Source organism: Heloderma suspectum, chromosome 7 (genome assembly GCF_057233095.1).
Source record: "Heloderma suspectum isolate Gila_16-S chromosome 7, 16-S_ref, whole genome shotgun sequence".
Taxonomy (NCBI): Eukaryota; Metazoa; Chordata; class Lepidosauria; order Squamata; family Helodermatidae; genus Heloderma; species Heloderma suspectum.
The window spans coordinates 75465722-75532500 of record NC_139464.1 but is presented as its reverse complement, the minus strand read 5'-3'; the positions used below and the strand labels follow the sequence as shown (position 1 = coordinate 75532500).

The window sequence follows — 66779 nt, the reverse complement described above, 5'->3', positions numbered from 1 at the left end:
GAAACTCACTGTGGTAACTTCAGCTCACACAGGGAGTAGTGCTTTGTTAACAGTTACAGCTCAGGGTGGCAGCTGGCATAACAATGCTGGTTTCAGCAGCACGTACCTGGTGATAGTAGCCCACGAGCCAGTGCTGTTTCTTCGTGGTCTCTGTATCGCTCTTGGGGTCTGCACCTGCACAGAGACTTGTTCAGAACACTGTAGAGCCGAGGAGTTTTAGGTGGGAAGCCCCACTCCCACTGTGCATGCCCAGATTGGGGCTCCCACCTTTCCACTCAGTGTCTCTTTGACCGGCACAGCAGTAGCATCAGGAGTGCACAGGACCTCCGGATGCTGTCTATCCCTGAGGAAACACTCCTTTGGTGTTGCAGAACCCAGAGTCAGAGAGACCACGGAGTGAAGGAAAAAGAGATTATTTAATGCGCGGGCTTAAGGCTGGAATCATTTCCAAAGAGCCAGAAGCCCCGAAATACATCAGCACATTGTTTTTATAGACATTGTGACACATATGAAATGGCTCCTCCTCCCCCTCCGGCGTGGGGTTGTAGTCCTCAACATTTCTTCTCCTAGCACCATTGTTTATAATACAAGAACTGGGTTATAGGGTAGCCATGATAAGGAGAGAACAGAAGAGAACAGCAGAGAACAAGATATACAATTGTATGACCTTCGACAAGATAAGGAATTCCTGTGTCTCGTCAGCTTACAACAATATATTCAAGGGAGAAAGAGCTCAGCAAGAACATGAAGCATGAGACTGCATGAGGCTACTTAGTCTGACCCCCGATATGGCTGCTACATTCCCCCCTTAAATGCATAATTTCATTACAATTATAGCATTTCTGATAACCATATAAAGCTTTTTGTGACATACATATTACTTAGCCTCTTGTTGGGCTATTAGAGCGTAGAGGGCAGCAGTTTCACTAGCTTAGACATAAAACAGATTGGTTAAACAGCGCATAAGACCAGGAACGCAGAGACATAACAACTTTTATGAACAACACTGGTAGAATTAGGATGAACAATGCTTCAAGCCAGCTAAGATCTGGAAGCCAAGGGGTTAACTAATTGAGCTAATTGTTTTGTCTTATTGTTTTGTTAGCTACTATATTGTGCAGCTTGTTGATCTGTTTATCTACAGCATTGCCATTATCAGTTAAAACAACAGAGCTTTTGGTGTGTGTCACAACTTAAATGATGAAGAAGGAAGAGGTAATCTATACCAGCTCTATTTTCTAGAACTGCACCTCTTAGATCACGCAACTCTTTATTTAACAATGACAATGCTCGTGAGGTGGCATTTATGCTTTTGGCTAAGCTGCAAGCTAACCGGTTGATCTCCAGACCATCAGCCAAGGCTAAACCTGGAACCCCATCTAGTGACATTGCTAAGGCCGATTTTTCTGAGTCAGAATATAACTGCACATGACTATTACAATTTTTAGTTAGTTGGAGTGCTCGAGGCTGCCATCCACGGATTTTCTCGGGCCACAGGGAAAGAATTGGCACCAGTTCAATTGGCGGCTGAGGCAACATGGGTGGTTATTAGACAAGTTGGCAGGAATGAATGACCAAGTGCGGGAACTACATGTCTAAAACCATCCATGAGGCAAAAGCATGTGGGCATCATTAAAAGATATGTTTTGAATTTTATTACAGTGGAAGGGGGCCAGGGATAGCTTTATATTTTCTGGAAAATTTTTGACAATTAAGCATTCGTGCACACGTAGCATTTGTTTCAGCAACGATGGGGGTGCGTAGAGTGAACTCTGTAGGGGGTAGGAACTTTGCAACCACGTCCCAATCAGCATTTTGGGAATAAGTTAAACTTACACCATAAACTCTTAACATGGTATCTTTTTGAATTTTCCCAGGATGTCTACAGACAGGTATTAGGCAAGAGCTAATAAGCCTGTTTGCAGGTATATCTCTTGGCAAACAAAAATGTTTTACTCTCATGATGTTAGCCAGGTGAAGCCAGTAATTATCAGCAAATCACTGGGACAAACTTCTCTTTCCAGGGGCAAACCCCCCTTTTTGCACCTTATTAAGGAAACACAATGCAACACTACTAACACTACAACACGCATGTTTGATCTTCTTTGGGATCTGACCGTACGCAGGGGGACAGTCTCCCGGTGTGTCCACAGTAAGGTCTAGCCTGAGTCTTCTTAATGCTTTTTCAGAATGATTTTTAAAGGATTTTCAGGATTTCTGTTTACAGTCTACTCTCCCCCTCTCGCTCTCTTGACTCGTGTCCAATGTATCCAGGGTTTAACTCTAGCTGCTTTCATAGCTGCGGGGGTGGAAAGTATGACAATTCTCAGTCCTCTCCATCTGGGAGTCAAAGGGTTATTTTTCCCTCTTTAACTCATACTTTAACTCTTGGTTGGAAAGGATGAACTTCTGTGATGGGAATGGCTTATTTTTTAAGACAAAGCGATACTGGGCTTGAAGAACTTTGCTCAGTGTTTGGACTTCTTGTTTAAGGCTAACATTTGCTTGCTCTTGATGCCGCTCCAGTGTCAATTATGAAGTCAATGTCACGGCCCCTCACAGTCAATGTCACGGCCCCTCTCAAGCTGTCTCCCTCTTCGCCCATTCTGGCCCCTTTGGTTTTCTCTTTTGTATTTGATTTATTTTATTTGGGCATTCATGCCACTAATGTCCATCTTGTCCACACTGGGCACACTGGTTCTTTTTTAAGAATCTTCTGCCTCTGCCGGGTCTTCTTCTTTTCTTCTTTCGTCCACATCTTCTTGGGCCTCTGGGTCGAGGGGAGTGTACAGGCGATAGGCATCTGAAAGATGCTCCAAGTACGCTCTGGGGCCTCGGTGGCACCTTGCAGCACTTTAGACACTTTGGTCATATTAACTGACTTCTTCATACCTGCTTTCATGGCTTTTAACAGCAGGGTTTGATACTGGGTGAGGGCTGTAGCCCCACTTGTATTTTGGGATTCCAGTGGGGGGGTTTACTTACAAGGAGACTTTATTGGGTAACTTACAGCACACAGGCGTACTTAATGGTTGGATCAGACAGCTTCTCTGAACCACGAGCTATTGGGCTAAATGGGTTTTATACCATACATGTTACCCATGAGGCAGCACAATACTAGCAAGCATTTTCAGCATAGGCTAGAAGTGTTTGGTTCTCAGGCACAGCTTCCTGTAAACAACTTCGCTTCCCAAAGTGCTTGATAACACTTTTATTCATTAGTATGGGAAGACAAATTTTTTCTCTTTCTTTTGCTTTCTTTTTCTTTGCTGATCTGCCTGTATTGCAGGTCATGTTTTAAACTTTTTATATAAAACTTTCTGCTCCATGCACCAGCCTTGTCTCTTTGTCTTTTTCAAGTTAAACTTACTTAAACCTTTCTGCCTTACACTAGTCCCAATGACACACATTTGGGATAGGCTCTTCTTCTCTTTTTAGTTACATTTTCTTCATTTTAAAGAACTATTACATTATTATGGCTACTTTACCCCAGGTAATAAGCTCCAGGCACAATCAGCTGCTTTTAATTTACCCTGGGGGCAACTATGGCCACGCTTCTTTTCTACAAATGTTTTTTTTTTTTTTTGCCTCTTGCCTTTTCTTTCTTCTTTTTTCTCTCTTCTCTATCTGTCTGCTACTTTCTCTATTCCCTCTTTTCTACTTGCCTTTGTCTTTTCTCCTTGTCATCCATTGGGAACCACACTTAGTATTATTTGGAGTTGCAACTAACACTAATCTGCAAATATCACATATATTTCATGATATTTAAGAAATCATACAATATACACAACAAACTTTTTCTGCAATTTAACACAATGAATGGAAAGCACTTTTAGCACGGTAAGGCATGATGGAGCAGATCCAGCAATCATACTGCTCTTCTGGCTGAAAGCTCAGGGCCCATTAAAATCAAGGGACGGGCATACCCACACACGCAAAGAGTTCTAGGTCACCATTTTTGCATCGGCAACTCTATGCTGCATGAGTTCTGGCAGAAGGAAATCTAAAAGTCATAGATCAAACTCAGCCTGCTGTACACTGAGCTGACTACAAACACAGACACACGGTCTACAGCAATGAGAGTTCAAGTTTATCAAAAGCTTCATAGCACTGTCCATGGCAAGTCTTTGACAATTTAAAATTTTAGTCCATGTGCAGAGTGTCTCTAAAAAGCCCAGACAATGATGGAGGCAAACAGAGAAGGCTCTGGGCAATGAAGATTAGATGTTTCCAGCAAAGGCTCTCCACTTTTGCATCAGTTTAAAAAGGGGAAGTGTGGCCCTACACCCCTTCTGACAGACAAGGGCCTTTAACTTTTTAGCAAGGCCTCTGTCTAAACAGAGCGGCACAGCTCAGCTCTCTAGCCGTGACGCTTTAACCTGGGCAACTCCTCTGTAAATTTTATTCTACTTCTGTCAGGTTCTCACAGACATTTTAAAAACTTACTCTTTTTTTTTCTCTTCTAACCTGGTACACGAAAGCACTGAAACACTGAGTGCCGAAACTCAGGACGCTGGGGGGTGATGGGCATCGCCTTATACTTGCATTTTTCAGGCAGCCATTAATCTTCGGGGAGGCGGTGGGGTGATTTGCAGGACTTCAAAGGCAAGCTTCTCAGTTTGTTTGTATTTGTAAATCCCAAGCTTAAAACAGGACACGATGAGGTACAGGGCAGCCAAATTCTTGCTTTGGCACGGGCAACAAATAACTCGGGTCAGCTTTCTTCGCTGGGGTCTCAAACAGGAAAACAGTCTTAATTTAAAGTTGTAACATCACTGACAGCGTTAGCCAGCCAGCTACACAGATCTCATTGTTTTTTAAGACAGTTGCTCCAATATCTTCTTTTCTTCTCAATCAGGTTTGGTCTCCCAGCTGACACAGTTTATTGCAGCTTTCAGGAGCATGGTAGTAGCGTGATTTTGGCTTGGCCAGGAACATGCTGTCTGGTTTCTCAGTCTCTTCAGCACACACACTTAGGCAGTGTAACACTGGACACTTAAATCAGTGAGATTTCTTCATTGCAGGGAATCCCACGGCAAAAGCTTAATGGTTACGCTCTTCAGAAATCATATAGCCGATGGTCAGTAGCTACAGGTTCTATGCAATTCTAACACAGTTCAAAGCTAAACACGGTTACCTTGACAGAGATCTTCAACGTGGTCTCTCCGCTTCATTTTGCTTTGGGACAGTCTTATGGCACACTTTTCACTCGAAGAGGGGTCTAGCCTGTGCTCTGGGGGCTGATTCCTCACCTTTATTTTCTATTTTGCCTTCATCTTCTGGGTCTTCATTTTCAGTTTCCATTTCTTAGGGATTTCATCTCAATTAGGCGAGGGGATGATGTTGCACAACTCAGAACGTTGTGGGCAATTTTCCTGCCCCCCCTCTCTCGGCGCACTAGGCTAACAGCTACTTCTTCGGCCTTACACTCTCACGCTCCCACGCTTTGTTAAAAGCCAGACTGTCCTGCAACATTTTTCTAATTAACAGCCTCAGATCTTGTTCTTTTTTTCCTCTCAGCTCGACCTTGAGCTTTTTGCTGTTTTCTCTCTCTATTCTGAATCTTTTTGTCTTTTTTTTTAAACCCTTTTCCTTCTTTGTTTGACATACATCTCAAGGAGGTGCAAGTCTTGAGCAGTAGACGATGACTGATGAGCAGTAGATGAGCTCGCCTCCTCTTTTTCTGTGAGAACACATCTTTTTAAGGGTCACTGCCGATTTTATTAAATCTTCTGCCCAACACTTCAATTCTTCAGTTTCTTTTATTAATGCTGATTGAGGTGTAAGAGGGGAACCTCCCGATCCCGTAGAGATGAAAGTCTCGGCAGACAATATCTGGGAGTTGAGGACCGTAGCTGAAATCGGCGAATTACTGCCGGTGGGGCTTGAAACTGATGGCGACAGTTCTAAGTCAAAGCGAGGGGCAATGCCTCTGTAGGGGGGATGGCAGGGGCTCAGGAGCCACAGGATCTGGATCTCGATGGGGCGGTCTTACAGTAACATGGGCCCGTGGTGGAAGCAGGGCATAAGCAGGTGGAAATGCCGTTAGTTCTGCCAGATCTTCACACGGGGCTTCTAACACTGGCTGTAATTTCTTTTTGGCCAATTTTTCTTTTCTGAGCACCAAAACTTTTGCCTGGGATTCTAGGCATTTCTTTAGCCATGGAGGAGAAGCGCGGACAATGGAATCCCACGAGTTTATGTAGGGAAATTGGTTGGGGTGCCCAGGTCTCCCAACCACAATGGCATATACACGGCTGGGCTCCAAAGAGCCTTTAGTAGGCCATCCTACACCAAAAGACGGCCACTCTATTTCACACAAAGTCTGCAACCGTTGAGGATTCATGGGGGGGGGGTCCCCATAATCTCCACTAAAACCTTTCTTAAAATTTGCTAGCATACATCCCAAGGGGGTGCAAGGTTTGCTTCCCCCACCACCCATAGCCTCCCTCCTAAATTGAAGACAGACACAATAAGGGAATGGGAATTGGTCAGTGAGTAAGGGGTCTCACTGGCCGACACAAGAGGATTTTACACACCACGCACTTTGCTACTGGCCTGGGCACCCGGACGGTCAATGGTATGCGTCAGAAACCGCAGTAGCCACTCACACAATCATCAATCTCTCCACTACATCCATATGTCCCTGCCACCCACTTTTCCCACTTTTTACCAGAGCGGAAAGCGGCTTCCCCAGCTTCCTCAGCTTCCTACTGAGTACTGGCGTGCTGGGTACTGGCACCCACTCGGGGGTTTGATCAGGCCCCCCTTCTACCCGCAAGGAGTAGGTTCTTTTTGTATATGTATACCACCAACACTGACCTTCTTCATAAGGCGGGTCCCTCTTTTTTTCTGCCCAGTGGCCTTTCTCCCTAAAGGCGGGGCCCTCTTTTTCCCATATACTTGCCTTTCTCCTGAAGGCTTCCAATGTGGGTTTCAACTCAATTGCAGCTGCGATACAGGCAGGGCTCAAGTTCCTTCCTCCGCTTCCCAAGGTTCTCTTGCTGCTCGCTGCCGTTTGGGCGATCCCGGTGCAGGCTTTCTCCCATTCACTCGACAAAAAGGTCGGTGGCGCCAAGAAAGGGAGGCATGCGCCGAGCTCGTCTTCCCGGTGCGGCGATCAAGAGCAGGCAACTGCCACCTGTCTGGCTCAGAGCCTGCCACATCCGAGTCATGGCACCATTTATGTTGCAGAACCCAGAGTCAGAGAGACCATGGAGTGAAGGAAAAAGAGATTCTTTATTTAACGCGCGGGCTTAAGGCTGGAATCATTTCCAAAGAGCCAGAAGCCCCGAAATACATCAGCACATTGTTTTTATAGACATTGTAACACATATGAAACGGCTCCTCCTCCCCCTCCCGTGTGGGGTTGCAGTCCTCAACATTTCTTCTCCTAGCACCATTGTTTATAATACAAGAACTGGGTTATAGGGTAGCCATGATAAGGAGAGAACAGAAGAGAACAGCAGAGAACAAGATATACAATTGTATGACCTTTGACAAGATAAGGAATTCCTGTGTCTCGTCAGCTTACAACAATATATTCAAGGGAGAAAGAGCTCAGCAAGAACATGAAGCATGAGACTGCATGAGGCTACTTAGTCTGACCCCCGATATGGCTGCTACATTGGGAAGGCTAAGAAAGTGAGGGCCAAACACCTTGCACCCCAAGTAGGGGAACTGAAAAAGAATCGCCCGTAGGAGACGCCTGTCTCTTCACCATCAACCTACTCAGCACCTGCACATCCTTTGGGTACCGGTTAGCATTCCACCTCAGTCTTCAGATGTACCTTCTCAGCCCATGTTGTTCCCAATTCCCTCCCCTCCACCTTTCTTGGACAAGACGCAAAGGACGTTGGACCTCCCTCCACTGAAATACAGCCATTGGATCAACCTCAGAAGGAGAGATCTGGGGAAAGCTATGCATCCCACCACCTCATAGAGTCTCACTGTCACCTCAGGACCAGTCCCGTAGGAGCTATTCCCCCGAATCTTGATGCAGCTCTCCAGACTCTTATTCTCATTTCTCTACACATATCACAATTGGAGGCCCAAGGAGGTGGTGTGTGAGTGTGTGGGTGTGTGTGTGAGTGAATGTTCCCATCATCGTTCCCATCATCGTTTGTCAAGATCCTTGTATATTTGGAACTGCAACTCTACCCATCCATGGGATAGGGATAACCTCTGTGTCCTGAAGAGACAAGAGACGTTAGGACCTCCATCAGCCTTCTCCAATATGCTCCCCTCCAGATATTTTGGACTATAACTCTCATAATCCTTGCCCATTAGGCAAGCTGGTTGGAGCTGATGGGAGTTGTAGTCTAAAACATCTGGAGGGCATCAAGTTGGGAAGGCTGACCTTTGATTGTGAGTGCATGAGATCAAGCTCCATGGGACCCTTGCTGCAGTAGGCCCCCACCTCCTTAATACTGTGATAGATCATGTCAGCACCAGGCCACCAGATATACCTGTATCTGTGACCACTAGGTTTACCATATTGCTTCCTACAGGACCTACCTCAGCATACTGCCTACCTTGTCTGTCTCCAAGCAGCTACTTGCATCACTGTTGCATGTGCTGATACAGACTATGATGGATTCAGTAACCACTGTGGCCTTGACCACCAAACCTACATCACTCCTATTAAGGACCCAGTCCTCCAATCGGTACACTCTGATTCATCTGTTCTTATTGTCACCCCTATGTGCAATGAATCTTGGTTGAAACCCTCCTCAATGCCTCTAGTTTCTAAATGCCTAGACCTAGAGAACATATATTGCTTCTAGAACGAAGGATGTGAATTTTGTTTCCACCATGCAGTCCTGGACTGTATTATTGTTGAGGCAGCACCAAGCAGGTACACTCAGCCCTGATGAATTATGAGGGCTGCACGTTGGACATGACAGGGTGGACATTCTGCTCGACTGCAGCTCTGATGATGCAGGTAGCCAACTACCAGGCCAGCATGTCAAGGAATAACATATTCCTCTGTCAATGTTCCTCTGTCAATGGACAATCTCCCCTCTATATGCCTTTCCATCCTTTCACCTCTTTATGAAGGTGGTCATCAAGATTCACAGGGACAGCACAGATACAGACACCTTTGTGGTCCTATCTGCCGTGGTTTACAGCACTGCTGCTAATGACTCAACAAACTTATTGAAGGTTTATCAGCCCTTCCCAACCTCCTCTTCCAGGCCCAGGGGCCATTTGACATCTGGACATTCCCACCCTGAATCTCAGTGTGGAGGACCCATCCAGTGTAGACCTTCCACCTGAAGTAGTGCAGGTACTGAAAATCATGAGGTAGCCCTCAACTTGACAGTCTTTTACTGCTAAATGGTCTTGCTTGCTTTCCTTCATCATGGATGTCACTTTCCCCAGTTCACTGCCCATTGCAGCATGTTCTACAATTTTTGTTGTCACTGAAGTTTGCAGAACAATCAGTATCCTCTTTAAAAAGTGTACTTAGTGGACATTTCAGCCTTGCATGCTCCTATAGGAAGATCTTCCATTTTTCCCACCTGACTATGAAGAAGTTCATGAAGGACCTTCTCAACCTATATCACTCTATGGGGTCTCAACCACCTGCCTGCAGCCTCTCTCTCATACTTGCTAGTCTCTTGGGTCTATGGCTACATATGACTTGAGGGTTAATCATGCTGAAAGTGGCCTTCCTGGTGGTCATTCCACCTTCTGGGTGGAAGAGCTTTGCACCCTGTCTATCCTCTGTACCTGAGATCACGGATGTACGGATTTGCTTACATCCGTTCTGTCTGTGTTTTGCAGAATTGTCAAGCATCTTTCACTCTGTCATCCACTCATTGATGGAATCTGATTGGTTTTTTAGGGATGCATAGGAATTTTGTTCCACTTGCTCTAATGTGCATTTGCGCAAGTGCGCTTCTGCGCAAATTCCTACCAAAAGTTAAAAACGGTCCGTGGAATCTGCACAACTCAACAAAAGCCAGCCCACTGCAGAATGTGCAGGTCAGATTCATAGAAATCTCAAACCATTTGAGATTTGCAGATTCCTCCAACATCCCTACCCAAGATTCCACAGGATACAGTTGCATTTTGAGCAGGTCTATCCTTTCTCCCAAAGGTGGTATCCTCCTTCCATGTCCAACAGGACATTGTTTTAGCAACCTTCTTCCCTTTCCCAGTGTCATTGGCAGAGGCCACCCTCCATTCACTGGAGTAATACAGGTATACGCACCCTGCCCTGCCCCGCCCCACAAACAGCATGTTTCTGTAATCTGAAGAGACTCTTTGTATGATGGACCCTGTGATGTAACCCTCCCTCAGGCCCATCTGCCTCCACTTTGGGGCAGCTGTCCTGTCACACAAGCTTCAGCCCCTAAATTCACCAGATAAAAGAGACACCCAATATGCCGAATTGGTTCCCTTTACCCAACCAGGAGAAGTACCAGGAAATATTATCATTACTGGTAGCACATAAGATGAACAAGACATGGGATTTTATAAACTAAAAACAAATTAGAATTTATTTTAATACAAGAGAAGTTATATCTTATAATTAATCACTCAGTACTTGGTCTTACCCTGCCTACTCTGACTTCTATTCCCACAACTCCACTATCTAGATGAACTCCACTATCTAGATCACCAAACCCTCAGGCCCTGTCTCACCAACTCACTGTCTGCTCCTGCCTTTTATAAACTCAGTCTTCTCACACAGGCACACAAGCTTCTTCCACCTTTCCTTCACTCACCACCAAACAGTTAACCCTAACTCAGCTGGGTTCTATTCAACACAGCAAAAATATAAACATTACTATCAAATCTATTATTATTATCCCGCTTTTTTCTCAGTACTGGGACTCAAGGTGGCTTTACATTAAAAACTTGTACAGTTAAAAACATTATTTTTCTTCTGATATTATCTATACTGCACTGTTCACACCGCTTTTGAATCACCTGTTAGCGTATGCATACGTGCAAGAATGTATGTATAGATGTTGCATTCAGGAGCTGAGCAGTGGATAGTTAATGTTTTATTAGAAAAGCGTAACAAGATTTGCTTACTTTTGCTTTTTTGTCTTTCAGCCCCTTTGAAACCAAGTAATAGGGCTGCTGGGCCTTGATGATATGAGGTGATGATTGCTGGGTAAAATCCACATTAGTTATGTTATAATCTAGAAATGGAGCCCGATGATATGTGCTAACATTCTCAGTTCCATTCTGGTGGCCTTCATACAAAATCAAGCACAAAATATTCTGGGTCCACTCAGTTCCAGATTTTGGGTAAGATGGCAAGCATTGTGATTTTGTCACAGACCCCATAAAGGCTTACCTGCCTCATCCTATGCAGTTAGCCAAACGGGTGATGCAAGGCATTTTGCTACACAGTCACGTGACAAATGGGCCAGTCCTAAAGTTTCTCAGAGCTCATTCTACATGGGCTATGGCTGTTTCCCGCGGGGTGTAACCATCCAGCTTTGTACAGAACTTGGCTTAGTTTCAACCCAAAATACATTTTTTTTGGGAGGGGTTTTATTTACTTTATTCAATGTATATTCTAGTGAGTCACCAAAATTTAAAATGCAAGTTACAAAGAAACTCAAGACCTCCTAACAGATAACTTGAATCTAAGGTAGGTAGTTGAGAAAAATATTGTTAATCCTACAAAAACACAAAAATGCTTAAAGCCAAAAGAAAGGTACTTCTGACAATTTCCAGTTAGGATGTTGCCAGTGAAATCAAATTCTGAAATGGTTGTGAAGGACATGTGATTCAAAAATTCTGCTACCCCCATTCCCCAAACTGCATAAAATCTGGTTCCAGCATACAGGAAGGCACATCAATAGGGCAATTGTGTTTGGGACCTCCACTTATATCACAATTATGCTCTGGAGTAGATCTAAATCTTGTCCTCAGGCAGAAGCAAAGATTTGTAATAAGAGACAGCAGGCATCAAAGGCCAAGAGCTTGATAAAATGGAAGCAGAGCCTCTTAAAAGATACTGAAGGCTGCTGCTAATTCACCAAACGGTAAAGAGGGATCAGTCCTTACCTGCTACAAGCAGTTACGGTTTTAAGACTTATTAAACACTACAATGGGCACCCTCCAAACCTCAATGGACCAGGTAGCAGCAGTGACTGCTACTGTAATACTATACTATTGTAACATTTCTGTTGTCATCAAAGCAAGAATGTCTGCTTTTGTGGAAGAAAATAAAAGACCATAAAGCCAAACTGACTGATTTAGAAAGCAGTAGTGCTGAGATAATTTACACGTAGCTAGTTCCCAAGGAAATAGGAAAGGGTAGCTTTGTTGCTCCGGAACCTACCAAGAGTGACTTGCTCAGACTCTGTGGAACATTGCAAAATCTTTCAGCTTGAAATTAGGCGTGTCAACATTGTTTGAAAAGTTTAGGGGGCGGAGGCTTACCATCGACGGCATGGCATTTTGTCCTGAGTGTATTCTAGTGGCACCCCTTGTAGCAGTTCTTCTCTTAGCAGTCACCATCTGCCATTTCGCCCCAGAATGCTTTGGGAACAACAGTGTCTGTAGCGTTCTGGGAGAAAAATGGCAACCGCTAAGAGGCATTTCCACTGCCATAAGTGGCAGCACTGAAATACAGCTAAGAAAAAAGGACTGTGCCAAGGGTAGTCCCGCGTGAACTTTTCCCACCCACCTTAGGAAAATCACTGAAACCCCCCCCCCCCATTCACTACCTGTGAATGGGGCAGCATTCCTAGACCAGTCCAGAATTTTGCCTCCAGGGGCCAGTGATGGAGGGCAACCAGTGTAGGGTTGCAAAACAGGTGAAAGACAAAACGTTGTTTTGCTTTTCTGACCCAGTACACGTTAAAAAGGAAGAGACAGACTCCTTCCAGCTTAGTCAAAAGAATTTATTAGAAAATATTCTGAACTACATAAAACTCTTTAGAATATTGTTTCAGTAGACTTTATTCCAGCCTTATGCTACAGACACCATAGCCTGGAGTTAGATTAGCCACTGTGCTCTTGATTTTTTTGTATTTTTAAAATTATGACATATTTAAGCCACATGCACACTGAAAGACTGGAAGGAGTGCTTAGTGCACCAACACCCTCCCTCCAATACAATTTAAAGAAGCTCCAATTCATCAATTTTCTCACAGCACCTTAGATCAGTTGGGTTTGCTCCTGCATTACTGAAACTGTTGGAAAAGGACAACACCAAGAAATTAACAAATTTCAGTCAATAGCCACAGGAATGCAGAACTGATTCTCACAAGCTGGTCCTATGTAAGTTTACTTGAGAAGTCCTACTGAAGTAAATTAATGGGACTTACTCCCATGTAAGTATGTATAGGATTGCAGCCTTGTGAAATAAATGCCCACATATTTAAGAGCACATGCTTCCTCATGTATTCATGTTAAAGCAAGCCTTAATTTTTCCAAAAAGACAGAATAGACTGGCCCAATCCAATTATGCACGCACGTCACAACAGTGGTTAGGTGGTGAGCAAGGAAGATCGGCATTTCAGTATTGACACAATGATAGGGAGGGCTGGGAGCAATCAGTCTGTCCCCAACAAGTGACTGGCCCCATCAATACTTGCAGCATTAACTTTCTGATTAGAACTACACTTTTTCTTCCTAATACAGCAACAGATGCACCCTGAAACAGACAGCGCCCATCCTTGCACATAGTGCCTACTCCAACAGGAGATAAGTGCACCCTGTTCTGATCAGCATGCCTACATGCTAAGGCAATGGATTTTTGAACAAATCATTTAAAGGGCATGAAGTTTGAAAACATTTATGTGAACAGAGGCTGACTGCATACTAGTCAATATTCTTCATTAGGCCTGGAAAAAGTGAAGGTTCAGTATAAAACTCTGCCATGGGTATGCTACAGGAGTATGGTAACAAAAATATTAAGCAAATTTCCTAAGCATGTAGGAGCATCTTAATCCTTCACATCATAGTTACTTAGAAGATTTCCTGATAGGAGCATTACGATGAAGGGTCACCTGTGGCTTGGTGCGGATAATATTTTCTGATCTCTTTACCACTGTGGTGAGATTGGTAATGCCTCAGGCACTCTTCTCCTGTTTAAATTCCTCTCCTCTTCCCTTTTCAGCACTAACTCTGGTTATTGTTACATCAGCACCAAGTTGAACATAAACGATAGTTAGACATCGAGGCAGATGTAAGTCTCAGCTCAGGTTTAAAGCATATCATGATTCATATTCAACCAGCTGAAGACGTAATAGCGATAATTAGTAGCAAAACGGGAAAAGTGAAGAATGTTCAAGTCTGAGGGCAAGATGAAGAGAAGCATATTCTGAGCTCTACGAAGATCAAGAAATGTTACATCTGCACTGAGCATGTATATAGTAAAGGTACCCATACCCCAAACTTCAACTTCAATAGCTGGAAGAATGTAGTAAGTATAAATACATATGGTGTGATTAAACAGAATTGGCATTGTAATTTGCTACAGTATTTTTTTCAAGAAGTGCCAGCCAGTTTTGGCTAAAAATAGGTTGAAATATCATTAAAATATCTACTAGTCTAACACAAACGTTTTTCAGAAGTCTAAAACATAGTGTTTGACTGTAAAAAAAAAAAAGTATCCACACTAAAAGACTCCATAAGATAAATATTATCTTTAGTTACACACAAAAGACAGCCAAACGGTTCACTGTCTGCAAAGTAATAAAGTGAATTAGTTATTTCGACATTGTTGTGTTCCATATTCCTTGATTTATTGTCAGCCTTGGGCCTTCTGTGGAGCTGCTGCCAGTGGGAGCGCTCTCAGAACACGGAGCTAAATGGCTGGTTTCATCTGCTTAAACGTGCAACTAACTGTATACCGAGCATGGTACACATCACAGCTACTGCAACGTAACACTGGGAAGATTAATAGCGCTTTGTTTCAAAGGAATATTAAACCAAGGCCCCTTTATTTCCTTAGTTCTTCATTACCTCTAAAAGGAGCGAGTGGTAACTTCTCGATGGCCTGGAAACATCAGTACAAGTCCGACCAAGGCATTGAAAGTGAACTGCAATATGCATAATGACTCCCTATGTAGCAACCACACTAGCTTCACTGCATTCCATTGTATAATACTTGCGGTTAACTCAAATACAAGATTCTGTATAAGACTCTGCCTCATGCATTATCATAGTGTGAACTCATAATGGAATGAGCTGGGCAATCTATTATGCAGCCTTCATCATGATAGAATCCTTGTTACAGAGTCTTTTGCTTTTACCTCACATGCCTAATACATAACAACTGCTTACACTGGACCAGAACTGGTAACGCTATGCCACAGGTAATATGATTAAGGCTATTGCTCACACAATCCACCTGCTACACTGAGCAAAATGTTTCTCTCAAGGTGTTGGAAGATAAAAATAAAGTGTACTGTACCGAACAATACCAGACAAAATTTAAGTTAGGCAATTAATACCCCAATACAAAAGTCAAGCACAGAATACCTTTCAAACTCACAGGAGTATTCCAAAGGTCATTTCCCCAAACTAGGTAGAGCATTAAGCGCTAGTTTTGGTATCTGCACCATGCCTTTTAGAACTAAACTTTGTTTTAATCTAACAACTCAAAGCAAGAACTGAAACACTACAAAACAAGCAGCAGATAGCCTTTATTTGGTGTTCCAGTAGGAATACTACACCCATGATTTTAGGCAACAAAATTGACTTTTGTAGAGTTATTGTTTTGTTGTTGTTTGAAGAGTTGTTCTGCTCAGACAGTGTGCTTTTAAAACACATATTTTAAGCCTGTAAATTGAGGCAAAACACTTAATTTTACTATAATTGAAGGGGGAGGGCAGGACCAAAGAGAAAACTGCCCTGAATCTTTTCCCTGACTGATTTACATATATTGTACATACCTGTCCAAATCACTGTATTTTGACAAACATTTGTGTCTATACACTACTGTTTGAACAAAAATGCTGTACATGTGGCATTCAACACAATTGTATATTACTAGTAAGAGGGGCACTCTCCTTTATTCCTTTTAATTTCTCTTTACATATCCTTTTGCAAAAGGATAAAGAAGTTGCAGCATTAATCTATATTTATTTATAACAAAACATTATACACTATATTGAAAAATAATTTTATCAAAATCAGATTTCAACCACTATTTTTAGTTAATAGTCCATGTCAAAATTGCACTTTGCAGACATCTTGGTGGCATTTTTCAGTCTACTCTTATTTCCTTTCCACAGAAACAACCTCTTCTGGATTTTTCTTCCGTGAATGTTTGTATTTGTCCACATAAGCTTTTACCAAATTTGCCACTTTTGCAGAATTCACTTCCCCACTCTTGCTATGACAAACCTAAACAAAAAATTTAAAAGGACAACCAGTAAAGTATTATTTAATCAAGACCAACTATATCACGTATCACATCTAAAAACAGAGAATTACTTGTGCCCAACCAAAATATGCAATCTCAAGAAATGACCCTCAGAAGATGTATATGCTAGGGAATACACTTTACCACGCTTATCTAATTCCCAGGGAAATGGGCAAATACCCTGTCACTATTACCCCACTAATCAGATAACATCCTTTGGTGCAGTAGAAGCAGGCTGGCTATAAAGGTTTCAGCATGGGGGTGGAGAGAACAGCTACTGCTACAACACAGGAAATACACCTCAAGATGGAAACAGCCCAAATGTGCCCAAACTCGCCAGCCTATTACCATGATGTTAGCTAAGAATTCTTTAAGTAGCTTAAATAGCTACAGCTGCTTCTTTCATGTCCCATAAGAAACTTCTGTGTGAAGTATTCTACAGAACTCCAAAACCTGTTACCTCACCTCACCACCTCCCATTTTCAACAGGCTGCAGTGTTAATAGAATTCAGGCCACTGAATATTTTCTGAAATGAACAGAATATTACTTACTTTATCTACTGCTTTCCTTACAATCTCTTTATATTCTTCTTTAGTAATGTCTTTATTTTGATAGAAAGGTTTAATAGCCAGTTTCACTTCTTGTGCAGCTTTTTCCTGAATTAGCAGTTTCTGGAAAATTAAAAGGTGCATGTTATTTAGGAAAGGGACACAGATATCAACATTTTTTAAAATAGCTAAAATGAGCATAAACAAACATGTCAATTTAGGGTTAAGCTTTAATATTTAAATCTGCATGGACAATGCAGCTGTTAGTCTTATTCAACTAAAGATTGGGCTTGTTCATACATTATGACATCCCACCGTGGTTTAATTTACCCATGGGGGCTGTCACATCATGCCAGGCACCTGCAGGCACAATTTTTGTATGTTGTTTGTGCAAACTTAGTTGTGCAAACTTAGGTGGCAAGGCTTGTTTGAGGGTGAGAAAACCCACAAATAACCCTAAAACAAGCTTCAAACAACCCCTGCCGCTTGGGTTCACACAACACGACAAGCTACAGCAAGCCAGGAGCCCATGTGTGCCAAGCAAAAATGGCACCTGCAGGTGACTGGCACAACGTGACAGGCCCTGCAGGTAAATTAAGCCACGGTGGGCTGTGTGAACCAGGTCATTATCTTATAACCGATGGCAGTAAAACTGCAGTACTAGCTGCTTCCAAGTAACCAGACAAGGAATCTTTACAGGTCTTGGGTCTTTTGTTCCTCTTTTAGGCAACTAACGAATAGCACAATTGTGTATGGGTAGGTGGGCTAGTAGCTCATCAACGTATTTGTAAGAAAGCTCTAAAATTACATCAGTTTTTCTTATCACATTAAAAACTGTTCAATGTCAGCACAATAGTTTCCCAGGGTCCTAGGATTTCTTAGGAAGCTTAAATGGTGATATACAGGGAAGATGGTCAGTAACAGTCTCTCCATTTTTAGGGCAAATAATTTTCTCCCCTTCAGCACTGTAGAATTAAGCACATTGCTCTTGGCTTTGAACTTGCCTGGTCTTTCTTCGAGCTATCTGCGCTGGCTTCCACCGTTACACTTACTTTGCTTTCAGCCAATTTTACAGCGGCATTAGAGGATTTGATGTTACTTGACGATGTTGCATTACCAGAACTTGGTCCCTGAAACGTTTCTACGCTTCCCAGAGTTGCTGTTGGAGCAGGCAAGAGTGTCGCACTCATGTTGTTGGCAACATGGGAAGTACTAGGAATAGCCTGTTTTAAAAAGTTATCAGAAGTTAGCACGCTGGTAGTTTCATACAAGACTGCTGCCTAGAACTTTTAGCAACTATCCAAATGCATTAAGCATCTGGGTGTCTCTAAAGTGAGAGTGCTGGGACCTACAGTTAATGGGTGGAAAGAACTCAGTTGCTCCAACACAGGATAAAGCTATCCTGTAAGACTGGAGAGGAGAGCAGCCCAAGAGCAAACAGGTGAGCAGGGGTTTGTTGAAGGGCTGTTCTCAGCAAGGCCTACATAGCGCAGAATCCATCCAGTATGTCAGGCATTGACCCATTTCGCTCTTTCTCCACTCCAACCATCTTAGCACCATACCAGTGTGTGAGTGAACATGCAGGCTCAGGTTTGTTTTTTTTAAAAAAAATTCAAGGATAGGGAGGAAAAAAGCAGTTTCCAGAAGTGATGACAGAGAGACCTGAGCTCACTTGCACTATGAATAGAGAAAAATCACCCATGCACCAGCTAAGACAGGAGCCAGAGCTCACCAGCCAGGAAAGGTGTGAAGAAAGGGACACCAATGGCAAGGCAGCCTCTCAGTTATCTAGTGGCAGCTGATTGGAGGGCCCATAAAAACACCACAACCATGAAGAGGAGAGTAATAGCCCAGATTCTTGCCAGCTAACACAGGTACAGGGGGAGCAGAGACTTGTAACAGATAGAGATCCTCCAACCTGGTTTTACACCTGTGTCAGGCAGTTGTGGTAAAACACATTAGAGCTGGCCTGTATTTGGAGCACACGTACAAGACAGAGAAGCCACTTGAGCCAACTTCCCTCAGTAGCAGTGACTTGTAAACCCACTCTGGTTCACTCCTGACATCATTATTGGGGAAGGAGATGAAAGAACAGGCAGGAAACACACTCCAGAGTGCCTAATATGTCAGCAAATATTTCCTAAAAAGAACAAATGCCCTCTCAACGCCTTTGAGAAGCACAGGAGAACAGGTATGTTTGCTTCAACAGAGGCCTTTTTCAATTAAATTTTCCTCTTCCTCCAAAATGCATCGAGACTGAGCAGGATCTTGTGGCAAGTTCTTCTTCTAAGAATGTGCAAATTGTTTTATAGTATCCCATGACAGGTGGTTCCCCTACCATGTGTAAAAAGAAAAAAATACTGGACTGAGCATGAGGGTTCTTTTGAGTCAGTTGAGGGGAGTCTAGCTCACGTGTGGGCAGATGGTAGATCCATATCTACTGTTACATCTCTGGGTGATTTGCAGTAGATAGACAAGGACTTCTGACTCCCGGTTGTTTAACAACAGTAGCAACGAAATGACTTCCCCCTGCCCTAAATTATACTGCTGAAATAAAGAAAGCTTGGGGTAATGAAGAGTGGATTTCTGTGTGGAAGGGCTGCAAGATCTTCTTGGTTCTTTTATTCAACATGTTCCTGGCCTCAGAATTCTTTATTCTCAGTGTATGTCTTTTCCACCAGGCTCTGGTTGGTGGATCTCAGTAAAAAATAATGTAGATCTCACAAGCCTGAAGTCTGCCCATACCTGGTAATTGTTTAAGAAAACAGAATTGCTAATATTCAGTTGAATGCATATTTGACATAAAACAAGCTGATCTCAAGCCTGCTTCTAAACTACACTGCATTTTTTACAGTTAAAAAATATACCTGCAATTGCTTTCCATCCAGTGGGGAAGCAACATAGTTAATCTGCTGGGATGGTGGCGGGGGTGGCGGCGGTGGAGGTGGTCCCTGAGACACATTGGTTGAAGCGGCTACCTGGACGAGAGGCACTCCTGTATGAAGATGCATGGGCACCGGTGGAGGAAGGTTAAACGGATTGTGCTGAATGTTCATAATTGGAGTAGGAACACCCATTGGATATGGAAAGATATTCATTGGCTGATGCTGTGTATTTACTGGTGTCATTACATTCATTTGCGGCTGCAGCACATTTATTGGTAGTTGAGAACTATCACCTTGCTGGCTGGCTTGGTCTTTGAAGTTTGGATCTATCAGATGAGAAAAGACATTTAAGAAATATGTAAGTCTATAAAGCATTACCAAAAAAGCCCAGAGGCTATGTTATTCATACACGGTATCTAACATTTTTATGCAGGCCTCAGGCCATCTTTCTCCCCACAATTGTATTGAAGTTACCAGATAATTATAAAGACATCAGGTACATTACAAGTTAATTAGTTTATTGTAGCACTGGCAGGTTTTGTCAGATGGGTTGATAAAAGATGACAGCAGGAACAAAGCATCAGTTGGCTGATAGACATTTTGCTTACTAATACTTTCAATATGTAAAGCAAGGCTAACTTTATACTCTATTAACCAGACAACAGAGCAACAGTCCAAATGTAAACACACAACTGAATTCTCACTTTCATCCATGGCTTTTGTCTCAAATTGATTGCGGACATCTGCAAAACAACATCACCCCTTATTCACATATGGCACAATGGTTTTCATAGAATCATAGAATAGTAGGGCTGAAGTGTCCTATAAGACCATTAAGTCCAACCCCCTGCTCAATGCAGGAATCCAAGTCAGAGCATCCCTGACAGATGGCTGTCCAGCTTGTCTTGAATGCCTCCAGTGTGGGAGAGCCCACCACCTCCCTTATATATGCCCGTGTCTTCCTATCTCTTAAATATAGGGCAAAAATATGGGACTATGGAGTTTATTTATTCTTTATCGTAAATCTTAAAAGTTCATGAATAGAAGGGCCTTTGAGAAATAAATGCCCACTTATTTAAGAGCACATGCGTCCTCATGTATTCATATTGCCTGGACCCAGAATGGTGGTTATCAGCAAAAACCTGCCTCCATTCCATTATCAAGTGCTAGGAGTGTCCTTTCCATGAGTGAAACACTGCTCACAGATTTTAGGAACCAACCCATTGTTCACTTTCTAAGTGGGAACAAATAAAGGGAGCTCTAATATATGGAATACTAGCTTCACAAGCAACCACTAACTTAGAAGGCAATAAACAATTCTCTTAATTTTTTTCACAGTACTGTATGCTTCACTTACAAAGACTTTTCATTGAAGCCGTACAAAATAGATTCATCCTAGCTGCATTAAACTAGAAATGTGCACCAAATATAAGACTTAGTTTGGACCCCACACAGGTGAATTTGAAAGCAGGGCAATTTGGCTCAGACCACTTCAGAGGCCACCTGATTTGACTTGGGTCCAAATCATAACCTTGCTTGAGGAAATCTGAAGTGTTCTGCCTTCCCATCCACTATCACTGGGAAATTAAACAGCGATAACTTTTTAATATCTTGGTAGATCTGGATATTTGCAGGCATAGCTGCCCCTCTTGGGATAAGCCTGCCTAGTTTCAGGCAGCCAGATGCAGGGGGTTTCATGTAAGAGCAGCCTTTATAGTTTGGAATTGTTTTTTTAAAAGATTCACTTACCCCTTTGTGGTTTGGGGTGGGTGGGGAGAGTGTATGAAAATGGCATACATCACAGAAGTGAGTCTAAGGAAATAGCATGTGAAATTTCAGAAGGACAGGTTTATGGGTTTAGGCTAGGTACCTTTAACATTGATTAGGGGTTTGCTCAGTGTGTGTTCATGTTCACACTCAAAGAACAGAGTCAGACAGGAAGTAAAATATTACTGTCACACACACTGAGAACACTGAACTTAAAATCAAATCTAATCTAAACTAAACTAAAATGGGGGGAGGAGGGAAAGAGAGAGAGATAAGAGAAATGACATGGCTTCTTTAACTTCTAACGAACAATACTCAAGGAAGATGCAAGCAAACAGCAAGAATAAAAAGTACTAAGAATAGGATTTTAGGAAAGGATTAGTTGGAATAAGGAAGGAAACTGGTTTAGGAATCTAAGATAGGTATTGGTAAGAAACAAAAGCCAAAAACCTGCCTCAGTACTATCACAACTCATTAAATGTTCCTTCTCAGAAGAGAACCAACTAAAATACAGCACAGAACAGATTAGAAGTTAATTATTACTTCAACATCCTTCCCACAAAGCACTATGATTGGACAGCCCTGGTAAAATAATTTCCTGCAATTAGACACTAGACCTGTCAGTCACAAAACTACAGCCCCCAACTCGCCATCCTTTCTCTCACCACCCTGGTGTTCTTACATGGAAAACTTGAGAAGAAATACTGCAATTTTTGCACATACTGTCTGCCTTACAAATTTGCTCACAAAGCTTCAAGAGGAACCAGATTTTCTTCAGTACTTGTTTTGGACAAATCCCAAAACTGTTGGAATCAGCCTAATTCAGTTTGGGATTCATCTAGAGCTTATGCATACCCTTAGTTTAAACAACTATATAATTCACCGTATAGTGCACATAGTGACCTTGTTTTATTATGAAGTAGATATCTGAATATATGCATTGAAGCTTTAAGGACACACAAGTCCAAGTTTTAGTTAACCTTTAATGTGGACCATGTGTGATAGAGGAAATGAACAGGAACTTAAGCTACTACTTAAGTTGGAGAAAGTAAAGTTAGCCAGAGATGTCTGGCATTCACAGAACTTAAAAGTTTCTGCCCACTCAAACCTAAACCACTAAATTAATGTAGGAAGAAAATACCTTGCTCAGGTGCTACTTCTTCTTGTTTTGTCCATGAAGACTGTGGGCTTGAGGAATTTCTTCCTCTCCTTGAATAATAATTCTGTACATCTGCTGGTAAAGTCTTTCGTACAGCCCAGCTTGATGCAGATGTCCACCCAGACCTGTCAGCAGGTGTATCAAAAGAAAAGTCTTGTTCTGCCTTACGTTTGTATGGCTGATGCTCTGGAAACCTGGAACCTTCACTTCCAGAACTATTTGCATTCCCTGAGTGGGGCTTCCTAGTTTGCCAGTGATTTTCAGTCTGGTCTCCATACATAAAGCCACCTCTGCTACGACCACCTCTACCTCTGCCACCTCTGCCACGATTTGAATTCCAACCAGATCCAAAATTTCTATTCCATGGAGGCCCTGAATTATTGTGCCTATTTTCTTCCCACTGTTGAGTTTTAAAATTTTCCCTCTCTCTGTTTCTCATTTCTGGAACTGAATTTATCCTTTCCATTACCCAGTCTGGATAATCTTTCCTATACTGATCAGAAGAACATTGCTTGTCAGTCTCTTTGCTTGCACTGTCCCTCTCTCTTTTCATACTCTCTGTCTGTTTCTCCTGCTCATTTCTTTTATACCTATCATTTCCTCTGGGACTTCTCCAGCTGTCATTTGTCCACCGTTCTTTCCATCTGGGAGGTGAATAACCATCCCTCTCATTTCTAGGGAATGAAGGACCTTTACTTCTTGGCCTGGATCTGGACCTAGATCGAGATCTTGACCGTGACTGTGACCATCTCCTTCTCCTACTCTCTCTTTCATGATCTCTTCTTAGCCCATCTTTATCACTATCTCTGTCCCTACTTTGAGATCTACATTTGTGCCTTGGAGAAGATTCCTTAGCATGTGTCCGAGAAGATTTCCTTCCTTCTCTCAGAGGATCTCTTTTAGGAGAACTGGATGGAGATTTTTTCCCTTCTCTCAGAGGATCCCTTTTAGGAGAACCAGATGACGATCTCTTCCCTTCTCTCAGAGGATCCCTTTTAGGAGAAATGGATGGAGATCTCCTCCCTTCTGTCACAGGATCATCTCTTCTGTCATCTCTTTTTGGAGAACCAGATGGAGATCTCCACCTTTCTGTCACAGAATCTCTTTTTGGAGACTGTGATAGAGATCTTTGCCTTTCTTTGGAAGTATCCCTTTTGGGAGAACGAGGCATCCTGCCTTCAGCCACAATCTCCCTTTTGGGAGATGGAGATTGAGATCTTTTCCCCTCTCTTTTGGATGGAGACCAAGTTGTCGATGGAGAATGGAATCTTGATCTTCTCGTTCGAGTCTTTTTATCCTTTTTAAGCTCTGCAGAATATTCTGTTTCTTCTTTCTTGTCAGAGGGACTTGAAAAGGATATAGAAAGTTCAGTATCATGTACTAAAGAGTTTGCCTCTTGCTCTACACTGTCACTCACTACTGGCTGGTCTATCCGAGAATCATTCTGGTCACTGCTAAATGAGTCACATTCCATAGCTACTATCTCATTGTCATCTTCACTCAAGTATTTAATATCTTGTGTATATATTTTGGGTGATGCACTACTTCCAGATTCTTCTCTAGCCTTTTCTAAAGATTGATTACATTTATCTTCTGAAGCAACATTTATTAGTAAATCAGTACCTTTCAGATTTTCATTATCTGCATGGATATCTGCTTCTTTTTCTTCTTCAGTTTTTGCATCCTCCATCTCTAATGACACTGGAAGCTCCTGTAACTTGTTTGTGGTATTATCTAATGGCTCCTCAACCACTGCCTCAAATTCTATTCCTTCTAGCAATTCATTCCCAGAGGAATGACCAGGCAATTGCCCCTCTGGCATTTCATCATTAGGCCTCTCCAACATCCCATCTATTGCCAGTGATTCTGGTTCTCTTAACAATTCATTTCTAGGACCAACCACTGGCTCATCTGCTACTGCCACAGGTTCCAGTTCCCCCAGGAATGTGTCTCCAGGACCAGAGAATGGTCTGTCTGCTATTGCCACAGATTCTGTTCCTCTTATCAACTCATTTCCAGGAACAGCCAACGTATCATGTGCTATTGACACACATTCTGATTTCTCCAGCAATTCATCCCTAAGACTATCCAAAGGCCTATCTGTTATTGCCACAGGTTCCAGTTTCACTGGCAATTCATTTGTAGGACTACCTAATTCCTGAGGCTGATGAGCAAGTGTTACTATATTGTCACACAATTCTTCTCTAGGAACATGTAAAGGCTGGTCTACTTGTTCAACAGCATTTTTATAATATGTCTTATTTTCAAACGCAGTGTCATCTTTTACTTCACATTTTTCAATGTCTCCCTCTGGAGTGAGTAAAGGAGGATCTTGAACATACGAGCCAGTGTCTCCCTCTAGGGTGAGCAAAGGAGGATCTTCAGCACAGGAACCAGTGTGTAAGATGTCTGAAATATCCTGCCCTTCTGATGGATCTCTTGAAGGCTCCTCCTTACATTCTACATAGTCCTTGGAGTTTTCCAAGCCATTAGCAGACTGAGTTTCTGCATCATTTTTGTGACTAAAGCCAGAAGTGCTATTTTCATTCTCTGGTAAACTGCCTTTATCTAGTAGCAGAGTTATTTTGGTCTCATCAGATTCATCAGCTTCTACTAGATCACTAGATGTTTTCCCATAACGTCCAGAACTCCTGAGTTTCTTTTTAACTAAAGGTTCCTGTTGTTTAACTCCTCTTTTACCCTTCCGTTTTGGAGGTAATTTCTCAGCTTCTGCACAAGAAGCGTTCACAAATGAGCTACCATCACCACTAGCCTCACATCCAGAATTGCTTGATTTTGGTGAACTCTGAGATTGACTTGAAGTTTCTGTTTTAGCGTTCCGGGCAGATCTTCGCCTAGGAGTAGTATCTGAAACCTTCCTTCTTGTTCCTCTTGTGCCAGCTGTACCAGAAGTTTGTTTTTTCTCCTCTCCTTCCTGGACATATGTAACAACATGCCCCTTTTTTGACGTTCCTAATATTAAAAAAAATGAAAGTAATCTATTGTGGTATGGTAAACCCAATATTACATTAGAAATGTTCACATATCATACAGTGACAGCATACTCCTTTATTCTGGGACTATTTCCATATTTCCATGCCTCAACTGTCTTATATACATTTATTTCATAATTTATTCTTTTGAAAAAGTTACCGAGATCAAGATTTTAAAATTTAATATACAACGCACCAAATAGATGCACTGGCTGTTACTCACTGTCTCCTGAGCCCTGTTCACATGTGAATAATGTGATTACTGGGAGCAGGGCCAACCCCTGCCCCTTGGCCATCAACCCATGAACATGGACTGTCTGCAATAATCGTGCAAAGCCTATGTGCTAGCAACTACTCCACATGATCACTACAGACAGTTCACACCAATGTGTGGACATCTAGGGTGGGGCCAGCGGCATGACCCAACTCCCAGTAATTGCATGATGCTCTCTTCATATGATTTGTGTATGAAGGGGGTTCTATTCCCTTAGAAATCCACTCATTTTCACTTATTGCCCCTGTGGTTGATATTCTCACCTCTCCTATTCTTCGAAGCCCAGCATAAAACCCACTTCTTCCACAAAGCCATTAACCACCAAGTTCTCACCTCCAAATGGAGTGAAGTCCAAATATGTACAAAAGCATTTATTTCTATTGACTTTGCACCAACCTAATTAGTGCCTTCACAATTGCCTCTATTTTCAATTCATAGAATCTTCATGAACAGAAAAAAAGATGTAATGTTTGGGAAGGGTTGTCTTAAAGACTGAAGAAGTGATGGTATGGTCACACCATCTCAAACAACTGATACTCTAAGTAAATAACTTCCTTCCTTCTGTGTGTGTGTGTGCGTGCAATATACAGTGATGCACAATATACGGTGATGCTACTACGCAATGTACAATGTACCATTGTACAATGATGCTATTAAGAAGACTGCTTTGCAAAACAGAATATACGGCCTTGCTGAAATCTTTTTGAAACGAACAATTCCCAAGTCACTCTGAGTCCATAAGATAAACAGAAATATATATGTCTATGCACCCAATGAAAAGAAGTAGATGGTTCAAGTTCCCCAAGCCTGCATGTATCAATTTGTGCAGCTGGACAGCTAAGACTACACTATGTAGGCATGTTCAGAATGATGTTGATTTAGGAACTGTTCACTCCTAGCTTATCTGCATATTACACCCTCTGCTGAAATATTTTCTACTCTATTTGGCAAGGGGAAAAGAGAACTGGGGCCTTATCCAAATGCTGCATGCTTTATCTTACCTCCCCACACCACTCCACTATGCTAAAACTCTCATATCTGAACGCTTAAAGATATTTTACATTAAAATATTTTAAACCAATATACAAGTCTTACAATGTATCTTTCAACAAGAAAAACAGCACATATTGAAGCTTTTCTATATTTTCTGTAGTATTTAGCAGAAAAAATGTTAATGTTTACAGTTAAACATTGCTTTATATAAACTATAAATAAAACTTACAAAAAAAATTTACCAAAGTTTTCCAAAGGCGTGGTACTTCTTGAAAAGACAGCTCCCACCATAACAGTGGAAACCAGAAGACAGGTTGCCATTTCTGTTTCACGGGACATGGAAGGGATTCTGTAAAAATTAACCCACATAAAAACAAGAGTTACACAAAGAGCTGTACAGAAAAATTTAATCACATAATGCCACACATAAACACATTACTTCTGTTTGAGAAATAATAACAGAGTGAGCTAGACTGAAGGACTGCCTTCCATGGCTTAAGGTTTATTATCTTGGCCAAACTCTTCATTGGCTTAGAGGATTTGGACTAAATTTGCCTGAAGCAGAATAGGGAAAAAGGAAATGATTTTACTTTCCAGGATAAAAGAATATTGCGTGATTTTTATTCAGCTGGATTATGAATCTTTCTTCCTATAATTATTTAATCCCCCAAATTGTTATGTTTATGCATTTTCTCTCAAAAAAAGAGAAATCCCTATACCCAGCTTTAGTTATGAACAATATGGCTGGGGCCTAAAATTTTAAGCATTCCTAAGACAAAACAAAAACCCATTAAAATGTGCCTATCAAGGTTATATTTACATAATGGCCACAACTGTACATCAGGGTAAACTACAGTTTGTCCCAATGTGTATTTGCCCTAGTGGCGTTTGCTTGTGAGCTCTCCATCCCCTCTCCTTCTCCCATGCAACCAAGGAGAAGTTTGGAAGCATTCACTTTCACTTTTAGTCAACCACAGTTCCTGTGTTGTCCGGACCCAGAATGGTGGTTATCACTAACTGTAGTTAGTTTCAACAAGTAAGCTTCATAAACTATAGGTTGTATCCAATGTTAGTCCCACTTATAGTAGACCCATTGAAATTAATAGGACTTACGGTAACTAACATTAGATACAGCCCCATGGGTTGGAATTGGTTTGTTTGAAATTAACTATTGTTAGTGTTAACCACAGTTTATTGCTCCAAACTGCTTCTCCCAGCCAAGCAGAAGGAGAATGCTTTATTCTCCTTCAGAAGGGAATGGGGGAGCGTGCAAATCCAAAGCTGGCTACAGATCTTTCCTGGCTGTGGATGTTGCATTAAACCATGGTTTAGCATGACATGTGAACATGGCCAAAATATTTGATACTATTATAAAGCACAGTAATTTTAGTGTAAGCATTTTATTTTGTGAAATGTCTTACATAAAGCAAAGTTAATTAGGAACAGTACAAGACTGTGGAAAACATTAATTTAAAATATTTGTTAGTTGTTTTTAGATATTGTTACTACATATCATAGTTTCACTGCACACCCAATAAATTTGTTATCACTTTTAAAAAAAACGTCCTTAATCACTTGGTTGTTTTACCTTGCCACTCTAGCTAATACAGAACATGACAGCTCCAGTTCTCTTCTCTTTTGTCCAATAACTGTGTCAATTTTGCTGATCTCTGTACTAGAATATAATTTTAAAAACACATTTGAATATAATTTTAAGTCCTTAATTTTATGTTCACATTTTAACAGGCTGAAACAAATATGAAAATACAACAACAGGATGAAAGAATAATTAGCACTCAGACCATTTTATATTACATTCTCAGTAACTCTCAATACTCTTGTATGGCGAGCCAGCATTAGTCCTCATACAGCAAATACACAGATGGAGGCAGAGATACTGGCCTCATTCAGATGCAACGCTAAACCACAGTTTAGTGTTACAAGAATGAACAGCAGTGAGCCTCAGGTTTGTGTGCTCACCTCCTCCTCCTCCATTTTCTGTTCTTCTAAAATGCTATGATAGGTTGTAAAGGAATTATGCTTCTTACTAAGGAGTTCTTGAGTTTTAAGAACTTGTGTATGTCATGGTGCCCCACATATACCCATTTCTTATTAGTTCACCTAGAACATGCATGTGTAACTTATTCTCCCTTGTGGTATAGCACAGTTTACCTAGATTCAGATGACAGAGCAAGCTACAGTTAATCTGACATGGAAACTCCCAATGTCTACCTTGCAGCTTCCCCACACGGGGCCAAGGCAGTCCATGAGCCATTACATCTGAACATAGCTACTAGCTTGCTTAAGCCACCTAAAGAGTTCATCGCAGAGGTGAAATTTGCACTGGACAATTCCTGTCTCTCATGTAACATACCAGTAATATGCTATGCTACACAAGTAAGAGTTTTTAAAAGAACAGAGTTTTTAAAAGAACAAAAGCCATCTTATTTCCGAATTCATAAAAGTGTTCTCGAGTATTTTCAAAGACAGAGGTACAGTTTAGAATCTAGTTGTAAAGTTCTCTTTTTGCTGCAGTAGAGCAATACTAGAGTCTTCCCCAACCTAGTGTCCTCCCAATTTGTGGGACTACAACTTCCAGCATCCCCAAGCCAGCTGGCTGGAGTCCAACACTTCAGGCGGGTACCAGGTTAGGAAAGGCCGTCCCTTACTGTTTCTCCAGAAAGTTGAGGAAGCCATATTAACATTTACAGAACTACAATACTACAATAGTCAGTGTAAACAATAGAGTCATACTAACCACTCATTTTGATAATTAGGAGTTTCTCCAGGAAAATTACTATTAGAAGAAAATCTATCACAGAAGTTACTTCTGAAGAATCTGTTTGAGCAGGTCTGTCTTCTGGGCTATAAAATAAAGTTTTATATTTAACACAGCACTGCAAATACCCAATATCCACAAAACAAAAGAGGAAACTTTACAGCTATAAGAACATTAGATGAAAACTTGGTTTCAAAGAAGTGTAGAACAGACTTGACCGCCATCTAGACTCTGCACTGAAACACAGTCCTTCATATTCATACAACATATTTCACACATTCTGATCAAGTATCTTGGAGGTTGTTTTCAATGCTAGGTCTACAAACTGGGAAGGCAGGCAGGCAAAGACTGTAGCTCAGTGGTAAAACACGTGCTTGGCATGCAGAAGGTCCAATGTTCAATCTCCAGTTAAAAAGCATCAGGGAGCAAGGTGATGGGAAAGATCTCTGCCTAAGACCCTGGAGAGCCACTGCCAGTCAGAATACACATACTGGGTAGCTTGCTGATGGATACCACGTTTTTAAAAATTCAGTTTAAGACACATGGCAAGAAAACATGTAATTAAAAAGAAACATTGTAAATATTTTGACAATATTGAAAAACAATTACACACACTAACGTCAAAATGCACTTCTGATTCCAGTGATCAGGATGCCAAGTTTTAACAAGTTTTCTGTATGTTGCCTTCCATTTCTTAGCTTCAGTCTCACTCCATTTTAGATCGTTGTGATATCTGCCAGACCTTAATGATCTGTTCTTTGTATGAAGGTGAACATTTCCAATCTATAACTACCTCCACATTCGCATCAAATCAGTTAATAGACTTTTAGAAAAAGCTGATTTAAAAGCCAAATGAATACAGCCTTAGGATGTCATAATATGTCATATTTTGTCATTCAAGTAACACAACTGTTGTCCAAAATGCCTGTATAATACTTATACTTAGGCATAACTACTATGGATTGTATCCAATGTTACCCCTACGTAGAGGAGACCCACTGAAATGAATGAGACCGAAGTTAGTCATGACCAACTTAAGTCTCACTGATTTCAATGGATCTACTCTAAACAGGACTAACACTGGATACAACTGGATACTTTAAAAAAAAATCAGCTGCAGGGAAGTTACATCCCAGCAATGATGGTTCTTTTTTTGTTAAGCAATTAAGCTTTCCAGTGACAGAAGGATACAAACAACATCAGTTGTTCTATTCCCAGTTAATAAGTCATTTGTAAAAGCTGGCATCTTCTTCTTTAAAAATGGATTATAAGTATAATGGCGACAACAGACAGCTATAATTAAATCAGGCAGCCTCAGTTCTGACACAGCAGTACTTTGGTACAACTATAGAATATTTTCCCCCAAACTTATCACTGTAAACAGGCCTAGTTTTAATATAATGATATTTTAGCAATGTGAGTTTCTGGCGAATTTGGATTCAGAAAATGTTTCCATTGCTTTAAACTGAAGGATATCTGGTTTAGCATGTTTGACTGACATCTATAAACAGAACTAAAAATTATGCTAGTTTTCCTTTTCCATGCTGCATAAATACCTGAAAAGTTTTTCTAATATCCTAAAGTGAGCAGAAATATCTGATCAGGGAAAATAAATTCCACAAAGTGCACTTCATGTGGTTTAAATGTCATATCCAAACAAATGCAAAGCTTTACTTGGAAATTATTTTATTGTTTCATTTTAAGATGGGACAACTCAATAGCATTCACTTCTTATATTATTTAGATTTTAACAGCAGAATCCTATGCATTTTTACTCAGAAGTACATCCCATTGACCTCGGTGAGGCTTACTCCCTACTAAGCATGTTTAGGATTGCATCCTAAAAGATACAAAATGAAGGTGCTGAAAAGACATACTACTTTTAAAATGCCTGAAAAACTGAGAGCCTAAGTGTGTACATCCTAGTCACCTAAGAAAAGTTAGTTACAAGTCTAATTTTAGATTCTACTAGTTTTGTATGAATGTCAGTTGCCCAACCTAACTTGAATTGTGTCATTTCATTATGTTACTATTTTATGAAACAATGCATTTCTAAATCAGAAAATTTTCAACAACAACAAATACAGGGGATAACGAATGTTCCGCACCACATCAGTTAGCTATACAAAGCATGTATGCATGTGTATGCAGACACAGTCACTCTTAAGGGGCATCTTTATTTGAGGAAGAGAAAAAGAATCTATCAGTTATATGACAAACTCATTCTGTAGAATGTTCCAAATTTATGAACTAATGATGGATGTTTGGCAGCTAATTCAGAAGAACCACAGGACAAGTTTGCAAAAGCTGGTTTAAAACTAAGCAAAACACCAAAATTAATATAAGTGTATGAAGGGAAACAAACCCACAAAAGCCTAAACGCATTTTAAAACTGCAATATTCTAAATGGAAATTACTAAAAAAAATCACTATTTCTAAGCGTAAAATAGTTGAACAAACCTTGTTTTTCTTCACAGAATTCTTATCTTCTTCATTTGAAGGATCTTTATAATGAAAAAAAAAAAGCAAAATCTCACTTCAATCTTATGCTGTTGAGAAGGCAATTAGTTGGCAATTTAAACTCATCTTAAACAAACTTATGTTGCCAGTGTTGTATCACTGCAAAAGCTCAAGCAGAAAAACATACCACTTAGGTAGAAAACCACAAGGGGCTTAGGAAGAAAAAGCCATGCTTTGTTGTTGGGTTAACCGCTGGAATGTTTAGCTCCTAAACAACCCAGAACTCTAGGTGTACACGTCATGCTCAACAATCTATGGACCCACACAATCATAGGTTAATTAAAAGCAGAAGTGGCGGGCGCATGGAAGGCAGCTCACCCGCTCTCTCCTGCTTGTTCCCAGTGGCCCATGTTTTTTGTTGTTATGTGCAAACCAGATCAATCACTAGATACAGATCTGAAAATTACTAGAATAAACCCAGGTTAACCAGAAGGGCACTTAATCCATAGAAATCCACAACACAGTGAAATACAGCAAACTACATAACTTCCTCTTTACCCTGAGAGGATTTCATCTCCTCACCACGTCCCTTGCTGAGGCAGTATGCCCCAGTGCCTACTGCTGGGCAACACAAGGGTGCTATTGCGTCATGTCCTGGTTGTGGGCTTCCCATAGGCATCTAGTTGGCCACTGTGGGAAAAGAATGCTGGACTACCTGGTCTCTCATCTGATCCAGCAGGGCTCCTATGTTTTTAATCCTGCTGGATCAAGACCAGAGACCAGCTAGTCTGGCATTCTGTTCCCACACTGGCCAACTAGATTCCTATGGGAAGCACACAAACAGGACATGATCACAATAGCACTCTCAGCCTTCATGATTACTACGCACTGATAGACCCCATGAATGTGCCTAATCCCTTTTAAAGCTTGGAGGCCATCACTATATCTTGTGGTTCTGAATCCCAGTTTGATTATACACTGTGGGAAGATATACTTCCTTTTCTGTCCTAAATTTCCCACCCTTCAGGTTCAATGGATGATCCCAGGTTCTAGTATTATATGAATATGAGAGAGAGAGAGAGAGAGAGAGAGAGAGAGAGAGAGAGAGAGAGATCTTCTCCCTATCCACTTCTTCCACACTATGTTTATTTTTATACATCTCTATCATGTCCCCCACCCCCTTGTCTTTTTTTCCAAGCTGAAAACATCTTATGACACTCCTAACATATGATCATGCTGGAATTAAACAGTTAGATTTGATGGTGTCACTGGACTGTTTTTGCCAAAATATATCAACATGGCTATTAACCTAGAATATCAATATATCTATTAACTAGATATATATCTGAGCACCCCAGTGTCTGGACCACTGGATGGCAACAAGTAGGGAGAAATGACTTAGTTTTTCTAGATAGTCTCATGAGAAGAACTAAGGATTTTGGACAGGATCAAGAGGTCTACATGTGGCAGTTCTGTGCATATAGGAAGACTCCTGAGAAGAGTCCTCTGCACCACACAAGCTGTTCCCAAAATTCTGGGGTCCTTTGTGAGGGTGTTGCAAGCCAGGAGGAAAATATACAGGTGTGTGCACACCCTGAGAGGCTTTCTGAATCAAAGACTTAGATGTGATATATTTTAGGAAGTTCAGATACAAGCTTTAACCCATGTGCTGAAGTGCAGGTAATTATGCAAACAATGGGCACATGCAGCACGTGCAGTGGGGAGAAGTCACAATGGCTTCTTTTACCCTTGCAATTGTCCAAACTCCCCCTGTGTGTAAAGCTGCTTGCCTATTCACTTCAAAAGCACAGGCCACCGGTGTGTGCATAGAAGTGCCCCCAATACTGAAATATTTGACTAAGTGTATACACACACAAAAAAGATCTCTGAGAGCATAAGAACACTTGTAGCTCCCTGGATCAGAGCCTATATTTCCCATCTCCCCTAGCATACTGAAACTTCAGAATGTCTTGCTTTGGTGAAATCTCCACAAGGTAGTTAATTTGACTGTATAGCACATAGCAAATACCAAGTACATTCAAAGCACAAGCAATATTTTTAATGTACTTTAAAAATTTCAAAGGGAGGCCAAGACCATGACAGAAAATGCCAACTTACTGTGCTTTTGGTTCCAGCCTTTGCAGGAGTTTGCTAGTACAAGCCTTCTGTCTGCATTTTCCGGTTTTCTGCGAACACACACAAACCAGTCACTTACAATGAAGTCATTTTGTGTGTGCTAATGATGGTTCTGGGCCCCATTACGAAGCCTCTACTTTAGGCTGCAATCCTATTTTCCTAGGAGGAAATCCCATTGAACGCAATGGGCTTCATTTCTGAGTAGACAAATTGCAGTTGGACTGCATTCCCAAATAGCTTTAAATCTTAAAATAAATCTTTTTAAAGATTAACATCTCAGATACTCTAGGCATTTGATGAATGTACAGTGACTCTTTCCTGATCTTTGTCTCCACAGAATAGGAGGAGTTCCCCAGTATTTGTTATGGCAAAGGTCGTAGCATTCTCATCGAAAAGCTCTTCTTTGATCAGGTTGGTATAAATGTATAATATTACAAGATGTATCTTTTCAGTGTTTATGCAATGAAGTAGATGTGACACCAACAGTAAAGGAATACTTTAGCATAACAAACTGGCAGAATAAAATACCTTCCATTTCAACCCTATGTTCAAAAGAAGCCAAAAGCTTTAAGCTTTTTCAAATCTGAAAGTGAACTTTTTAAGTACTGTAAACACATTTTATATCATGCATTGCTAACCTTGTGCAGTTTTTCATATTCATAGAGCAGTACTTGCCCTCACTACAGCTATGTAGGTCATCTTTTTTGCTTACTTGTTGCTTTATCTGAACCTGCAAGGAATGTTAATGTTATGATTAGTACAGCAGTTTTCATTTGCTTTAATATTTATGGTCTAGAATTAAGTTACATAGTTGGACATACAAGCTCATTCACTTGTTTAAGACATGATTTTATTTTATTTATTAAATTTATTAATCGCCCATCTGGCTGGTCACCCATGATAAACAAATACCACTGCAGATTCATAGCATTACTCCATGTTATTATAAAGGAACTCTGTCAATGTGAAAACATGTTCTTATTCAAGGAGAACGGGCAAAGCAAAATCAAACAAAGCATCTTGTGGTACCTTAAAGATTAACAAATTTATTCCAACATAAGCACTGTCCACTTAGATACATGAAGTGTTAACCTCAAATTGGTGGAATCTGAAAAAAACTTTAGCCTCAAATTTTCCATGCATCCATAGTTATACGATACTATACAATTGATGAGTTCTAAATATCTACTACTGAATATTTCTCAGTATTTTCCCAGTTTATCATCTTGAAGTCAAGATTAATTTTGAACAATGAGAAGAAAATCAGGGACCCAATCCAGGTGCCCTTCATCTTCACCAGCAACCTTTCCTGTCAGTAGTGCTCCTGAGAGTAGCACTTGTGAGGCAGCTGCAGGCACCCAACAGCACGTGTAGGGGACCAACTGGATCTGGCTCAAGTGTTAAAGCAGGATTAAAATGTTGCCTGGAAACTAAATATTATGGTTTCAGTCACAGAATTGGCACCATGTCCAATTAAAAAAAAAGGAATTTTTGTGCCTTCATTACTCTGTCCTTCAGTTTTATTCGTATTCTTTAGGATTTTTAATAGCACATAATCATGGATCCACACATTTAGGCTTGGTTTACTAGCCAGCCATTATTTGTGGTTGCCACTGATTAGACTGGCTCATGCAGAAGAAAGGATTTCAGAGAAGGGGAAAGCAGCTAAAAGAAGAGTAGGGTGAAGCAAAAAAAGAAAAGAAAAAAGGATTGACCTCATTCACATGTCATGCTAATCCATTGTTTAGTATGATATAAATGAGATGTAGTATGCCTTGGGTTTGTGCTCCTCCTCCCTTTCTTCCTCATTCCCACACAACCGGGAAGATCAGCTTGGAAGATTTTGCTTCTATTTAATCACAGCTTGCAATGTCAATTGGATCCAGAGTTGTGGTTAATATGAATTACGGTTCGTTTAAAACATACCATCTTCAATAACTATTCCATCCATTCCATTCCAACTATTCAATAACTATGTCATTTTTAGTAACATGGCTGGCTGGGACATGTGGTGAGTTTTAGGACTTATTTCTGTCTAAACATGCATAGGATTGCGCCCATACCTACTAAATATTTATTCAGATCTTTCAACATCTAAAAGCTGATTATTGATTCTGACTATGTAACCAGAAGATATAAATTAAATCACAGAATTTTAGAGTTGGAAAGAACCATGGAGTCATCTAGTCTAAACCTCCTGCTCAATGCAGAAATCTTGTAACTTCAGCATCCCTGACAAATGGCCATCCAGCCTCCACTTATATACCTTCAGTTAATAATGGGGGGCAGAAAAATTTCCAGAGCTAATTTCTTGGTAAAAAAAGTCCATTTCTAAAAACTAATTTTTCATAAATGAGTAACAATTAATGGATGCCATTTAAACGTTAGGCAAGCTTGGCAGTTTCAAAGTTGTAACTACTGGATGACATCCATCATCACGCTTGCAGAAGGGCATTCCTAGAAGCTAACTTCCCTCTCTAAGCTAATGCCCAGCAGCACACAGAGCCAAATCTTGTCCAGGGACTCTCCTGAATGGGGCTGGCTGTGGCATTAGGGGGGGAATGAGGGGTGGGGGGGATCCCCCCCAAAGCAGGTGGAAGGTTAAAATAAAGCAATCCTATGGCCGCTAGACAGTCTAGATGGCCATAGGATTTTTCGGTTTCTGGGAACTGAGCTTGGAGCCTGTGCTCTGAAGTCAGTTCCCAGAAAACTGACTCCTCAGTTCATCCCCAGTTCTGCGCTCATAACAGCAGTATGGAGTGGCAGAAAAGGGGTCGTTCCTGGGGGCAGGGAGGGTACAGGACTGCGGAAGCACTGTTACAACACTTCCTATGCACTGTCCGGCCTCCTGCCCCCCTGCTCTGACATTCCCTGGCTAGACAGCTGAAATCGGCCATCTAGCCACAAATGTGGGGTAGCCAGAGTGTGGAGGAGGGGATCCCCTCTGTGTTCCGCCCCCCTTGCATTGGATAGTTGGCCACCTCTGAGTTCAGAGGCAGATGATTACCCCCATAGGATTGCGCCCTAATACACGTAATAATTCAAAACAAAAATCAAGTTATACATTCACCTGATGAGGTAAAATCAGAACCAAAGCTAAAATACTTATTTTGTCTCAAACTACAAGTGAAAGCAAAACCTTTAAAACTACAGTGGTGATTAATTTTTGTTTCAATTTTAGGAAACACACTTCCCACTTCTTTTCTTGAGCTGGGGAAGTTGGACACCACTCAGAAGTAGTCATAATAATGCCTACTGGGGGCATCATTACAGTGAAGCCACTGAAGTAAGGAAGGAAGATGTCAACATTGTAGGCAGGAGCATGGTAATGCCACAATAAGAATGAAGAAATCTTTAACATGTGGAAAATGTCCTGAAAGATACAAGGAGCTAATACAAAGAAGTGGTGGAACAACAACACCTGAGGAAATTGTACTTTAGGAATTCTGTAAGTAAACAAATATGCTGAACATCTATATTAGACTAGCATTTATATTAAGTTTTAAAGATATTAAGCACTTTGTAGAAGTTGTTACTACAACTCTGAACTTTTAAAAAATTTAATATATTTGTATCCTGCTTTTCTTTTTGCACTAGTACCCTAAATGGCTTACAAATGTAATAGATGAAAGAGTTAATAATCTCAACTCAGCAGAGCACAGTCCTCCGGTTGAGGCCAGATTATGCTTCCTTTTGGCTCTGAAGTCCCAAGGCAACTTGCAGCTGGAGCACCAAAGTGTCCTTTCTTTCAGGGAGGGGGAAAACAAGTTCACTTCTCTGGGTGTTGATGAGGCAAGAATAGAGTATGCTAAAAAAAAATATTAAATGCACTTCTGTTGCACGAACAATGGCTTATGTGAAATAGATCTGAGGAAAGAAGCAGCAGGATACTCTGCTTTCACAATCGGTGTCACCATATGTGCAATCCACCATGAGTACCTCTTCAGGACAGTCACGTTTTTTACAAGTATTGTGGACAAAATGTCAAAAAATTACCAAGAAAAAGCAGATGAGACTACCTCAAGCTCTATTTGAAAGTTGTACACTTCCTTCCATAACTGAAAATCAATACTGGAAGGAACATTATAAACTAAATAAAACTGAACTAAATAAAGCTTGGAACTTACCTTTATGCAGTCTTCCAATGCATTTAGTTTATATACAGCTTGGAACTGTTTGCGGTCAACTGGACATGAAGCCCTGGTCTGAAAGAAGGTTTTGTTCAGTCTTTAATACTTCATAATGAATATTAAAACTGTTTTTAAAAATACATAGCATGTGTATTACATTCCAATTTTATGGATCAGGAGATTCAAGCAAACCTGTGTAAATATTCCTCTGGGATCCACAGCTTTCAGTTAAATTAAGGCTCCAGATTCAAATTGGTTTAATCAGTAAATCAACTGAAGAATTAACTTGTTAATCAGTGAGGGAAATATTTAATCTGTGCAGTTACAAGTTCAACACTACACTTGCTAATTTTTAAGACTATTTCAGAAATATTGAGATATCCTTTCCTCTTAGCAAGGACTGGTAGTTTGTTAAATTCTAAATGCTCACGCACCCCAATAAGGAACCTATATTAACGTTTCAGTAATATGAAATTCTAAATTTCAAAACCAACTAAAACCATTAAGACAGATAAGTGATCAAATAAAAATGCTTTTATCTGCTGACAGTCCTAACTGAAGTTGAACGGAGACAAATATGAATGAAAGGGGAAGCTGTATACATCTGAACACATTGAACTCTGAACTGGAGCAATAGGATCTCATTTCTACCATTGCTTCTATTTTCATAAACATAGGGTTGGATTCAGATTTAGACACATGTAACTGGGCTGGTGGAAGCAGACTACCCCATCTGCTCCTTCTCATAGCAGCTATTCCAGCACCTTGAAAATGCTAAGGGTCAGGGAGATGCTCAAAAATCAGGCAGAAGTACCTTTTGCTAGAGGGACTGCCATTGCAAAGAAACAGGGAAGTCTGGTATAGAACATGATGAAAGCAACAAGGTAGAAAAGTGTATAATATGGGAAATGACTGGGCTGGTACAAGTGTGCAATTGCACCCTGGTCCCAAGCACGTCAAAGCCCAGAGGGGAAGCCATGCTACCTTTACTGCAGCCATAATACAGACCTTGTCCAGGATAACAAAAAGGATTAGAAACTACTGCACAGTAGTAAACCCTTATGCAACCAACCCGCACCACCTTTTCCAGGCTCTGGCATTCAGACTGGCAATCAGCTAGCCTGATAAGAGTTATGACACGTATATGCATGCTCCTTTCGCTTATTCCTCCCCACTGCTGACCCCTCTTCCCAAGCGGCAACCTGCTTCCAGCCATTCTGCAGAGTAACAAAAAGCAACCTGCACATGAGTATTAGTCTAAGTGAGTAAGATACTATGCTGACAGGCATGGGAGTTGCTTGTGGCACTGTTTCTCTACTCTTGGGGTCCATTTGTACATGCCTTTAAGAGAAAAGGGCCAAACAATTTTATCATGACTACAGAAACCCAAGATAACAATCTTAGAATATTTTATGTGATGCCATTAACACAGAGGGCCATTACTAACTACTCAATGGAGCAGGACAAGGGAACGAGTTTAAATTATAGGTTTTACAGTAATTATTGTAGCTCTAAATACATCTAAGCTACAAAATACGCTGCCTAGAAAAATTAGTACTCTTATTAGAGGTTTCCAAGAGCCTGGCTAAACATCTATTACAATATTGTTTATCATGAGGATTGGACTATATGACCATATCAAGTTCTCTAGAGCTCTATGTTATCTGGGTTGTTTAGCACAATGTATATGATGTTGAAAGCAATATTAATATTTTATAGCACAAGCCCTGCTGCATTTGCAGAGAAAAAGTTTATTTATTTGCCAGTGCAATAATAAAATACAATGTTAGAAAGTTGCAAGCAGATATGCCAATGCCAAAGATCACTGTATAACTGACTTCCCTGGAAAGCAACAGCAGCCAGGAATCAGGAGCAGATGTACTATAATGCCTTACAGTGGGGGACCGGGGGGGAGGGATGTGGCCCTCCAGATGTTGGTAGACTGCAATCAAGCCAGCATAGCCAATTGTGAGGGATGATGGGAATTGTAGTCCAACATTATGTGGAGGACCACACATTCCCCATCCCTATCTTACAGAATGCAGGAAGACAAATGCCCCCACCTTTTATAACCAAATACTAGACCAACAAGAATGGACAAAGAATACTTTTAACAAATGAAAGCCACATCCTAGCTTCAAATGCAGTGATGCAATTGTTCTGGTAAAATTGGAAAACTTTACATTTGGGCCAGGACCCAAAAAAACAACTTTAGGCATGCCCAATTGCATTTTTTTTGCATTTGAGTATCAGAGCCTTGTCCATATTATGCTGCTTTTGAAAGTCCCCTCAGTTTTCAGAAGCAGTTTGAGGTATGAAGGCCTAGTGTTTAGGAAATACAATACCAAAGCTTGCACAGGCATGGGAAATTAGATGCACTGTTCTTTGGATGCCAGCCATAATAATATAAACACATTACATGACTTATTAAGACAAATTTTAAAAGTTAAACCTGCTTTTAACTTACTTCAGCCCATTTAAGGATGCAGGTCATGCAGAAGATATGACTGCAGTTTTCAGGAAAACCAACTTCCTGCTCTGCCAGACAGTTTAGACAGATCGGACACCTGTCATCTTCATCAGATAAAATGCCAGAAGAACAGGAACAGTTTTCTTCACTCTCTTCACCTGCTAAAAAATGCAGAAGCTATAAGTGGTTTGATATAGTAACTTCCATCATTTCACATCATGCTGGCATATAATTTTGTTCAAACTTGTGACTCTAAAAAGTGAATCCTTAATGATTTGCAAAATAAATCAGGACTCTAAGACATCCAATTCAATATGTTGAGCCTAGTCTGCAATCCAATTATGCCCATTAAGTGTCACTAAATAAAAATACAAGCAAAAAATAAAAATAAAAAATGCTTTAGGCTAAACTGGGGTACAGAATACAGAAATCATACTTTGACCTATCCAACAATTTGTCCTGATGAACAGCCATCTGAAGTTTGCAATCACAATAGGTCTATGGTTTCTATTACCTGCGTGGTTTCAGCATCTGGCAGTCAGATGAAATCTATTCTGACCTACTGTTGATAGTGGCCAACAGACCTATCCACAATAAAGTTACAATAAAGTTTTGAATCCCATCAAAAAACTATTATGAAACCACTACAACATACACTTCAATTAATTCCACACGTTAATTACAAATGACTGTGATGTCAAGAGACGAAGTTAAACATATTCAATTTCTTACTTTGTTTTACAGGTATTTAAAATCAGATGTAATTTTATTCAAGTATTATTTTATCTTTGCAAGTACATAGCTCATCATCAGTGCAATAATATTCCTATGATTAAAAGATCATAGGAGTATTATTGATCATAAGATTTAGCAAAAATAAGAGTAAAGTTGAACTTATAGTATCTCTTAGAATCCTATTAAAACCCAGACAGTTAAGACTGAAAATGATTACAAAATGGGCAATATATTTTCCAGCTAGCCTATGTTGTTGTTGTTGTTGTTGTTTATTCGGTCAGTCGCTTCTGACTCTTCATGACTTCATGGACCAGCCAGAGCTTCCTGTTGGCCATCGCCACCCCCAGCTCCCCCAAGGTCGAGTCCGTCACCTCCAGAATATCATCCATCCATCTTGCCCTTGGTCGGCCCCTCTTCCTTTTGCCTTCCACTTTCCCTAGCATCCGCATCTTCCCCAGGGTATCCTGTCTTCTCATTATGTGGCCAAAGTACTTCAGTTTTGCCTTTAATATCATTCCCTCAAGTGAGCAGTCTGGCTTTATTTCCTGGAGTATGGACTGGTTTGATCTTCTTGCAGTCCAAGGCACTCTCAGAATTTTCCTCCAGCACCACAGTTCAAAAGCATCTATCTTCCTTCGCTCAGCCTTCCTTATGGTCCAGCTCTCGCAGCCATAGGTTACTACGGGGAATACCATTGCTTTAACTATGCGGACCTTTGTTGTCAGTGTGATGTCTAAGCTCTTAACTATTTTATCAAGATTTGTCATTGCTCTCCTCCCAAGAAGTAAACGTCTTCTGATTTCCTGGCTGCAGTCAGCGTCTGCAGTAATCTTTGCGCCTAGAAAGAAAAAGTCTGTCACTGCCTCCACGTTTTCTCCCTCTATCTGCCAGTTATCAATCAAGCTGGTTGCCATAATCTTGGGGGTTTTTTAGGTTTAACTTCAACCCAGCTTTTGCACTTTCTTCTTTCACCTTCATCATAAGGTTCCTCAGCTCCTCCTCGCTTTCAGCCATCAAAGTGGTATCATCTGCATATCGGAGATTGTTAATGTTTCTTCCAGCGATTTTAACTCCAGCCTTGGCTTCATCAAGCCCAGCACGTCGCATGATGTGTTCTGCGTACAGGTTGAATAGGTAGAGTGAGAGTATATAACCCTGCCGTACTCCTTTCCCAATCTTAAACCAGTCCGTTGTACCGTGGTTTGTTCTTACCGTTGCTACTTGGTCGTTATACAGATTCCTCAGGAGGCAGACAAGATGACTTGGTATCCCCATACCACCAAGAACTTGCCACAATTTGTTATGATCCACACAGTCAAAGGCTTTAGAACAGTCAATAAAACAGAAATAGATGTTTTTCTGAAACTCCCTGGCTTTCTCCATTGTCCAGCAGATATTGGCAATTTAGTCTCTAGTTCCACTGCCTTTTCTAAACCCAGCTTGTACATCTGGCAATTCTCGTTGCATGAATTGCTGGAGTCTACCTTGCAAGATCTTGAGCATTACCTTACTGGCATGTGAAATAAGTGCCACTGTTTGATAGTTTGAACATTCTTTGGTGCTTCCCTTTTTTGGTATGGGGATATAAGTTGATTTTTTCCAATCTGTTGGCCATTCTTGTGTTTTCCAAATTTGCTGGCATATGGCATGCATCACCTTGACAGCATCATCTTGCAAGATTTTAAACAGTTCAGCTGGGATACCGTCATCTCCTGCTGCCTTGTTATTAGCAATGCTTAAGGCCCATTCACCTCACTCTTCAGGATGTCTGGCTCTAGCTCACTGACCACACCGTCAAATCTATCCCCGATATTATCCTTCCTATACAGATCTTCCGTATATTCTTGCCACCTTTTCTTGATCTCTTCTGCTTCTGTTAGGTCCTGGCCATCTTTGTTTTTGATCATACCCATTTTTGCCTGGAATTTACCTCCGATGTTTCTAATTTTCTGGAAGAGGTCTCTTGTCCTTCCTATTCTATTATCTTCTTCCACTTCCGCGCACTGCTTGTTGAAAAATAATTCCTTATCTCTTCTGGCTAACCTCTGGAATTTTGCATTTAATTGGGCATATCTCCCCCTATCACTGTTGCCTTTTGCTTTCCTTCTTTCTTGGGCTGCTTCCAGTGTCTCAGCAGACAGCCATCTTGCCTTCTTGGTTTTCTTTTTCTTTGGGATGTTTTTTGTTGCCGCCTCCTGAACAATGTTGTGAACTTCTGTCCATAGTTCTTCTGGGACCCTATCTACTAAATCTAGTCCCTTAAATCTATTCTTCACGTCCACTGCATATGCATTAGGAATATCAGTGAGCTCATATCTAACTGATCTGTGGGTCTTCCCTATTCTCTTTAGTCTGATTCTAAATTGTGCAATAAGAAGTTCGTGATCTGAACTACAATCAGCTCCAGGTCTTGTTTTTACCGACTGCACAGATGTCCACCACCTCTGGCTATAAAGGATGTAGTCAATCTGATTTCGGTGTCGACCATCTGGTGAAGTCCATGTATAAAGTCATCTCTTAGGTTGTTGGAAGAGAGTGTTTGTTATGCACAGTGAGTTGTCTTGGCAAAATTCTATCAGCCTATGTCCCGCTTCATTTTGTTCTCCCAGACCATGCTTGCCTGTAATTCCAGGTGTCGTTTGACTACCCACCTTAGCATTCCAGTCTCCTGTAATGAAAATAACATCTTTTTTTGGTGTACTATCCAGTAGGTGCTGCAGATCCTCATAGAACTGATCTACTTCTGCTTCTTCAGCATCTGTGGTTGGGGCGTATATTTGGATCACTGTGATGTTAAATGGCTTACCTTGAATTCGAATTAAGGTCGTTCTGTCATTTTTTGGATTGTATCCAAGCACTGCTTTAGCCACTTTATTATTAATTAAGAAGGCTACTGCATTTCTTCTGTGGTCCTCTTGTCCACAGTAGTAGATCTGGTGGTCAGTTTATATGAAGTGGCCCATTCCAGTCCATTTCAGTTCACTGACACCCAAAATGTCTATATTTAATCTTGACATCTCCCCAATAACCACATCCAATTTGCCCTGGCTCATAGATCTTACATTCCAGGTTCCTATGGTATGTTGATCTTTAGAACATCGGAGTCGTCGTTCACCACCAGCACCATCGGCTGCTAGCCGTCCTTTCGGCTTTGAGCTAGCTGCATCATCACATCTGGGGCTAGTTGAACTTATCCTCTGTTCCTCCCCAGTAGCATTTTGACCATCTTCCGACCTGGGAGTCCCATCTTCTGATGGTATACCGGCATATCTCTGGTTTAGTCTGACCTCTCTGCCATGACCTTCTCGTCTTGGGTGTTCCTTCACGGTTTAGCTCATGAGATCACTGAGGTGCTCAAGCTCCAGCACCATGACAAGGTAACGATCTCCTTTGCTGGAGCCAGCTAGCCTATACATGTATATACAACACCCTTCACTTGTCACTAATTCTATCAAGAATTCAGAAGCTGTTATTCTGAGATTATACCATTCCTCTAAATGGGTATGAAATTCCAGGATGATTCAGAAACATCCCCTTATAGACTGTTTTCAGTGATATTCAGTGAATCTCCAGAGTGTACACCAACTCCACAACCCTTTGCATGAAGAGATAACGCTGTTTATTTACACAATTACTCCCTCCAAGGATAGAGACAAGAGTATCTTATTCTGCTAGGGGTTAGAAACAAATCAGAGGTGAAAGAAAGTCGTTATCATCCCAGGATAATAGATGTTATTTTAAATAGCTATTTAAAAACCTAGCTAGCAGGAATACTCAAATCCTGCATTACAGAGAACCTCTCACAAAGTTGTTACCTTATAGTCCCTTCATAATTGAGGGTGACATGGAGGCACAATCTCTAATTAGCTAAAAAACAGAACTCCCAAAGAAAACTTCAGATTTTCCTATGACAAATAAAGGAGAATTTCACAGATTTGGATCTAGAAATATTTTGGGGTAGCTCTACTTTGTATTTTATTATCACAGAATGGTAGGGTTGGAAGGGGCCTATAAGAGCATCGAGTCCAACCTCCTGCTCAATGCAGGAATCTAAGTCAAAACATCCCTGACAGATGGCTGTCCAGCTTCACCTTGAATGCCTCCAGTCTGGGAGAGCCCACTACCTCCCTAGGTAATTGGTTCCATTGTCGTATTGCTCTAACAGTCAGGATGTTTTTCCTGATGTTCAGCCAGAATCTGGCTTTCTGTAACTTGAGCCCATTATTCCGTATCCTGCATTCTGGGATGATCGAGAAGAGATCCTGGCCTTCCTCTCTGTGACAACCTTTCAAGTACTTGAAGAGTGCTATCATATCTCCCCTCAGTCTTCTCTTCTCATGGCTAAAGAGGCCCAGTTCTTTCAGTCTCTCCTCATAGGGCTTTATTTCCAGTTCCCTGATCATCTTTGTTGCCCTCCTCTGAACCCTCTCCAGTTTGTCTGCATCCTTTTTTATGTGTGGTCCCCAGAACTGGACACAATACTCAAGATGAGGCCTAACCAGTGCCGAGTAGAGGGGAACTAGTACTTCACATGATTTGGAAGCTATACTTGTATTAATGCAGCCCAAAATAGTATTTGCCATTTTTGCAGCCACATCACATTGTTGGCTCATATTCAGCTTATGATCTACAACAATTCCAAGATCCTTCTCGCTTGTAGTATTGTTGAGCCAAGTATCACCCATCTTGTAACTGTGCATTTGGTTTCTTTTTCCTAGGTGCAAAACTTGGCATTTATCCGTATTAAATTTCATTCTGTTGTTTTCTGCCCAGCACTCCAGCCTATCAGGATCACTTTGAATTCTGTTGTCTTCTAGGGTATTAGCTATCCTGCCCAATTTTGTGTCATCTGCAAATGAGATCAGCATTCCCTGTACCTATGAGAATATTTATATATTAGCTACCTTCTGTGTCTTCATGTTTTTCTTCATCAGCGTTCTGTATATATTGCTTTTTATTTTTCATTTCTGCTTCAGAAACACAACCTGAAAAACATTGACATCAGTGATTAAATTCCTAATAAGTCAGATAGGCTAACATCACATATTAAACTTTGCAAGACCAACCTTATGATTGGTTACAAGTGCAAAAATCATAAGTGATACAAATTATGGTAGTAAAATTCCAAGACATTTCTACATCAGCAATCTTATGTATTTAAAATATAAGATGAGAAGGCAGTGTTGTCCTTCAAGCACTTTGAATAAGAAGGATATAAATTACACAAGGTTATATACAACACGAAATCATTTGAAAGCCCTATATATATTTTTATCTTTTCTACATTTTACTTCATTTTTACAATGCATGGGAGCAGGGCATAGTATCACTCCAGTTTTCCTAAATGTATGAATACTCACAAGTGCAACAGGAAAATGTAAACATAGGATGCTTCTATTCTAGATAAGAAAACTGGCACAGAAGCCTGGTCCAGATCACTGAAGGCAGCGTTTTCTAAACTGATGCCCTCCAGATGTATTGTGCTACAACTTTCATAATCCCCAGCCATAATGGCCATTGAATTTGTAGTCCAACACATCTAGAAGGCACAAGGTTGGGGAAGGATGATCTAATGAGAAAATATAAAGTAGTTTCCTCTTAACACCAAGGCCAGCTAAAACAGTGATTCTAAAAGTTTTCAGTTTGGGGCCACCTTTCTAATTTACTCTCTGTTTTCAAATCCTTCCTCCAAATCCTGCTCTAATCCTTTATTTGACAGTCATGAATATGGTCCATTGATCTCATTACTATGCATGAGAATCTGCAAACTGGGACAAACAAGAGATTTTAGTATGAGTGCTACTCTTTCTCTCACCCTTCCACCTGTAGACCTTTGAGGATCAACATGGTGCACCTGGCTTTTCTAGGCAATGACAATGAGGACGGAAGCCATGGAGGTCCCACCTTGGTGCCTGAGATATGAAGTGGATGTTGTTCAACAGGCTGAAACTTAATGCAGACAACATAGAAGCAAACCTGGTTAGTTGGGCTGCTGATCCAGGGATAAGGATGACTCCTGTTTGGATAGAGTTGGAACTCCCTTTAGAAAAAACAGATACATAGTTTGAGAGTGCCCCTGGATCCAGCTTCACTCCTAGACTGCCTGAGAGTAGTCTATGGCAGGACAGCATTTGTGCACCAACCATGCCCATTCCTGGAGAACGCAGATCTGGCTATGGTCATGCATGCTTTATATACGTTAAGGTTGGACTAGTGTAATGTACTCTGTGGGGCTGCCTTTGAAAGCCTCTGATGCACACTGCAACAGTAAACATTCTGACCAAAGCCTGTTGTTTAGAGCATGTTATTCCATTCAGCTTTATTGGTAGTCTAACAAGCACTGGTTATGAAATACTTTATAAGACAATGTTTTACTTAGTTTAACTCAATATACAAACATGTTAGTAGTCCTTAATACTGTCACTGTTAATACTGTTTCAGTCGAAATAATACACTGTCTTTTGTTAATCGCACAAGGTGTGGTTTCAATTTTCAACCCCCCTCCCCCCCCAACACACTTCTCAGATGGCAAAAACTAAGATATATGTGCTTAGGTAACAGAGTGCAGCAATATCCAGCTCTCTCTCTAGTATTATTTATTTATTACATTTCTATACTGCCTAACAGCTGAGGCTCCCTGGGTAGTTCACAACAAATAAAATACAACATGATAAAATATAATATAAAACTTAAAAGTTTAAAAGTACCATGTAAAACCAAAGTGAAACCGAACAGCAGTTACAGGCCAGGGAAAGCCTGGGTGTGTTTTTAGGAGTTTGAAAGATGCCACATTATCTGCCTCCCAAACTTTATGGGGAAAGCTTTTCCAGAGGGCGGGTGCCACTACAGGGAAGGCCCACCACTGGGGTTCTTCATGGTTACATCTCTTTCATTTTGGAAAGACCAGCAAGGCGTCCTCTGATGATCTCAAATGTCGCCTGGGTATATATAAAGGAAGGCCATCTGCTAGACATACTGGTCCCAAGTTTTTTTAGGGTTTTGTATGACAATAGCATAACCCTGTACGCGGCTTGGTAGCTAATAGACAGCCAATGCAGTTCTTTAACACAGGTGCTATTTATTTATTTATTTATTTATTTAATTGATTGATTGATTGATTGATTGATTGATTACTCGCCCATCTGGCCGGTCACCCACCCACTCTGGGCGATGTACAACAATAAAAACAGTTTATACAATAAAATTCAACATTAAAAACATCACATTTCTAAAATTACCCTAGCCCACCTCAAATGCCTGCCTGAACAACCATGTTTTTAATGCATGGTGGAAGCTCATTAAAGAGGGGGCATGGCGGACTTCCCTAAGGAGGAAGTTGCACAGAGTGGGGGCCACCACAGAGAAGGCCCTCTCCCTCGTCCTCACCAGTCTAGCTGTCCTGGCTGATGGGACAGAGAGAAGGCCATCTGAGGCTGATCTTGTTGAGCGGCCTATCTGGTGTTTCTGGAGGCGCTCCTTGAGATAGGCTGGGCCAGAGCCGTATAGGGTTTTAAAGGTCAAAACCAACACCTTGAATTTGGCCTGGAAAACAACTGGTAGCCCGTGCAGCTTCTTCAGCACTGGAGTGATGTGATCTTGCCGGCGGCTGCCTTTAATCAGGCGATCCGCTGTGTTCTGCACCAGCTGCAGATTCCGAACCATCTTCAAGGGTAACCCCATGTAGAGCGCATTACAGTAGTCCAAATGAGAGGAGACCAGGGCATGTACTACCGATGGGAGCAGATGGTCAGGAAGGTAGGGGCGCAGCCGCTGTATCAGATGGAGTTGGTACAGCGCTGTCCGGCTCACAGCTGACACCTGAGCCTCCATGGACAGCTGGGAGTCTAAGATGACCCCCAGGCTGCGGACCTGGTCTTTCAAGGGTAACCGTACCCATTCAACACCAGGTCAACATCCCCCAGCCTCCTCTTGTCTCCCACCAAAAGTACCTCGGTCTTGTCAGTGTTCAGCTTCAGCTTGTTCCTCCCCATCCAGCCACTCACTGTCTCCAGACATTTGGACAAGGATTCTACGGCCAACCTTGGTGAAGATTTGAACAAGAGGTAGAGCTGCGTGTCATCTGCATACTGATGATACTGCATCTCAAACGTCCTGATGATAGCCCCCAGCGGCTTCACATAGATGTTAAATAGCATCGGGGAGAGGATGGAACCCTGTGGCACCCCACAAGTGAGAGGCCTTATGTGAGCATAGCTAGGTCTCCCAGCGAGCACCCTAGCTGCTGCATTCTGCACTAGCTGCAGCTTCTGAACCACTCACAAAGGTAGCCCTACACAGAGCAGTAGTCTAATCAAGAGGTTACTAGTGAATGGATCACCATGGCTAGGCTATCCCTATCCAGGAATGGGTGTAGTTGACGTACCAACTGAAGTTGGTAATGGGTGCTCCGGCCAACCCGTGCTTCTGGTAACAAAGATGGATCCAGGAACACCCCCAAACAAAGGACCTGCTCCTTGAAAGGGAGTGCAACCCCATCCAGAACAGGCAAGCACCCCAATTCCCAGACCTGTAAACTGCCAACCCATAGGGTCTCTGTCTTATCGGGATTTAGCTTCAGTTTACTGGCCCTCATCCAAGCCATAACTGCATCCAGGCACTAGTTTAGAACATGCATGGCCTCTCCTGATTCAGATGTAACAGAGAAATATAGCTGGGTGCTGTCAGCATACTGGTGACACCTTGTTCCAAATCTCCTGATGACCACTCCCAACGGCTTCATATAGATATTAAATAACATTGGGTGCCCTGTGGTACCCCCCAGTTCAGTTGCCATGGGGCTGATGTGTAGTCGCCCAATGCTATTCTTTGGAACCGACCCTGCAAGTATGAATCGAACCACTGTAGAACAGTACCTCCAACTCCCAATTCACGGAGGCAGTCCAGAAGGATACTGTGGTCAATGGTATCAAAAGCCACTGAAGTGACAGGGTCACATTCCCCCGTCTCTTTCCTGAAGAAGGTCAGCCGTCAGGGCGACCAAGGCCGATTCCATCCCAAAACCAGGCCTGAATCCAGACTGGAATGGATCCAGATAATCAGTTTCATTCAAGAGCACCTACAACTGAGATGCCACCACTCTCCCGAGCACCTTACTCAAGAACGGGGTGTTTGCGACTGGACAATAGTTAGCACAGATATCTGGATGAAGGGAGAGTTTCTTCAGGAGTGGTCACACCACTGCCTCCTTCAAGGCAGCAGGGACCATCCCATCACACAATGATGTGTTCACCACTCCCCTGATCCATCCAGTCAGCCCCTCATAGCTAGCTCAAATAAGCCATGATGGGCAAGGTTGAGAGAGCATGTGGTGGGTCGAACAGATGCTAATTTAATAGCTTCAGCTCAGCACCAAACCTGGGTCAATGTTTGGAAAAATGAGTCCTTATGCTTCCTGTTGCCCACCATGGGAAATCAGGAAAAAACTAACTTTTTTCTCTTGGTCAGAACTAGATAATAATTTCAGGCATAGTAGCCCCCTAGAAGGGGATTACACCTGCCCAAATGTCAGAAAAATAGGTGCAGGGTTTATATTTTGATTTTCGTTTAAAGGGAACTGCCAATAGCATTTTTATTCCTTGGAAAAATTGGATAAAAATTTCAGGATTCATTGCCTCATCAGAAGAGATCATGTCTGTCAAATTTCAGAATGCTAGCCACAAGGGTTTTTGTGCAAGGGTGGTCTTGACATTTTGAGGTCTCCCAAAGAGGACTTACTTATCTCCCTATGTTCCTTGTGGACCATTGTTCTGAAAATTACAGACAGCCTACAGTTGTCCCTAAGTAAGAAACCAGCAAAGTTTCAGAAGGATAGGTGCAGCAGTTCATGTGGAAGGGGAGTTCTCCAATTTGGGGGAGGGAGTGATTTGCTTTCCCTTCCATTCACCCCTTCCCCAATGGTTTTTGGATAAATTTGTATGAAAATGCATAGGTCATTAGAGGTGTCCCCCAGGCAAGAAACCTGCAAAGTTTCTGAAGGATATACATGCATGCAAATTTAGAATTACTAGAATTTATTTACATTTCACCAATGTTAGCAGGAGGTGGGAAGGTGCTATTGCACTCATGTCCTGCTTGTGGGTTTCCCATGGGCATCTGGTTGGCCACTACATGAACAGAATGCGGGACTAGATGGACCTTGGTCTGATGCAGCACAGTTCTTCCTATGTTCTTAAATATAGAGTGCCTCTGAGCATGTGCAGAATGTTTTTCTTTCACCACTGAGCACTTACATTCTACCAATTCTATTCCCCTCCATGCAACCATCCTTCCTCAGCCTAACATCCTCCAGCAACTCTTCACAAAAGCAGATGTCTTTTTGCGCAACTCCTCTCTACCTCCTCCTTGTTATGCACAAGCTCTCACTGTATCTTCCTCCCCATAATTTCATTTGTGCCAAAACTTCACCAGGATTCAGCCAATGAGTCTGTTTTCAAAACTAGGGCGACGTTATGGAGAAACTCTGAGCATGTACTAGGTGCCTTTCCCTCACCGCTGAAGCTAGAGTTCATGCAAAATGAAAACACACACACACACACACACAAATGACAAAACATGCATAGGACTGAGCTGAAAGGGTAGTCAGTTCATTAGATCTAATTGGGCAGGCACTGTATTAAGCCTGTAGTACCATGCTCGCAACTCAGGACTTATTTCTGAGTAAACATGCAGAACATCAAGGTGCAAACCTCTCTGCAAAAGTAACTTGTGCTGGACTCCTATGCACACTTCCCCGAGGGTAAGCGTCATTAAACATAATGGGACTTCTGAGTAGGCATACATAGGATTGCATAACTGAGCAGTACTTATCTCCTCTCCACTTAAAAAACAAACCCCAAACTCCTATTTTTTTTAATTAAAGCTTTCTGTTGATAGGAACATAGGAAGCTGCCTTATACTGAGTCAGGCCCTGGGTCCATCTAGCCCAGAATTGTTGACACTGACTGGGAGCAGCGGCTCTCCAGTTTCAGGCAGGATTCTTTCATAGCCCTACCTGGAGATGCTGGGGATTGAACCTGGGACCTTCTGCATGTCAAGCATGTGCTCTGCCACTGAGCTACAGCCCTTCCTATTGCTGTATAGGAACTGACAAAACAGTCCGAGATTTGTTTCTCTGCGACCATGTGAACCCACTCTTCTCAAAGACTTGAGTGAGGAGAAGGAGAAAAACCAACCATCTCGTCTGTCTGTATAAAGTCAAATACAGTTCAGAACTTCTCTTGCCCACCGAAGAGAATTCTCTTTAAGAATTCCCCAAGATATGCTCTGGGTGGAATAAAGAACAGAAAGGAAGAACAGGATAGGGGAGGGAAGAAGGAAAGAAGAATGGTGATTGGAAGTGTGCGCGGGGGTGGGGGGAAGAGAGAATTCCGTAAGTCAAGTGGCTCCTTTCAGAGAGGTAGTACTTCAGGGGAATTTTGGAGGCTGTGCAGGGTTTGCAAGGATTGCATGTACTTATGAGTGAAGTGGCTGAGGGCTTTTTCTAGCTTTTTTAAAACTGTAGAACCTATTTAAAAGCCCCAGCAGTTTCTCAATCATGATGCCACATAGTCCTAACCCTCCCTTTGGGATTATTTGAGTTCTATAGCTATTTAGGAGAAATTAAAGTGGAGGTGGAGAAAGAAGTTTGTGGAGGCTGACTGGATCCTTTGCTGTACTGAAGCTACTAAACTTCTGCAGAAGCCAAAGTTTCCAGTTTGGGGCAGTAAAATCAGATGCTGTGTGACATATCAATATTTCACATGGAGCAATTTCTTCCCTTCCTTCACCCTCTTCAAAATTTCATTGCAGGCAAGCTCCCAACAGTGGGCATGTAAGAGCAGAAAAGAAAAGTAGGGGGGAGAGAGTTTTTTTGCACCTCAAAAAAAATCCTACACCAGAGATTAGGGGTAGTAACCTCCTAATGGTCACCGTAAACACCTTCTGATTAGGATCTCTAATCCCCTGGGTGACTTGACAGTTTATAGTTTTTGTTTTAGACTTTGAGAAAAGGAAACTTTACGCATGGCTAGCGCAAAAGCCACTAGACCTAACTGTCTGAAATTTGGTAGGTTCGGTCAGCTTTGTAGGGGCTGCCAGGTCCCCAAATTCCATGCATGTATGTGGAAGCCCCCGCAAAATATAGCTCTTTACTTTGACAGATTTTCTTGGAAAAAACAAATTTTACCTGTGGCTAGCACAAAAGCCACTACACCTAACTGTCTGAACTTTGGCAGGCTCAGTCATCTCTATAGGGGCTGCTTGTTCCCCAAATTCCATGCATGTATGTGGAAGCACAAAGAAATTATAGCTCTTTGTTTTGACAGATTTTCTTGAAAATAGCAAATTTTACCTGCGACTAGCACAAAAGCCACTGGACCTAACTGCCTGAAACTTGGCATATTCAATCAGCTCCATGGGGGCTACCAAGCCTCCATATTTCATGTATTTACCATACAAACCTAAAACGTTATGGCAGTTTTTGTTTTCCAATGCAAGTCAATGGGAAAATGGAAAAAAAAAAAAAGGCAATTAGGACAGCTGAAAAGATCAAGGGCACAGCTCGAAAGATCCAGGACCCGTGCCCAGGTAGGCCTATTTCTAACGACGCCCCTGGCTGAAAGGCATCGGGGCACCTTTTAAAGACTGAGAAGAAATATACATGTTTAAGTTAAAAATGAATAAGTTTCTGACTCAGCCTTTAACCTGCTGCCCTCCAGATATCTTGGACTACAACATCCAGTATTCCTGACCACTGGCCAGGCTGGCTGAGGCTAATGGAAGCTGAAAAACATCTGGAGGGCTTGGGGAAGGCTGATCTGACTGATGCCTCCAGTGTTTTCAACCAGGTCTTTGGGGCGGGGATGCTATCAACAGGCCAAAATTTCACTTGACACCAGTGATGTGAACATTTTCTGGAATTTTTTCCAGTGTTTTATTTTTTTGAAGAAAAGCTTCCATTTCATAACTTCATTAGTAAAAATGAATTATGTCAATTGCAGTTTCAGAGTTGTAATTAATGATTTTCAGGTGATTCTCCCTAGCATGTATGCGAGAAAATACATATATGTCATTGACATACATGTATGTCTCAGAGTGAAATGGAACTAATAAGTAGTGACAACAAAACTGAAGGTACCCCAACAATCTTGGTGGAAGAGAGTTGAGCTCTGTTAAATAAGAGATAAGTGGTTCTCAGCATATCATGCAGTTCTTTGGGTAGCTAAAATTAATTAATTAGTGTGTCAACAGTTTTCAGTACCTTTGCGTTTTATCCCCTTAAATATAAACAATGTAAGAAAAGTACATGCTATTGCCTTTAAATTTTTACAAGTATTTCAATACAATTTTCTACCTGATGTAACATTTAAGGGTACAATCCTATGCATGTTTAGACAGAAATAAGTTCTACAACTCCCAGCATCCCTCAGCCAGCCATTCTGCATGCTGGCTGGAGAATGCTGGGAGTTGTAGAACTTATTTCTGTCTAAACATTCATAGGATTGCATTCTTAATCACATTAAGTGTGTTTGAATCTCCCCTCCCTGATACATTTCAGGTCAAATACTTGTGGTGTACTGGGCCAAAAATTAACACTGGTGTTAATTGTGTTTAGTGTTTTAGTTTTTTAGGAGTACTTTTTAAAGCATTTTTGTTTATTAAACACAAGGAAAATAAACAAGCTAAATTAGCTCTCTCTAGGGCATCAGAAAATTTCTGATGCAAATAACTCTGTACAAATTAATCTTTATAGGAAATTTTTCTGATGCAGACTGAACATTTTCCCATGCAAAATTTTCCAGAAAAGCCACATCACTACTTCTTGTCAGATGCAAGTAACTAAGCATTCTTAAAATAACTCTCTGGATTCCAACCAATAGTAAATAGTGAGGTGCCACTTGCTAATGAACACAAGAAGCTGATACAGTCTGGTATTTGCCTGTATTTTCTTAATGTATCTACATGCACCTATTCACTAGTATTTTACTCTTCCAAGATGAACGTTTTTAGTAAACAAACTAATTGTTAATAAGCCAAAAGCAAACTTCTAGTTTTAAATAAACAGAGAAAAAAATGCTATTATGGAGCTGTCTATCTATGCTATCTATGGCAGGCAGATAATCAACCTCAACCATAGTCCTGAATCTGGAAGGTGAAAAACAGGGAGATCAATGACATATTACAGAGGAAATGCAGGGTTCCATATTTTTGTCATAGTATCAATGCATGGAAGTACTAGTCAGCTGTCTTTAAAAGGTCTAGTATTTTACTGAAATTGTTTTTAGCTGTTTAAATTGTTCTAATTTTTGTATATTGAAATTTTATGCTGTATTTTATTATTTTGTATCTGTGGTTGTGATTTTGTGAATTGTTGTGAACTGCCCAGAGAGCTTCAGCTATCGGGTGGAAATGAAATGAAACAAAGAAGAAGATGGGTGCTTAACTCACATGCCTGCTGGCTCTGCCTTGATAGGTCATCTAAAATGTTTCCACCCCACCGACATCAAGAACAGGAAGACAGCCAAGCTGGGGGAAGCACTCTTCTTTTGTTTCTATCCCCCATCCCCAAGTTTTGGCTAACATATGTAAATAATGCTTAGTGTCCTCAGCATGGAGCAATTAAGATTCGACAACATGTGGATTAACACTGGCCACAATTTTATTGGCTACAGTTTACATAGAGTTTATCATGGCACAGGGCAACAATCCAGCTTTCACAGCTCAGCTGTTGTCAGACCAATAACTTAGCCTGCATACTAGGAAAAATATTAAGGGGCACCCAAGAGCTGAGCAAAAGGGAAAGGTTCTCCCTCTGGTCCACACAAAAGTCCCATTGGCTCAGCTGATTGGTCCCTGGGAAGAGCTTGCAACACTATGTGGTAAAGCAGCAGCCAGATTGTGGCACTGTCCAGCCATGCTGGCTACACTGCTCCGCCCCTGATGACAGTACAAAACAGGGGACCCAGTTAAGCAGCAACTAGGCCTACCAGTACAACACATACCTCTGGCCTACAAAAAACTATTCTGCAACTAATACCAGCTATCAGGCTTAAGAAAAGAGATTACTGGCACCTTAAAAAAAAATCATAGTCCCCATTTCCTAATTACGTGTGGAAAAGACGAGAGCGACACACACTTTATACACAAACTTTCTAAGAATTCAATTACACGCTTTTCCTTTCCTTACTGTCCTTGCTTTCTATAACAAAATGCACAGCCTAACTGTGGAGTACATGAAAAAAAAAGTTGTTATTTGCACCTCAGGAAGTAATTGGGTATCTCCCACCAGCTGTTTCTAATCAACTACAAAGGCCTGCCCAAATCCTTTCATAGAGAGGGTCATTCCCTCCTCTTTTCCATGTATTCACAAGAAGCAATTGGTATAATTCAAGGGCACAGTTAACAAGCATTATGATTGTAGTGCAGCAAGGGCAGCAGGTATGTGCAGAAAATTAAGGAACCCTTTCATCTCCATATTTTATTAGTTATTTATTTTTATTTATTTATTACGTTTCTATACCGCCCCATACCCGAAGCTCTCTGGGAGGTTTACAAAAATTAAAACATCAAAATACAATATACAAAGTTTAAAAGCCATTTACATAAAAACATATGGACAATATATACAAACAATAGATAACTAAAAACAACTTTGAACTAAAAACAATTTAACAAAAAAAAATCCAACAATAAAACAACACAGCTTTAAAACATTATACAAAAGTGAGCAAAAGGAAGAAGAGTTCTAAAAAGGGAAGCCTTGCCGGAATAATAGAGTCTTTAATGCCCGCTTCAAAACCTTCAACAAGGTCAGCAGGCGCATTTCAACTAGGGATGTCAGAGAATTCCACCACGGATCTCGGTGAGGCTGAATGCCAGTGCATTCGGCCCCCCGAAATCCGTGGCGGAACCAAGCCCCCGCCCCCCCAACTCACGAAAGGCGCGAAACGGAGCACTTACCTGCTGCCGTCCGCGCTGACTTGCTGAATGGCGGCCGCCCTGCTATTCGCTCCTTCATCATAGCAGTGATAGGCTATGTAAATACTTACGTAGCCTATCACAGCTAGCGCAGGGATGCCTTTTGTGTCCCTGCGGAGGCCGTGATAGGCTATCTAAGTATTTACGTAGCCTATCACGGAAAGCCAAAAAAACCCCACACCGTACGCAAATGGCAGTGGATACGGCAGCCGCCATTTGCGTTCCCTATTTTTAGCTGTTTTAGCCTACGTAAATATTTACGTAGGCTATTATGGCGAAAAAAAGGGGAATGCAAATAGTGTAGTATTTGCGTTCCTTTTTTTCCCGCTGTAATAGCCTACATAAATACTTACATAGCCTATCACGGCAGCTTCACAGGCGCAAATGGCGGCCGCAGCAGCCCGTCCGTGGCCAGAACTCTGGCTGTGGACGGCCCTGGCCAGCGGCTCCGCAGAGCTGCTGCAGAGCGGAGCCAGCCCAGGGAGGATTCCGGGGGGAGGGACGGAGCGCCTTCTCCCCACCACGAATCCAAGCTGCGAAAAGGTAAGTGACTTTCGTACATCTCTAATTTCAACCGGCAGGTCATTCCACAACTGAGGGGTGGCAAAGGAAAAGGTCCTCTTGCTTGTGGTTGTCAATCTCACATTAGGCTGCCACAGAAGATAGCCCTCAAAGGACCTTAGGTGGTGGACTGGGACTTAGGGGAGAAGGCGCTCCCTAGGGTACCTTGGACCTAGGCCATATAAGGCTTTAAAAGTAAGAACCAGCACTTTATATTTTGCTCTGAAACACACTGGCAGCAAGTGGAAAGATTTTAAAATTGGTGTAATATGGTCTCCACGGGATGTCCCAGAGACTAACCTGGCTGCCGTATTTTGTACCAGTTGAAGTTTCGGAACTAAATATATAGGCAGCTCCAAGTACTGCGCATTACAGAAATCAAGCCTAGAGGTTACCAGGTCCACATGTTCCAGGAACGGGCATAGCTGGCATATGAGCTGAAGTTGGTAACAGGCACTTCTCACCGTTGCCTCCACTTGGGGTGCCAGGAGCAAGGTTGGGTCAAGAAGGACCCCAAACCTACCAACTGGCTCCTTCAGGGGGAATGCAACCCCATTCAGAACTGGCTGACATACCTCAATACCTGAATTAGGGCTCGTCACAATGAGCACCTCTGTCTTGCCTGGATTCAACTTTACTTGTTCTCCCTCATCCAGCCCATTACAGACTTCAGGCAGTCATTCAGAGGAGTTGTACCTTCCTTAGATAAAGATGTTCAGGAGAAATAGATTTGGGTATCATCAGCATACTGATAACACCCAGCCCCAAACCACCTGATGATCTCTCCCAGCAGTTTCATGTAGATATTAAACAGCATATTTTAATGCTGGACTGCTTCCAGTTCCAGGTGCCATGTTACTTTCACAGTCAGAGGTACCCATAGCAGTAAATAATGATTCCTAAATCCTAGACTACTGTCCTTACCCTGTATATACCTATGCTAAAGTTTTGACAAAACCCACTGGATGGGCAAACACATATTATCCAGCTGTGTAAAATGGTCAACACCAGAATACCATTGTTTGAATTGGATAATAAAGGTCAAGGGCTAGACACCATATGCCTATCTCCTCTTCTGGTTCTTCTTCTAACCAGGTGGTTCCTGGCTGCCTTACCAGCTTGCCCTCAGGTCTGGTGGTGCTGTTGCTGAATGCCATGTTGCACCTCTCCCAATCTCCCTCATCCGTAATTTAATTATGCATGAGAGGGCCGAACTGGTGTGTATTACTGAGACCTGGGTGGGGGAAGTGGTAGGGGTTAGTCTCTCACAGCTGTGCCCTAATGGGTACTTGGTGCAGCATCAACATAGATTTGAGGATCAGGGACCAGGGGGTCGCCATGGTCTACAAGAATTTCATATCCCTCTCTAGGCTTCCTGCCCATCTGAGTTCCAATCTTGAGTATTTGTACCTTGTGTTAGGTACTCAGGACAGACTAGGGATTCTGTTGGTGTACTAACCAAACTGCTGCTCTTCAGTCTCGCTGATGGAGGTCTCAGATTTGGTGTTGAGGACCACTAGAACGAGGTTTCTGGGGGATTTCAACTTCCATGCTGAGGCTACCAGATCCAGGGTGGCTCAGGATTTCATGGCAGCCATGACAACACTGGGGCTATCTTAACATATTATCAGCCCAACACATGTAAGAAGACACACGCTTGATTTGGTTTTCTCAACTGGCAAGATGATGGTGATCTGAAAGCAGAGAACTAACATCTTTCCCACTGTCATGGTTGGATCACTTCCTACTGAGGTTTCGACTCTCAGTGACCTTTCTCCTCTGCAAGGGAGGAGGACCCATTAAAATGGTCCACCCACAGAGGCTAATACATTCCAGGGGGCTCAGGGGGATTTTCTTGCTGGTATGGCTGGTGCACCTGTTGAAGCTCTGGCCACTCTCTGGAATGCACAGTTGACTCGTTCAGTTGACAATATCGCTCCCAAGTGCCATCTCCCTCTGAGCAGAACCTGGGCACTTCCTTGGTTACATCTGAGCTGAGGGAAACAAAGGAAGAGGGAAGACTGCTAGCATGCAGGTGGAGGAAAACTTGTTCCAAGTCCAACCAAACACAGGTTAGATTTCATTATCGAGGCTACTCTGTGGTGGTGATGGTGGCAAAAAGGGAGTTCTTTCCCACCACCACTGCATCTTCTGTGTCATCCAGTGGAGCTTTTCCAAGTGGTTCACGGCCAGCTGCAATCTGGGCTAGGAAGAGAGATGCCTGAACCTCCAATAGCACACTGTGACAAGTTTGCATGACATTTTGAAGATAAAGTCCCTCAAATCCATCATGTCTTCAACACCACAGTTATGAACTTCTATTAGTAGAGGGGTCCAGAGCACTGTCTGGTACAGTTTTATTGGAGGATTTTAAGTTGTTGTGGCCCAAGGATGAGGACAAGGTGCTTGGACAAGTCCAGTCAACCACCTGTGTGCTTGACCCTTTCCCTTCATGGCTTATTACATCTAATAGGGAACAAATGTCCAGCTGGGTCCAGGAGGCCATAAATTCTTCCTTGAGAAAGGGTGGTACTGGCCTCTTTAAAGGAGGCAGTAATTAGGCCATTCCTGAAAAAGCCTAACCTGGACCCGGATGATGTTAACAACTATAGGCCAGTAGTCAACATCCCCTTCCTGGGCAAGGTGCTTGAGCGGGTGGTGGCTGGACAACTTCAGGCACTCTTGAATGGAATTTATTATCTAGACCCATTTCAATCAGACTTCAGGCCTAGTTTTGGAATGGAAACTGCCTTGGCCTCCCTGTGCATGACCTTTGCAGAGAGAGACATGGGGACAGGCTTTCGATACCATCGACCTTGGCATCCGTCTGGATAGGTTGTCTGAGTTGGGAGTTAAAGGCACTGCGCTGCAGTAGTTCCACTCCTACTTGGATGGCCGATTCCAGAAGGTGGTGCTGGGAGATTATTGCTCTATGCCTTGGGGGGTACTCATAGTTTGGGGTACTCTTGGATCCAGCATTATTACTAGAGGCATGTGTGGATTCAGTGACATGGAGCACCTTTTATCAGCTTAGGCTGATGCACCAACTACATCCTTATCTGGACAGTTATAGCCTAGCTACAGTTATCTGCGCTCTAGTAACTTCTGGTCTAGATTACTGCAATGCATTTTATGTTGGCTGCATTTGAAAAGGAACTGGAAACTCCAGGTGGTCCAAAACAGGACAGCGAGATTGTTAAGGGGAACTGGCCAATGTGATCATGTTATGCCAGCACATTTCCATCTGTACTGGCTGCCAGTCCATTTCCAAGCTCGATTCAAAGTGCTGGTATTAATATTCAAAGTCCTAAATGGCTTGGGGGCAGATAACCTGAAGGATCAGCTCATCCCATATATACCTGCCCAGACCATAAGATTGTCTTCCGTGGACTTTCTCCGGGAGCTCCCACCCAATGAAGTGAGGTGGATGGCTACTAAGAAGAGAGCACTTTTTGTTGTGGCAGCCTGGTTGTGGAAACACCTGTCCAGAAAGGCTTTCTAGTGCCTATGTTGTGGTCTTTTCAGCATCAGGTGAAGACCTTATTTCCCAAGGCATTTTAGGGTGCAATTCTATGCATGTTTAGACCTGGCTGGGGAATGCTGGGAGTTGTAGGACTTTTTCTTGGTCTAAATATGCAGAGGATTGCACCCTCAGTCTTTCAATTTCTGTTTTAAATCTGTTACTGTATTTTAAATCTTTGCACTACTGCTCGGTTTTATTTTGGTTGTTATTTTTATTTCATACTATAGTCTTAAACTGTTATATTTTATTATGTTGTATTTTATGGTTTTAATTGGTGTGAGCCACCCAGAGAGCTTCGGTTATTGGGCAGTACAGAAATGTAATAAATAAAATAAGATGTTTGTGCTAGTATATAACTCAACTCAGCAAGCCACAACACCCTGTTGTGGTCATTTCAAACTATAAGTTCAAAGCCTGTGGCACAAATAACTACAATTCATTCATTGATCAAAAAACCTGCTGGTTTTTTTTTTGTCTTATGAAGCATCTAGGCCTTACTAACCTGGTTCACACGATCACCATGGTGGGTTGCGGCACCTGTGGGTGCCATAGTACTGAGTCAAGCCCCCACCGCAGCTTCTCATGTCATCCGAACCCAGTGAGGGTGGCTTGTTGGGGTGATTAACAAACCACCCCACAGCCCTATGACTGGCCATGGGTTCTGGGTTGTTAACCAATCCAACAAGCCACCCTGGGCTGGCACGCAACTGGCAGGCCCAAGATGGTTAATAAGCCACCATGGTGTATTAACCACCCTTGAGTTGTTACAGTCTAACCCATCTGAAGGGCACCAGGTTTGGAAGGGCTGGTTTAACCCATTGTGCCAACTGATGCAAGCAACAAACAAGCATGTGTCAACTTACAGGAGGATTTCTGTAGCAAGACAGTAAGGCTCAGATGTTTCATAAGGCAATAAAGGACCAAGACAATGTGGACCATCTTTGCTGGTCCCAGGCACTCCATCCTCCCCATCTGGATTTGGGCCCGAAAGACCAAAGAAAAATGCATGCATGGAAGGTAAGCACAATTTGTGACACTGCATAACATCGCCACTGACCATGGGCCATGTCAGGTAAGGCATCAGCCTTAGCTTCCAATTTCTTGGCTTTCTGGAGCTTGACCCAACATGAGATAGCCGTAAAACTGGTCTTAAACCAGCAGAGGTTTTTTTAATCATTCAATATCCCTGATTTTTAAAAAGGAAATCTATCATTACAGTGTTCTCAAAACACACATATACACAAACTAAAAAACAAAATAAGTCATTAACTGGGTAGATGTGTACAAATGAATAGATCTGTCCCTGTATGTTCAGAAAGACTTACAGCAGAGTAAGTCTGCACAGGATTCCAACATAGCTTTATCTTTTTCCTGCCTTACTTCATCAGTTATCTATCAGGCAGAATACTTCATCAGGCAGAATGACTCCCTCAGCCCTCAAAATTACCTCACTCTTGTCTCAGTTGACAGTTTCTGCTACCCCTCCCCCACTGTCAGAATGCTCTCAGGAGAAATGCACTGTGCAAGCTTGACTTATGTCAAGCACTGGGGTTCTAAAATCTCAGGGAGTTTCCACAGACAGAGTAGGTTGTCTTTAACAGAGTCGATTTCATGGGTAGAGTGCAAAAATAACAGCAAGGGAAGGGAGCAAAACTAGAGGGCTCATTCCCATTCCCACTCTGTGCATGTAGAACTTACATGTGAGGAGAATGACTGAATAGGGCTAGATTCCCACAACCATCTTAATGACCATAGAGCATGAAGCATGGTCCTTCCACATCTTTTTCCTACCACAAAGAAAAGCAAAGCAAAGACTGGGACCTTTACACTGCCTTTCTGCCTTCAGAAAGTGAGCACTTGGGCTCCAATCCCCGTATTTCCTTTACCTATCATCCAAAGGAAGATCAGGGACTTTGTGCTGCATTTCTGCTTTCAGAAAGGCCACATGAGGCTCTGATCCTTCTGCTCCTCCCCTTGTGCATTCCACCCACCATCCAAATTCCAAGGATCGAACTATGTTACTTTAAAGTAGTTCTTCCCCATTTTTACTCAAAAGTAAGCATATGGAACTGAATATGAATCAGGACTCTAGTGGGGGATAGTGGGCTTTAACCCTTTGCATTACGCCTTCAATTTAGATTATAACTGGATGCCTTTTTCACCATGTAAATTGGAAGCATAGGGGGCATGATCCAGATTAGGACCACAGTGGGGGGGGGAGGTTAAAGTGTCCCCCGCATGCATCCCCCCACACACACATACATTAGGGTCCCAATCTGTGTAGAAATGTGTAGCCTGACCTTGTGAAGTCACATTCCATAACTAAATACAGAATATTTTAAATTTTCTCTGCAAACCCCTTTGAAAACATTTGAATACTGGGAGCATTCTAGCATTAGAATCAAACTGAGCATGCACAACTTGTGTGTAGTAGTTGTGGCCATAGTCTATAATGGGGTAGGAAAATCTTAACTTTTGAACTGCTGCTCAGAACTTCACCAAACCACTGAAACCGCACCTCAACAAGCCTGAATAAAGTATATCAGCAGTTGTCACTAAAATTTGAAAGAAATATGATATGCTGTGCCACAAATTTCAGTAAAAAGGGTTAGTATGTCCATTTTCAGCACTTTTTAACTTGCTGTACCTCTGGCAATTTTTATTGGATCAGTTTGACATGCTGTACAATTGTAGAACTCATAACATAGATTATGGACACTAAGGTTCAAGTTATTAGCTCATTTTTATAGCAACAGAACTATGAAGCTTATAATGGCAGAACCTTATTTGTGTGACTCACCTTAACTAAAGGGGCACCCTGTGCCCTTTTAATATCTCTACTGGCATATTCATCGACGCCCACAAACACGTGAAGACCAGCACTGTCATTACATGCCTAACCCATTTGCTACAACAAATAAAACTCTTAGAACATCAACTATGAGTCACACGAGACATGTCAAGGAATCTCTTGGCTGCTTCAAAACACCCTTTGTTTGGCTCAGTAGTTCTCATAACTATAGAAAAAAATGAGAAGCAATGCCTTTAATTGCAGGAAAGAGAAAGTGAAAGTTTCCTGTTACTTTGATTATACATCTACTTTACAGGATGAAGCATTAAGAACAGCACCCCTTCTCTTTTCTGTTTTCTTTCCCTTGGCCTAATAGCATGTCTACCAATTTAAAAGGGAACAATGCAAAGACTGCAACAGCTCTTTTAGATAACGACATTTGATAGTATTTTCTGTACTTTTCCCTCCCTGAATTTTCTTTCAAATGCCCAGTATTCAATTTAAATTGATCTAGAGCAATGGTTACTTTTTAAGGACACCCTTATCTGTAAAAGCATATGCGGAGTATTTCTCCCCTGAGATCCCAATCCATGGTGTAAATCATCTGCCTACTTTCTCCTCCTCAGAGCTTTACACAAGAGTCCATTTTGAGAGGCCACAGATTCATAAGGACATTAATGTAAAAATCAGGGCCACCAGCCAGCAGACAGAGGTGTATGCGTATGTGTGTGTGTGACTGCTAAACAAACAAAGGGAAATCCAGGAGAAGGTGAACATTTCACTAGGAGCAGCAATAGTGCGACAACTTCGCTCCTAATTACTCTTGTGTATCAAGGGGCCAGAGAGTTGAGCTCGGTTGAACCGGCGCCTCCCTGGAATTGTTTCTGCTTGTAACTTTGTTACGCATTTCTCCGTCCAGGGACTGAAAGTTTCACCGCTTGAGCCGAAGAGACACGATTGTATTTCCGACACACGCAACCTATTCATAAAGCCTTTCTGAGTTAGCAAAGGATTTCCCCATTCCCTCCCCCTGGAGAAGAGGATGTCTGACATCCCTTCGCGTCCTCTCGACCACCCTGACGGGGCCCCGGACGCCTGTTTTCACACATGGCCTCGCTCAGTCGAGAGGGGGAAGACGCCGGACGGTCTCCGTGAGAACAAGCGCGGCCGGCGGCCTCCGAGCGAGCGCCTGCGCCTTCCCTTTGTCTCCCCTTCCCTCACTCACAGGAACAGACAGGCGGCCTCTGCCTTGTTCACAGCCGTCCTTCCCGTATGTCGAGGTCTTCTTACCTGGCGGCACCGTACAGCGAGCGAGAGGGCGAACGAGGCAAGTCGGCCCGAGGCTCCGTTACCGCAGCCTCAACATGGAGACTCCGGCCCTCGGCGCCTCCGTGGCGCGTATGATATCTCCGGGTTGAAGGCCTCGCGCGAAGACAGGAAGAGGAGGAAGAAGCAGGCCGCTTCCACAGTGCGTTCTCCTCGGAGCCCGCTCCTCCGGTCACATGTCCCTTCGCGGCAACGGTAGTCGAGCGAGCGAGCGAGCGAGCGCCCCCCCCCCACTCCCGCGGAGAGAAAGGCCGCGCAGCAGCACTACCCAATCACCTCTCGCTGCAGAGGAAAAGCGTGACGGTCTGGCAGGCGCGCGGCACTACCCGCCATCGAGACGCAGCCGACCGGCCCCCCCGCCACCCAGAGGCATTCTGGGAAGGTCCTCCAGTTCTCCAGCAGCGCGCGGTGAAGGACTGCACCGGGTGGGCCGGGGCGGAGCGCATGCGCAAAAGCAAAGACCGTCAAAAGAGCAGGCGCTAGCGGGAGCATGACGTAATCCCGAGTTGGAGATTTAGCGACGGGTTGGACGATGAGGGCGCTGGTCCGCGGGAGCTGTAACCCATAATAAAAACGGTTATTCCTGCGCTTAGGGCACAGTCCTATGCACGCTTAGAGAGAAAGAAGTCCTACAACTCCCAGCATGCCCCAGCCAGCTATCATGGCTGGGGCATGCTGGGAGTTGTAGGACTTCTTTCTAAAGATGCGTAGGATTGCGCCTATAACGCATGTGAAACGTGGTCACGCATGTGAGGCTACGGCTAGCCTTAGTTGCGAAGTCACGTTCTGGACTGTCGCTGCGAGCCCCTCTTCCAAGGGCGCGACGAGCTCCCCCGCCGCCCCGAGTGCATTCTGAGTGGCTTGCCCTCTGTGGAAGGCCGGGCTGCTCTCATGAGAAATAAGGTCACGTCCCGAGTTTGAG

General features: G+C 42.2%; 1 protein-coding gene across 14 annotated transcripts; it reads right to left on the bottom strand.

Moving 5' to 3' along the window:
- Positions 1–12864: 12864 nt before the first annotated feature.
- Positions 12865–66215, bottom strand: SCAF11 (SR-related CTD associated factor 11). 14 transcript variants are annotated; one of them, XM_084810650.1, is made up of 17 exons: positions 65822–66215; positions 60094–60211; positions 47497–47630; positions 46586–46666; positions 40944–41107; positions 38474–38551; positions 34985–35076; positions 34329–34396; positions 32211–32254; positions 29730–29836; positions 28560–28646; positions 27214–27320; positions 22694–25684; positions 19768–20111; positions 17905–18123; positions 16904–17023; positions 12865–16332 (listed from the first exon to the last, which is right to left on the bottom strand). In XM_084810650.1, exons 4-17 carry the CDS (start codon positions 46644–46646, stop codon positions 16204–16206), a joined length of 4611 nt encoding a protein of 1536 aa, XP_084666776.1. In that variant the 5' UTR covers positions 46647–46666; positions 47497–47630; positions 60094–60211; positions 65822–66215; the 3' UTR covers positions 12865–16203. The 14 variants fall into 14 exon arrangements, with proteins under 14 accessions (XP_084666776.1, XP_084666770.1, XP_084666781.1 ...); XM_084810644.1 differs by lacking the exons at positions 47497–47630; positions 60094–60211 and adding an exon at positions 47658–47721; XM_084810655.1 differs by lacking the exons at positions 47497–47630; positions 60094–60211 and adding an exon at positions 47658–47721 and having other exon boundaries at positions 17953–18123.
- Positions 66216–66779: the final 564 nt, after the last annotated feature.

Coding starts and splice junctions, on each gene's coding strand:
- SCAF11 (XM_084810650.1), bottom strand. CDS start 46,646: ATGAAAAATAAAAAGCAATATATACAGAACGCTGATGAAGAAAAACAT. Junction 38,552..40,943: donor GCATCCTTAAATGGGCTGAA/GTAAGTTAAAAG, acceptor ACCTTCTTTCAG/ACCAGGGCTTCATGTCCAGT. Junction 18,124..19,767: donor TGGATGGAAAGCAATTGCAG/GTATATTTTTTA, acceptor TTTTTAAAACAG/GCTATTCCTAGTACTTCCCA.